The following is a 72089-nucleotide window of genomic DNA, read 5'->3' as shown; positions in this document are numbered from 1 at the left end:
AGCAACTGCAATTTTGCAGTGGAGAAATCAGGCAGCTCCTTTACTGTGGTAGATAGTGAGGTCTCCTTTGAGGGGCAGCAGGACCTCGGGGGTCCCAGAGGGGACGCTCTGAGTTAGGCCAGCACCCTCCACGCAGTGTCCTGACCAAAGAGGCATAACCTCCTTCAACTTGTGGAGAAACATGAGACACACCTCAAATGAGGGACTGTCTATTCTCAAAAGGGAGGGGTGTTTTCTTCAAAAACGTCCTTGCGTAACGGACAAAGAAAGACTGTGGGAATGTTCCAGATTGAAGGAGGCTAAAGAGTCAGATCAACTAAATGCAACAGCTGGCCCTGGGTCGGGCACTGGGCTGGAGGGAAAGGCTATGAAGGACATCGTTGGGACAAATGATAAAACCGGAACACTGACAGAATGGATGAACATAATGTATCCATATCAAAAAGATGGAAGGTGAGAACTGTGTTGTGGCTATATAATAGAATATGCTTATTTTTAGGAAATATACATACTTCAGAATCTAGGGGCAAAAAGCCATGACGCATGCAACTCACTTGGAAATAGTCTAGGGAGAAAAGAATTTATACAGCTATGGGGCAGGGGGTGGGGAGCAAGCAGCAATGAAAAAGAAATTGTTAACAATTGATAAACCTGGATAAAGTGTATATTGGTGTTGTATGAACTATTATTTTAATATTTTTATAGAAATTTGAAAATATTAAAAGGCGTTCATGCACTGAAACCAGAAAATGGAATCCTGACCCCCATGGCTGCCAAAAGAAGTGTTTCCTGCTCTCAGTTTGAAGGCTGTATGAACTGTAACTTGTGTCCTGATTGGCATGTATCTGTACTTCAGCTCTGTATGTAGAATGAAGGTTGGTCACCCATCCAGCCTATTACCCTTTACTTTGTGCATTAAAAGTGCTGCAAAACCTTAAAAAAAAAGAGAAAGAAAATATTTGCAAATTATTTATTTATTTTACTTATTTTATTTTATTTTTTGAGTTGGAGTCTCACTCTGTCGCCCAGACTGGAGTGCAGTGGCCGCTCCCAACCACCGCAGCCTCGACCTGCTGGGCTCCGGCGATCCTTCCACCTCAGCCTTCCAAGTAGCTGGAACTACAGGTGCGCGCTACCACACCCAGCTAATTTTTTGATTTACTGTAGAGATGAGGTCTCGCCAAGTCGCCCAGGCGGATCCAAATATTTTTTAAAGTTAATTATGGAATCTAGATGGTAAGTATGTGGGTGTTAACTGTGCTCCTCTTTAACTTTTATGTAAATTTGAAATGTTTTGTAATAAAGTATTGGGGAAAGATTCTCCAAGGTATTTTGAGGCAGAGTCAGGGTTGAGAACCCCTCGTCTACTTCCACTTTGGACGTGCTGCTGCATCTAGACCATTTTGAGTGAGATAACACTAAAACAATGGAGAACAACTGAGGCCAGGGATACTGCTAAAGAATCAAAGCCACTGTTTGCTTCCTATGTCCCGGACATTGCTTCAAATAGTAACCATTAAGTGTGAACTCATATTCAGTCAGAGAGCAGACAAGCACCATAGTTACCCTTGTTTAATAGGTGCAAAAACAGAGGCACAGAAGGGTGAAGTTACTTGTTAAGGGTCCCAGAGCCACTAAGTGACAGGGCCAGAGTTTGAGCCTGTAGTCCAAGTTCTAAGTCATCTCTTCCTAAGACAGATGATGAGGAAAGAGAAAGCAAGGGCTGGCCACATACGAAAGCAAAGCACAAAACTAATTGATTCATTTCTTTCAGAACCGAGAGGGATCCTCATGCTGTATTCTAGGGACACTGTCAGCATTATAAGCTGTCTCTTCTCCCTCTGTGGTCCTAATGACTCCAGCCAGTGCCATCTATATCACTCAAACATACCTCCCCAGTCCTAGTGTTGACCGAAATTAAAGCTGTTGAGGCAGACATAACTTGATCAAGGTGAAATGGGAGCCAAATGTGAGTGTCGACCAGAAAGACACACCAACAGAGGGGCATGTTCCAGAGTCTGTTCCAAGTTGGAAGGCTTTTATGGGAGAGTTTAGAAGAAGGGAGGGGACTCTTCACACCAGGTGTCCTTTTCATTGGGGCATACAATAGAGGGTACAGTCATTGGCTACAGATGACAACATACAGGCTAAAATGTCTCCATGAAAGATAATCTGCAAAACTTCATGAATCAGAAGTGAATCGGTGTACTTTTCAGTGTCAGTAAGTTATATTAATATGTAATCAGGATGTCAACAGTTTGAGAAACTCACCAGACTCTTTACTCAGAGACAGGATATAAGCCATGAATCACAAGATCCTACCCCATGTGACCTGTAGGTTAGTACTGGCCTTTCTGCAGAGCTCCAGATTTGACTAGCCAGTTCTCCCACATGCTGATCTAATAGGTACCCCTATCCTTGCATGTCCAGAACAGAATCCTGGATTTTTAACCCACCTGCCCCGCTCAGTTCCCCAGTCCCTAGACTGCATGTCACCTTGGGGACAGAATGCTGTGTCCTTACCACGGCCCCGGGCCCCCCTCCATCTGGCTCTTGCCAACTGCTCCACCTTGTCTCCTGCCACCACCTCCAAGCTGTAGCCAGCTCATCCCATCGGTTCCTTGAGGTTCCCTCTAACCCCCCTACACCAGGGACCAACAAGTAGGACCCAGATCCTTGCCTAGCAGCCTCCTCCTCAGCTCAGTGGGGCTTTCCCTCATGGGCCTGTCCACATTAGCCACGCCTGGTTGCTCTTGCCGATACCCATCTATGTTTGCTCCTGTGGTCAGCACTCTCTGGAACTTGATCTCACTCAAGTTTCCTGTCTGTCTCCTCCATCCATACTGTGAACTCCGGACGCAGGCCTTGTCGGTCCCACTCGCCGCTAGCCGCAGATGGCAGCCTTTTTGCTATTTACCATTATTCACTTCTGCTTATGAGTGCCACCCATGTCACTTCAGTCACGTCTGGGGTCATGTGCCCAGCCCAGCGAAGGACCAGAACTGGCCTCGGCTGAGAGACTGGCTGAGAGAGAGAGAGAGACGAGACCCAATTCTGACCTCTGAAACACGACTGCAGAGAAATTAGGGAAAGAAGCTTACTCCTTGATAAGGACGCAAGTGCCGAGAACCCTTTGGCTGTCCCCTTGCTCCTCACCCCTCCCTTTGAGTGCAACTGTGTGAGAATGTGGTGTCTTCCACCTCACAACCATGCAGTGATGTGTCTCAGGTTCAAAGTCAGTGTCCTGGGGCGAGTGGAGCAGGAGCAAAGAGCCCAGGTAGCAAAACAACCCAGAGCACACACCCCTGGACTTCCCATGCCTTTTGCAGGTACTCATGGGCTACATCCCATCAGTGAGTTTTCTGTCATGGGCAGCTGCATGCATACTAACTGACAGCATATACCTCAGGGCCAGGCACACAGAACCTGCATCTCTAGTTAGGAGGGAATAGACAAACCATAGTTCCTGTTCACAACATATCCATGGAGAAAGGCGCATCCTCACGGGCTGTCCCGGAGCTGTGGACTTGTTACTGCAAGAACATGACGGGTGATTCAGCCTGTGGGTAAATCAGGGCAAATCTGGGGTTGGGGGAGGCTTGTGCAAGCAGTAACACCAGCACTGGGCCCTGAAGAATGAGAAGGTTTTGCACAAACACATTAGGAGAGGGAACAACAAAGGGAAGCCCCATGAGCAAAGATATTAAACTGTGTGGCTTGTGGGGCAAGAGCCTGGTGTACAGGGTAAGAAGGGCATGGGTAAGGATGAGGCGGAAAAGAGCCTGACAGAGAAGCCACTGAGTGTTGCAGACTCAGGTTCTCTTCTGACAGCAAGGGGAGAGTTTCTATTTGTTCTGGTGAGTGGAGGAATGACATTAGCCATGGGTCAAAACTCCAGCCGCCATATAAACAGCTGAGTAGAAAATAGCAAAGCTTAGAAGTTGGTATACCAGCAGGAAGGCTACCCCAACACGCCAGGCCTGAGATGTCCACGGCAGGGAGGTGAAAGTCGCTGCGAAGAGCAGCGAGACTCCAGAGGCAAAACAGGCAGGGCTTGGTGACACGCGGCATGGGAAGCGAGGGTGGGACAAATGAGAAATGGCTCCAACTGTTCAGCACAGGTTCTCTGAGGATGGTGGAAAGCGTCACCAGGACAAGGAACATTCTTGCGGCAATCAGCAGTAGACATGCTGAGGTGGGAGGCTTGGTGGTCGCCCAGTAGGTAGGAACAGCTGAAGTCATGGAACTGGTGATGTGTCCAGGAAGAGGCTTAGGAACACTGGACGTAGACTCCCAGGGCATGTCAGCAGCTGGTGGTGGGCAGACAAGAGGCCAGGGAAGAGCCTGGCATAGAGTTGTCAGAGAGGTAGGAGAGTTCACATAGACAGAGCAATCAAAGTGGAGAGCCGAGCAAGGAGGTAGACAGTGAACAGAAATGAGAACATGGATGCAATAAGGACGAACTGCCAAAAAGTGTCTAGCCGTGCACGATCATTCGTAAACGAATGCTCGTAGCAGCCCGACTGACTCAAAATAGACAAAAGGTAGAAACAACCCAAATGCCCACTAATGCATGGATAAAAATGCGGTGGTTCATACAATGGAATAGTATCTGGCAACAAAAGGAATGCCGTTTTGACATGTGCTGCAGCATGCATGAGTCATGAAAACATGATGCTAAGTGAAAGAAGCCAGATAGAATAGGCTACATAGTGTAGGATTCCATTTATATGAAATGTCCAGAATAGGCAAATCCATAGAGAAAGAAAGTAGATTAGAGACTGTCTAGAGCTGGGGGGAGATGGGGAGTGATCGCTGATGGGTACAACAGGGTTTGCTTTAGGGTAATGAATATGTTCAAAAATTGGTTGTACTGATGGTTGGACGACTTTGTGACTATACTAAAACCCAATGAATTGTAAACTTTAATTAGATGACTTATACGAGGTGGGAGCCACAAAATGGAATTTGTTTATTAAAAATTGTAAATTTAAGCCGGGTTCGGTGGCTCAGCCTGTAATCCCGCGCCTTTGGGAGGCTGAGGTGAGTGGATTGCCTGAGCCCACGGGTTCCTGGGCAGTGAGACCTCATCTCTACAATAAATCAAAAAATCAGCTGGGCATGGTAGCGCATGCCTGTAATTCTGGCTACTCGGAAGGCTGAGGCGTAAGGATCGCCGGAGCCCAGCAGGTCGAGGCTGCAGTGGTTGGGAGCGGCCACTGCACTCCAGTCTGGGCGACGGAGTGAGACTCCAACTCAAAAAAAAAAAAAAATGTAAATTTATTCTTACATGTTTGAACTTCAGTCACCTTCAAAGTACTCTCTGTTTGATGCAATACACCTACTGAGATGCTTTTTTCACTACTCAAAACAGTTTTTGAACTGGTCAATTTTGATGACTTTTGAGTGTTTTTGCTGTTTTTTGTTTCATCTTTTCCACATTGGCAAAATATTTCCCTTTGAGGATGTTTTTCATTCAGCGAAACAAACAAAAGAAGTTGCTTGGAGCGAGAATAGGTGAATAGGGAGGGTGGGACATGAAGGTCATGCAGTTTTTGGTCAAAAACTACTGAACACTCAGTGTGGTGTGGGCTGGTGCATTGTCATGGTAGAAGAACCAGTCACCTGTTTGTCACAACTCAGGACATTGCTTCTGCAAATCGTGGCACATCTGTCTCAAATCTTCCAGATAAAACTTTTGGTTGGCCATTTGATCTGGAGGAACAAATTCTAAGTATACTACAAGGGGACTACCCTCCAAAGATAATTCCAGTTTTTTGGAGGGTCCCCCCTCGAATAATATGTCATTAAATCACTATAAAGCCATTATGGGCAGGGCATGGTGGCTCACACCTATAATCCCAGCATTTTGGGAGGCCAAGTTGGGACAATCACTTAAGGTCAAGAGTTTAAGATCAGCCTGGGCAACACAAAATAAAAAATAAAATAATTAGCCAGATGTGGTGGCACACATCTATAATCCCATCTACTCCAGAAGCTAAGGCAGGAACATCACTTGAGCCCAGAAGATCAAGGCTGCAATAAGCTATGAACACCACTGCACTCCAGCCTGGGTGACAGAGTGAGAAAACTGTCTCTAAAGAAAAAAAAAAAGTTGTTATAGAAAAAAAAAGTTTAGCAACAAAGAAAAGGAAACAAGATGGTAGCTTAAGGTGGTGGTTCTCAAACATAAGTGTACCCAGAAGGCTTGTTAAAGTCAGGCTCCAGCACTAGAAATTCTAATTCAGTTGGTGGGATTAGAGACTGATAATGCATTTCTACACATTCCTGGATGCTACTGACAATAAGGCTTATCTGGGAACCACACATTAGAACCAGTGAAACCATGAAAGTGATGGTATTCACCTGCTGCTGTTGTTTGAAATTGAGATATAATTGGCTTACCCTTTTAAAATATATAATTCAGGAGCTTTCAGCACACTCATATGTTGTGAAACCAACACCACTATCTAACTCCAGAATATCTTTATCTCTCCAAAAAAGAAACCCTGTAGCTATTGGCAGTCACTCCCCATTTCATGCCCTCATATCCCCAGCCCCCAACAACCAGAAATTCACTTTTTCTCCATAGATTTGCCTTTTCTAGACATTTCATATAAATAGATCATACACAACGTGGACTTTTGTGTTTGGTTTCTTTCATTTAGCATCATGTTTTCAAGGTTGTCATATCATAGCATGTTTCAGTACTTCATTCCTTTTCATGGCTGAATAACATTCCATTATATGGATCCACATTTTGTTTACTCATCAGTTGATGGACTTGTGGGCTGTTCCCACTTTTGGGCTACTATGAATCATGCTGCTATAAATATTTTTACTTAGACTTTTGTGTGGACATGTTTTCAGCTCCCTTGAATATATCCAGGAATGTACTGCTGGATCATAGGGAAACAGTTTAACTTTCTTATGAACTGCCAAGCTGTTTTCTACAAAACTGCACCATTTTCCTCCAATTTATGAGGGTTCCAATTTTTCCATACCCTCTGTACTAATTGTTATTATCTTTTCAACTATAGCCATCCTTGTGGGAATGAAGTGGTACCTCACTGTGGTTTTGATATGTATTTCCTTAATGACTAATGATTTTTGGAGCATTTTGTATGTGCTGATTGACCATTGGTATATCTTCTCTAAAAATATATATTCAAAATCTTTGCCTAATTTTTAATCAGCTTGCTTGTTATTATTGAAGTCTAAGAGATTTTCATATATTCTAGGTACTAGACCCTGATCAGATATGATTTGCCAATATTGTCTCTTCTGTGGGTTGCCTTTTCACTTTTTTTTGAGATGGAATCTCATTCTGTCACCCAGGCTGGAGTGCAGTGGCATCCTCACAGTCATTGCAGTCTCAACTCACTGGACTCAGGTGATTCTTCCACCTCAGCCTTCCAAGTAGCTGGAACTACAGGTACGTGCCACCACACCCAGCTAATTTTTTTATTTATTGTAGAGATGAGTTCTTGCCATGTTGTGCCGGCTGGTCTTGAACCCCTGAGCTCAGGCAATCCTCTAGCCTCCACCTCCCAAAGTGTTGAGTTTACAGGCACAAGTCACCACACTCGACTCTTTTTACTTTCGTGATAGTCTCCTGTCTTAGTCAGTTTTGTGCTGCTATAACAAAATATCACAAACTGGGAAAATGTATAAAGAACATAAATTGGCCAGGTGGGGTGGCTCAAGCCTGTATTCCCAGCACTTTGGGAGGCTGAGGTGAGGGGACTGCCTGAGCCCATGGGTTCAAGAACAGCCTGGGCACTTGGCAAGACCGCATGTCTAAAATAAATTAAAAAATTAGCTGGGCATGGTAGCACATTCCTTGTAGTTCTGGCTACTTGGAAGGCTGAGGCGGAAAGATCGCCTGAGCCCAGAAGGTCGATGCTGGGGTGGCTGTGAGTGTGCCACTACACTCCAGAGCCTGGGCTAGAGTGAGACTCCAACTCAAACAACAAAAACAAAACAAAACAAAAAAACACCAATTAATTGGCTTAAAGGTCTAGAGTCTGGGAACTCAAATTATCAAGGTGCCAGCATCTGGTGAGGGTTTTCTTGCTGCATCATAACATGGCAGAAGGCATCATATAGTGGAAGTGTGGAGGGGCAAAGAGAGAAGAAAGAGAAAGCAACAAGGGCGAACTCACTACCACAACAAACCCACTCTTGAGATAACAAGCCCACTCCTGCAATAATGGCATTAGTCCATTCATGACCTAAACATCTCTTAAAGGTCCTACCTCTTAAATACTGCTATGATGGCAATTACATTTCAACATAAGTTTTGGAAGGAACAAACATTCGAACCATAGCATTCTGCCTCTGGTTCCCCCAAACTCATGTCCACGACTTTGTTGGGCTCTGCTCATGCAAGCAGCTCTCACAGGTTGGTGTTTCATGCCTACAATTCTCCTAGGCTGGGGCTGTACGTGGGTAGTTCTGCAGTTCTGGTATCTTGAGGGTGGCCCACACCCACAGCTCTGCTACGCATTACCCTAGCAGGGACTGTCTGCAGTGGCTCTGCCCCGTGCCAAGCTTCATCCTGGGCCCTGAGGCTCTCTACAGCATCTTTTGAAATCTAGGTGGAGGCCGCAATGTGCTTGTGCACTCCGCACATCTGCAGAGTTAGCACCACGTGGATGCTGCCAATGTGTATTACTTGCACCCTCTGGAGCATGCCCCAGCCATAAAAGGTGCCCCAGCCCATCCCCTGAAGCCATTCTGCCCCCCAATGGTCACAATGGCTTGTGATAGGAGGGACAGCCTCGAAGACCCCCAAAATGCCATTGGGGTCATTCTCCCATTGTCTTGATGAATAGCATCTGGCTTCCTTCTAGTCCTACTGAGCTCTTTAGCAAAGGGTTGCTTGGCTGCACCCTTGCACACTTTTTCTAAAACTCCTGGCCTCAAGTGATCCTCTCATCTTGACCTCCCAAAGTGCTGAGATTACATACCCAGTTGCTTTTATTCTTTTTTGTTCTTTGCATGACTTTTCCAAATCTTACATTCTACTTGCCTATTTCTTTATTTTTGAGTCAGGGTCTCACTCCATCAACCAAGCTGGAGGGCAGTGGCAATGGTCATAGCTCACCACAATCTCAACCTTCTGGGCTCAGGTGATTCTCCTGCTTCAACTTATCAAGTGTCTGGGGCTACAGGCACATACCACCAAGCCTAGCTAATTTTTTGATTTTTGTAGACAAGGTCTTGCTATGTTGCCAAGTTGGTCTCAAACCCCTGGCTCAAGTCATCCTCTCGCTTCAGCTTCCCAAAGTGCTGGGATTACAGGCATAAAACACTATGTCTGGCCTGCTTCCCTTTTGATTATAAATTCTGTCTTTAAATCATTTCTTTCTTCTATCATTTTACTATATGCAGTTAAAAGAAGCCACACAGCACCCTGAGTGCTTTCCTGCCTAAATATTTCTTCTGCCAGATAACTTGGCTTATTGTTTTTAAGTTCTGCCTTCCATAACATCGTTGGGCATGAACATAATTCTCCCAAGTTCTGTGCCACTTTATAAGGTCAGGGAGGAAATGTAATTTCTCCTCATAAGTTCATAGTTGGGACAGATCCCAATAACAAAACAGATTAACAAGAGAAAGACTAGAAATGTCATTAAAGTATTGCACCACACATCACACATTAAAAAACCTCAGTGAAAGGTAACTCAAAGCTTAGGACTCTGACTTATAAGTTTGTAGATAAATGTCAAGGAAAAGAAAAGCAGCTTTAGAGTTCCAAAGGCAGGAAACTGTAGGAAGAAAATATATGAGAGGAAGCTGATGGAGAAGAGTTTGCAGGTTCCTCTGGTTCTACCTTCACGCTGTAAGAGTCGTATCCAGGAAGCATTCTGGATTTACATTCTGTCTTTAGTCAGAAAAGCAGAGGATAGGAGAGCTTTTCCTTTGGTTTCTGCTTAATTACCTTTAGCTCAAGCGCAATTTTTATGCCAAGGAGAAATATTTTGGGGTGACATATTCTGGTTTACTTCAATAACAAGGATGGTCCTTAGTCCAGTTTCCAATACCATGTCCTTCATTTCTGCTCAAGACTTTATCAAAATGGCCTTTACCATCTATATTTTTTCTAACATTCTGGTCACAACCATTTAAGTAATCTCTAAGAAGTTCTAGACTTTCCTTCCAGTTCTTTTCTTCTTCCGAGCCCTGGCCAGAATTATCCTTAACCTTCCTCAATTCATGGCAATACAAGCTTTTTTAAATCTTGTTCCTCCAAATTATTCCGGGCTGTACCCATAATCCAGCTCCAAATCTACTTCCATATTTTCATTTTTTAAAATTAATTTTTTTAACTTTAAATATGTGGGGTACAATTCAGGGTTAGGTATTCAAATGTTTATTATGCAGGTACCCTTGTTGATGAGGGGTGCCCCCACTTCCCTGGAAGTTTCCCACTACTGCCAATCCCGCCCCGCCCTCCCCTGGCAGTTTTCCACTACTTCCAATCCCTTTCTTATAGAATTACAATAGTTCAAGGTCCGCTTATGAGTGGGAACATGTGATATTTGGTTCTTTGTTTCTGTGATAGATCACTCAGTATTATAGCCTGTAAGTCATCCAAGTTGCTGCACAGTTCATAATTTTGTCCTTCCTTATGGTTGCATAACTACTTCCACATTTTCAGTGTTTCAGCAACAGCCCCACCTCTCAGTATCAATTTTTGTCTTAGTCTGTTTTGTGCTGCTATGACAGAGTATCACAGACTGGTATTCTAGTATTTATAACAAACAAACTTACTGGCTCACAGGTCTGGAGGCTGGGAAGTCCAAAATCAAGGTGCTGCATTTTCACAAGCCTTCTTGTTGCTATAATGTGATGGAAGAAGGCAAAGAAAAGGCAAAAGAGAGTGCCCCTTAATACTGTTACAGTGGCAACTAAATTTCAACATGAATTTTGGAGGGGACAAATATCTAAACCAAAGCAGTATTCTTTTTTTTTTTTTTGAGTTGGAGTCTCATTCTGTTGCCCATGCTGGAGTGCAGTGGCACGCTCAGTCACCACAGCCTCGACCTGCTTTGCTTAGGCAATCCTTCTGCCTCAGCCTTCCAAATAGCTGGAACTGCAAGCGTGCACTATCATTCCCAGCTTATTTTTTTGATTTGTTGTAGAATGAGGTCTCACCAAGTTGCCCAGGCTGGTCTTAAAGCCCCAGGCTCAAGCAATCCCCTCGACTCGGCCTCCCAATGTGCTGGGATTACAGGCTGAGCCACCATGTCCGGCCAACAGTATTCTTTAAAGCACATAAATGTTTCATCTTGATAAAGTCTAATTTATCTTTTTTGAGTTAATTTTTGTTGATGGTGTGAGGTAGGGGGTCCGACTTCATTATTTTGCATGTGAATATTCAGTGTCCCAATACCATTTGTTGAAAAAACAATTCTTTCCCCTGCTGAATTATCTTAGCACCCTTGTCTAAAATCAATTGTCCATAAATATATGAGTTAATTTTTGGACTCTCTCTCTAGTCCATTAATCTATATGTCTATCTTTATACTAGTACCACACAGTCTTGATTACGGTGAGTTTTGAAATTCTTCCAATTCATGCATATAAGATCTTTACATTAGGTCTGCTTTAATTCATCTCAGTGATCTTTTGTCGTTTTCAACATACAAGTCTTGCATTCTCAAAAAATTTATTGCTATTTTTGATGCCATTATAAATGGAATTGTAAGCCAGGCTCGGTGGCTCAGCCTGTAATCCCAGCACTTTGGGAGGCTGAGGTGAGTGGATTGCCTCAGCCCGCGGGTTCGAGACCCATCTGGGCAACTTGGCAAGACCTCATCTCTACAATAAAATCAAAAAATTAGCTGGGTGTGGTAGTGCGCGCCTGTAGTTCCAGCCACTTGGAAGGCTGAGGTGGAAGGATCGCTGGAGCCCAAAAGGTTGAAGCTGCGGTGGCCGGGAGCGTGCCACTGCACTCCAGTCTGGGCGACAGAGTGAGATTCCAACTCAAAATAAATAAATAAATAAATGAAATTATCTTCTTAAATTCTTTCCTGGGTTGTTCATTGTTAGTGTATTGGAAACAATTGATTTTTATACATTGATCTTGTATCTTGCACACTTGCTGAATTCATTTATTAGCTCTATTGGTCTTTTTTTGTAGATTCCTTAGGATTTCTATATGTAAGATCCCATCATCTGCAAATAAATATAATTTTACTTCTTCTTTTCTTATTTGGATGCCTTTTACTTATTTTTCTTGCCTAATTTCCCCGACTAAAACCTCCTGTACGATGTTGAATAGAAGTGGCAAGAGTGAACACCTTTGTTTTGTTCCTGAGCTTAGGGAGTTGTTTTTTAAAATGAGACTTGGGCATTTTTGTGGTTTGAGGGAAATAAATTAGTGGCAAAGGAGATTAAGGATATGCACAAGAAAGGATAATACGGAGAAAGTTCCAGGGGAGGCAAGCAGAAAGGAGGTCACTTATTCCAGAGATGGGCGGAAACAAACAAAAATATAATCCAGGTAAGACTGGCATTAAAAGGGAGGGCAGCTGTCCTTCACCTTTAACAGTTTGTCTCTTCCCAGGAAAGAGGAGCGGTCAACTGGAAAATGATCAAGGTAGGCTGGGGGTTTGAGGCAAGAAGCAAAGATTCAAAGTAACTGCTGTTATTTGGAAAAGATTGCCCAACAGAAGGGGACCCAGACAGGGCTTTTCTGTCTCCCTCTGCTCTGTAATGCTTCACTGACTGTCTTCTCATGCTTTTGAGGTCTATCCTACTACGACTCTTTCCTATCTGTTTCCTGGCATTATGCACTCATAGCTGGAAACTGAAATACTAAAAATATATTAATTTGACTGAAGGTGCATTTCCTTATCTTAATTTACAGTTAGGCGTTTCACATGTTCTTCTTTAAAGAAAAAATAAGAGGCAAAGACTAAGGCAATTGTCTTTTCTTGCTATGTACTCATCAGTAGAAGACAGAACCCTTCTCTCATTTCCACGTTATAGCCCTACAGAACTCAAGATGAGAAATTAAAGTGACATATCTTCCTGCACAAGCATATCTGATAAGCAACCCATCCCTACTTCTAAGGTCTAACCCGTGGTATGATAGATGCCACCGACAACAAAGATGGCTTGGACAGATTTGGAGTTTATTTGCTGCAGTTCCTTGGCGCTAGTTTACAAGGCAAAACAAACAAAAACAATTAGAATAATAATTATAATTTTTTAAAAACCCTGTCAACAACTTTCAATCATTTCTTTATATTTTGTATTTGACAAAACTTTTTTTAAACAAATACAAAATAATCTAAAAGGAGAAAAACTATACATGGATTATTTACATCTCTGATAAATAGACTAATACTGATCCAGGTGCCTCTCTGTCTAGGAAATACTTATGAAAACCAATGCAGAGGCCAGGCCAGCTGGGAAGGTTCCCGCACTGTCCTGACCAACCCGACCTTGGCTGGCACTGCTCTGGTTCTCCCGCCCAAAAGGTTCAGGTTTCCAGCCTGGACCCACTTCTGTCACCTTCACAAGTTCTGGCATAAAAGCGCCTGAAGCCACTTCAGATAGGACTGACATAAAGGGGGGTGCCAGAACGTCCCCCATTTCTCCCACCACTCCTCTTGCAAATGCTATTTCCAGAGATGCTAGCCAACCCTAAAGAGATAAGAGGAGCCGTGGCAACATGGCCCTGTGGAAACACACGGCATCTCTGCCTGCCTCCTCGAGACAGCACCCTGAACCACCCTGTCCAGGGCCACATGGAGGGGCATGCCAAGGCGGCTGGTCAGCCACCTGCTCTGCCCGGACTGGCACGCTAGTCCTAGCTGAGTGGCAGGAGCTGCCCTTGAGAGTCCCTGAGAGAACGGCAGGAGAATGCTGCATTTCATGGCTCCCTTCACACCGTAAATTAGGAGGGGCAGGGCCAACTCACAGACATGCCTTGCGGGGGAAGAGATACAAGAGGCCGACCTGGTCACCCTCTCTCACTCCACTGAACCCCGATAAGCAGATATAAAGGCCCATTTTCCCCTAAAGTGGGCCTACCACAAAGGGCCAGTTAGGGACAGTTTTGAGGCAGAAAAAGCTGAAGCCCTAAGGGGATCAGGTAAGATCTACTCCTTCCTCTAGAACGAGGATTAGAGTTTTGGGGGAAAAGGAAGAAAACCCAAATATGAAACAGTTAGGTCATCCCAGAACCTCTGTCAGGATAACCTTCCTCACAGTTTTGGTTATTAGGTATTTAGCTCAAGGAAAATGCTGACTTTCTACGTTAAAGTCCAACAAGAACTTGGATTCTGAAGGAGGAAAACAATGTAAGTGTCCAGTCAGTTCTCTCCTCTCCTGGGTGCTCCGCAGGCACTTGGGATGGAAAAGCATCTGCTGAAGCTGCTTAACTGTGTGCTGCTGGTGGCTCTGCCCCAGGCCAGGGCAAGCATAGTATGACTGCAATGTCCAAGGCCTTGCCATGCCTGCTGTGCCCTCTGCCTTGCTGTGCCCTGTGTTCTCTTCTTCACCCTTCTCTCTTGCCCAGGCAAGCACCAGGCAGCGAGCTCTCACCAGGTCCCAGAGTATAGAAGAGGCAGGCCTGGCCTTGCCCTGGGCCCAGGTTGACACCTGTAGCAGCAGCCTAGGGAGAAGTTCCCCAAACCAAACAGGGCAGAATGCACCTAAACAGCACTATGGTTCTCTTAAAAAAAAATAGATCTTTATAGTACGTGGCTTCTCTTCCTTTCCACCTTTTTTTGTAACATATAATAATATATCAATACATGTATTTATGGTGCAGGGATTGAAGGCTTCTTCACAGGAAAACAACCAAGAGGTAAAAAGTCGGCTCTGAGCTCTGCCATTAGACCCGCTGAGTGGAAAGACTTGCCAGAAGGCTGCTTTGCTGATAGGAGCTCTGCTCTGCTAAGAGAGAAAGACTCAGGAACCCATGCTGCTCAGGCGGCAGGTCCCCATTTCCCTGGTGATAACTGCCCACTCTTCTCCCACTTAAAAGAAATAGCAAAAGCTGAAGCTGGTCTCTAGGAATTCAGGGCAGGGCCTGGCAGAGAGGACGCTTTGCTGAGCAGCAACCCTGTCTGTGGAGGCACAGGACAAAGAGCCAGAGCTCCACAAGCCTTGCAGACCAATACCCTCAGTTGCACACTCAGTGTCTTTTCGTGGAGGAGACCTTCTTTTTCCGTGCTGCGAGCATCTCGTAGAAAGGGTCCCTGCTGATGGCTGCTCTGGAGCAAAGAAAAGGGAGAAAACAGAGAGATGTGAGGGACAGGATCAGAAGAGAAACAGACCTGGATGGGGTCTCTCAGGGCCCCATAAGCCCCAGAACCCCGGTCCCACCTGATTGTCAACATTAAAGTCAAGTTGGTGTTGTCAACTCTATGCCCACACATGGCTTAAGGTGACATGCTTCAAAAGAGACACAGGAAAAGGTGACAAGAATTTGGGTTTTTTGTTTCTTGCCTATTTCAACCTAATAACCAATTTACATTTAGGAACAGAATCATGATACTTTCTTATAACTGTATTCTAATTCAAAGGAAATAAAAACATAGTGCTTTAGTTTCCATGATGACCTCAAGGTTTTCTGTGTAGCATTTGAGTGCCACATAATCAAGCATGTGACTCGGCAAAAGTCTGGCATGTGGTATGTTTGACAGCCATCATGGCCTGTGCCATGGACTTCTGAAGCACCCCCCACATAAGCACCAATTCAATAACGAAGACTCTGTAACTTAGCAGTCAAGGCTGCCCAGCATGGTGCAGCCGGGGATACTGTAGATAGACAGGCTGGGTGGGTGGATCTCCAGTACAGCAGGAGGGAGCTTAAGCTTACCCCTGTGTTAGGGCAGCAGAGGCAGCAGCACAGAATAGTGCCACAGGCTGGAGGGGTGAAACTGCAATGTCAGGACTTTCTTTATGCCTGTCATTCTCAACTTTCAAGCAAGTTATGATACAAAAGTCTTACAGCTTGATTTACTTTTCCAGAGAAGCAATATTCTAAGTGAGGATGTGTTCTGGAGCTCACTCACAAGCCTCATGACCATAGGCACTATGCTTACACCAACTGAAAGATGGTGGCAGGAGCTGCTATGGCTTTTGTGCACTGACCGGGAACCTACCCACCAGAGATGATATTTCCATGACAAAATGTTTCCAAAGCTCCTCATGCAGTACTAGGAACTCAATAGTACTAGGAATATGTCCTGATGGGACCAAACCATGAAGGGGTCTGTTCACCCAAAGTGGTTTCATAAGGGAATCTGACCAGTCAAAACATCTGCTTTCATTTTTTTTTTTTTTTGAGTTGGAGTCTCACTCCATCACCCAGGCTAGAGTGCAGTGGCACACTCATGGCTACCCCAGCCTTGACCTACTGGGCTCCGGCGATCCTTCTGCCTCAGCCTTCCAAGTAGCCAGAACTACAGGTGTGCGCGCTACCACGCCCAGGTGTTTTTTTTGTTTTTTTTTTAATGTTTTGATTTACTGTAGAGACAAGGTCTCACTAAGTTGCCTGGGCTAGTCTCGAACCCGCAGGCTCAGGCAATCCAGTCGCCTTGACCTCTCAAAGTGCTGGGATTACAAGCTGAGCCACTGAGCCTGGCCTGCTTTCATTTTTAAGGGTGTTGGAGTGAATTCCCCCTTGGCTTTAAGGGTGGGTCAGCCCCCTTCAGGTGAGCTGTATGTTCCTGCATAGAAGTGCTGTTGATGCTTCCAGCATGTTCAGATGGATTGTGTTGGGAGATAGAGAAGATAGCTGGGCTGCAGTCAGACACCCATGCTCCAGTCCCAACTCCGGCACTTGCTGTGTGTTACTCCTCAACAACTCTCATATCCTGGGAACTGGAGACGCCCTTGTCTCACTGAGTTCTTGGGAGTTGAGACGAGATTCTCTTTACAAAGTGCACATCTCAATGCTGGCAGGTATAAGCTTTCAACAGCAGCCACTGTTACTGTTAGCCTTGGGGTTACTCCTCAACTCCTGGTGCGAGCATAACGGAAGTCTTGGCATAGTAGAATAGACTTTGATTCTACTGAACCACATGCTAAGACAACTCATGTGGTAGTGGCACTAGAACTTTGGTTGCTCCTAAGAAGAGCAGCTAATGAGAAAAAAAAATGTGTCCTGCACTTGACCTTCTACAAAACCTTTCTGTCAATATTGGTGAAGAAGCATCCACCAAATAAGAACCTTCCTCCTGCTTCTTATGTCTCCACTGGGAGAGTGTCTAGAAGCAAGGATACCTGTGGCTGAGCACTGCACAGTGGTATGAGTGCAGCTTCTTGAGTCACACTGCCTGGGTTTGAAAATCAGCACCACCACCATACAGTTTTAAACAATTTACTTAACCTTGCTGTGCCTCAGATCCCTCATCTGTGAAATGAGGACAGTCATCCTAACAGTGAGATCATGCCTGCAGGGTATGAGAGTGTAAATCCTGCAGCTGAGGCACAGCCAGCTCTGGGACAGGCCAGAGGAACAGAGGGCTAGACATGCACTTTCAAGGATTGAATGATTCTAAATGTGACTTTAAAGAATGCTTAGTTTTTCTGACCACAGAAGTAAAAACTACATGAAAGAAAAAATGTACAAAATCAGACAAAGCTTTTTTGAAAGAACCCCATGAGGGAAGGGGAGAAAGTTCACAAACCAGCATACCTCAAAGCATGCTGGAAGGCTGTAATGGGTGAGGCAAGGTAGTGGTCATGCTGAGAGACACAATAGATCAACAGGAGTTCATCAGAGCAGACAGTGGAATTTGGTGCAAACTAAAGCATATATCAACCCAGTAAGGAGAAAATGAAGTAATCAGTAAATGGCTTTAAGACAATCAGCTATTTGTTCGTGAGAACAAAATTACAACCCTTAATTCAAATCATATACAAAAAAGAATTTCATAATGACTGAAGAGTTAAATAAATACTTTTGAAAACATACATTAAGCCGGGCTCAGTGGCTCAGCCTGTAATCCCGCACTTCGGGAGGCTGAGGTGAGTGGATTGCCTGAGCCCGTGGGTTCAAGACCTGCCTGGGCAACTTGGCGAGACCTCATCTCTACAATAAATCAAAAAATTAGCTGGGTGTAGTAGCGTGTGCCTGTAGTTCCAGCTACTTGGAAGGCTGAGGCGGAAAGATCGCCGGAACCCAGTAGGTCGAGGCTGCGGTGGCTAGGAGCGTACCACTGCACTCCAGTCAGGGCGATAGAGTAAGACTCCAACTCAAAAAAAAAAAAAAAAGAAAACATACATTTAAAAAAAGGATACAGGATACACAGATGACATCTACTGCCTGGCCACAGGTCCCCCACAGCATGCTGTCTTCTTCCCCAGGCAACAGGGCAGACGTCATTACTGGTAAGAAACTCTGACAATACTGCAGTGGAGAGTTGGACTGGTCCCTGCCCAGGGCGACATTTCCTATAATAGCTGCCACTCTGGGGAAAGTGCTGAATTCCAAGTAGTGTGCTGGTATGCCTGCTGCACAATCTCATTTAATCCTCAAAACAGCTCTGCAAGTTAGAAATTACCTCCACTATATACAGAATGAGTAGGTCACCTGCCCTACCAGGCAATGTGCCCAGAAACACAGAGTGAGGACACAGCACAGGGTAACCTGGCGCCAAATTCACACTCTCCCCAAACGTTTCTTGTCTACTTCCATTGCACAAATTTTCAAAGATTACTTTTGTGAGAATAAATCCTCTGCTCCTTCCTCCATCATTTCCATTTTCAGTCATTTATTTAGTATTTAACCTTAGCCAAAAGGCTATATTCATTTGAATGGGAATACTAAAACAATAACAACAACAAAAGACTAGAGAATATGCAACTCCCTTAGGAGGGAGGTTGTAGCTGGAGTGAAAGAAAGCCCATGATGCAGGACACCAAGAGGACTGACAGGGCCTCAGATCATCTGTGGGCACAGACACCATATTTTCCAGGTAAAGTCACCAGGAAGCTAGGGAAAACAGCTGGGTAAATTCTGATAGAAGTACCCAGGAGGGAGATCAAGGATATGCTCTCAAGAGAAAGGATCACTGAAACAATGCAAAATCAGGGCTCAGTGGCTCAGCCTGTAATCCCACGTCTTTGGGAGGCTGAGGTGAGTGGATTGCCTGAGCCCGCCAGTTCGAGACCCGCCTGGACAACTTGGCAAGACCTCATCTCTACAATAAATCAAAAATTAGCTGGGCATAGTAGTGCGCGCCTGTAGTTCCAGCTACTTGGAAGGCTGAGGCGGAAGGATCACTGGAGCCCAGCAGGTCGAGGCTGCGGTGGCCAGGAGTGGCCACCGTACTCCAGTCTGGGTGACAGAGAGAGACTCCAACTCAAAAAAAACAACAAAAAAAACCAAAGTCAGAATGCTTAACACCAATCCACGTGGGGAGTGAATGGAAGATCAGGCTTCATACAAGTCCCAGGGAAGAATGTTAAGGAAGAGAAGCCAATTAGCTTCAGAAAACTGTTTCTTCAGATACTTGCCACATCAGGACAGCCCTATTCCTATAATAAACCTTACACTGTGTAACTTGATAAAGCAGACAGAGCTGAGAACTAGGAGTCACAGGTCTGGATTTATAGCTCCATTTTTCAGTTTCTCACTGCACAGCAGTGCGTGGTGAGGGCTGTTTTGTGACTTTGGATCACTGCCATGTGACTTCCAGCAAATCTCTTAACTTCTATAGGCCTCAGCATTCTCATCTATAAATGGGAAAATGGTGTCTCATAGGATTAACAAATTATAAAGCACGATTACTATCTCTACTGAGCTGTCACCATGAAAATGAGATCTGCTTCCTAAAACACGAAAAGATCAGTTCAGCAGATGGCATCTGTGCCTCTAAGCTTGCTCACCTGTTATCACCTTGGGTCTATAGGGGCACTTGGGGAGCCGAGATGGGAAGTGCTCTCTTAAAAGTGTGCTAATGGCTTATGATTCAAACGCCACCTGAAAAATAATATGTGAACCACAACCAAACTATTTCCTAAGGGTTTAATGCTTGGAGCACAGAAGAGGCATGGACAGCATATTTAGCAGCTGTGACCATAAATATCTGTGTAGTGAGGGTCATCGTTAGGTGCATCAGCTCTCCTGTTTTTCAGATGCCACTTACTTAATGCACTTAATCCAGTCCTCCTTCTCCTCGGGTGTTGGAGCTGAAATCCGGTATACAGTGTGGTTCCCCTCCACCACACGCCCGTCAGCCTCAGTTTTGCAGGCCTTGATTACTTGGTCTTTATTGTCAGGAATATAAAGCTCAAAGCAGTTCTGAGAATCAAAATAGAGAGGGAGTTAGTAGCACAAAGGTCTTAGGAAGCTGCTGACCAAGAAAAATGTTCATTTATTTCCCAAAAGACTATATTCTGACCATCATAAAATAAAAGCAATATATATTTTCCTGTGGAAAAGAGGAGCCTAGAAGTGGAATTCTGGAGAATGTAAACTGCATATAATAGGACTTACTAGCAAAGATATTAACCAGATATATGTTAGCTCTACTCCTATATATGTAAAATATGGAGGAAACTGCATGTTATTTAATGCTTTTTAAAGCCAAGCCAGTAATAACATGATAGTCCAAAACAAAGGAAAAATATTTATAAGGTGTCCCAAGGTTAGAAAATCCTGAGTACTTGCTGCTGCCATTTAAGGCGATTCCTATACCTCATGAGATATTTAGTAAGTGATACTAAAGAAAATGAAAAGAACAAAAAAGAGGTTATTTAGTCTCATCTTTGGCTTGAACACTAAAGATTTTTAAAATTAGGTTAAATTAAAGATATGACAGCATTTTAAAATGTTTTGTGTGTTTTAAAAAAAACTTTAAAATTCATTCTCTTCCAAAGAACTTGACCTATACTCTTGTTCCCCTCAAAATATCTTAGCAAAAATACTCACTGGTTTTTTGGAGTCTTCCACTTCCCGGATACTCAGATTCTCCAAAGGGATAATTCCACGAGGCTCCTTATCCTACGGAACAGTTGAAGAGAGGAAGACTTCACCACCCAGTTTTGGACACATACATTGTTAATTCCTCCCCAGCAACTCATTCTAACTCTTCTGCCTTCTCCCAGGACATGGTCTTCATATATCATCTCGAGGGACCACCCTTTATGTTCTAAAACAAAAATAAGACCAAGAAGTATCTGGGCAATGTCAATATAATACATATGAATCCCTACAGCCAAAAGTCCTTTGCAAGTAGAGAGCCCAGGAGATTCAACAGACACCTTGAAAGGATATCTGACAATGACCCGTGGCCCTCAAGTAGGGAATGCATAAGCTCCTTTCCCCTAGAAAGGACCTTTTCCTTTCCCTTGCTTCTTTGCCTGGCTCTTCTACTCATCTTCTAAGCCTCAGTTCTGGGGTCAGCAAGTCCATGAAGCCTTTCCTAGGTGCCCTAGTGGCCCTGCTCCGCACCCCCAACTCCTGGGCCTGTAGCTGTGGTGTAGACCATTAGTACTTGTTGTCTGTGCCCATCACCCCCACCATCAGACTGTACGATCATCAGAGATACTGCCTTCCTGACAACTCCACCTGGGTCTACAAAGGCACCTAAACTCATGTCCACAACATAACTAAGCACCCTGGTCTGCTCACTTCCTAGCTGGTCCTCTTGGGTGCATCCCATCTCACCAGCGAAGGCCGCTGCACTTGCATACACTTTCACCGCAAGTCTGACGGCAGCTTCATAGCCTCCTCCCTAATACTCTGACAATGAATGGCCAAGTCCTTTTAAGTCTTTATATTTGATCAGAGTTCCACATGTACATGTTAAAAAATCAGCCAGTAGGGCAACCCGCTTGGGTCCCCTCCCACTGAGCTTTTCTATCCTCTTAATAAATCCTGCTTTTAAAAAAATCAGCCAGTTCAACAACTTTTGTAAAAGCAAAAGGTAGCCATTTCCCTATCCTCAGTGGCAATTATTTTCAACTTCTTTAAGTCACTGTGTTTGGTATTTATCTCTGCACCTCACATACTCCTAAGACACCTTTTGAGTGTTCAATTTTAAATGTTATCTATAGAAGAATAGCTCCTTCTGTTACCCCAGCGTATCCACACTCCCCATCCTCCCAAAATAATTATCTAATAATTGGGTTAGATATTTTCACAGTGTTTTTATTAACACCACATCTCGGTCAGGCTCGGTGGCTCAGCCTGTAATCCCAGCACTTTGGGAGGCCAAGGTGAGTGAACTGCCTGAGTCTGCGGGTTCGAGACCAGCCCGGACAAACTGGCAAAACCTCATCTCTACAATAAAATTAAAAAATAGCCAGGCATGGTAGCATGTGTCTGTAGTTCCAGCTACTTGGAAGGCTGAGGCGGAAAGATCGCTGGAGCCCAGAAAGTCGACGCTGGGGTGGCCGTGAGTGTACGTGCCACCGCATTCCAGCCTGGGCAAAGGAGTGAGACTCCAACTCAAAAACAAAAACAAAAACAAAATACCACATCTCTTCAGATCTGTACTACATAGTAACTTTTACTTTTCTTTCCTGAAAAGTTTATTCCACTCCCCCCAACCAAAAATTACCTTTTATTGGGATGAGGGGAAGGAGGGAGCTGTTTCTTTTATTTCTTTTTCTATGACTTCACCACCAAAATCAATTTCAAATGGTTTACCAATTTTGCCAAAATCTCCCTGCTAATGCTAATTCATATCAGGCATTAGCATTAGCTATTAATTTTAATTTCTTGAAGAAATTCCTCCCGGAGTCTCTGAAACCTGTTCCATTCTGGACTAGTTGACTCAGTATCTGGTAAACTGCTTCATCTTTAAGTTCACCATTCTCCATTCTGGGGAGCTCTTCTTTCCTCGCTGCTACACAAGGTCTCCTATTTCCTACAGCCAAGGCACTTCCCATTTTTTCTTAACGTCCTCACTTTGGCAGGGTATACCCTCTCCATGAGCACCTTGAGAGAGGGTGTATGGGCGGTAACATTTTTGAGATCTTGCTTGGTTAAGAATGTTTCTACTCGACCCTCATGCTTCTGTCAGGCGGAGTGGTTATAACAGTCTAGGCTAGACAGGGTCCTCCTCCAGGATTGGGAAGCATGGCATTCCTGTCATCCTGTCCAAAGTTATTCTGATTGCTGATGCTTTGCATATGACTGCTGTTCTCTTTGTCATTCTTTTTTTTTTTAAATGTACGTCAATTTTTTAACAGTATTTCTTGACTCTCTTTGTTTTGAAATTATTCTTATAATTTTCACATCTTTACTCCTCCTATCTCCTGATTTTTTATTATTTCACTTTACATTGCCCAGGTTTATAACACCCACTCATGGTCTGTCCTGTAAGCCCAATTTCCAGTTATTTAGTATTAGTTCTATATTTAAGTACATTAAGGTAGTCATTCTATATTTAAGTACATTTTGGTATTGGTTCTATATTAACACATTAGCGGCTGGCAAACTTTTCATTTTCCTACTACTGAGAGCAGGCAGAAATTAAAAAAATCTGAAGTTGGTTGCCACAAACTCCTGTCATTAAGCATAAGTGAAATGGTCTTTTCTAAATTGTTACCCTTTTCACAATACAGTTGAAAGTTGCAGACACATCCAGCACTTGCCTCACACACTACTCTGACTAGATTTCTGTACTCTGAATTTTTAATCACATTATAAACCCGAAAAGACAGTCTGCCACGATGAGGTAAGTTCACATTGGCAACAAGGAACAGAATTTGGAATGATGTAAATTCATGTCAGCGGTTGTGAATGAGTTAAGTATATTTAAGTACGGGTTTCTATTTAAGTATATTTTAGTATTTGTTCTAAATTTAAGTATTAGTATTAGTTCTACATTTAAGTACCTTTTAGTATTAGTTCTATATTTAAGTGAGTGGCTCAATACTCTTATAATTCCTGGGGCTTTTCTTCTGATTCATTCTCCTTCTGGCTGGATTTACTGTCGAGCAGTTTTTGAAAGAAGGATATCAGGGTGCTACACTTCACATGTTTTCTTCTATGATAATGCTACTAGTTGTGCTTTACTTAAATGATAACAGCTGGATAAAGGATCTTGGGTTATTCTTATCATCAAAACTGTAAAGATCTTAATCCATTAATTTTTGGCACTAAAAGCTGCTGGAGATGATGTTCTTTTTCCAGCTGAATGAACAGAGACTTTGCTCCAAGTTCAATAGTATCAAGCAGCTAGGGCTAGCTCATGGGGCCAAACTTTCTATAAAAAAGTTTCCTGAAACACAGTGTGCTCTTCTAATTTGTAGACTCAAAGTTTTTTCTCCTTTGTCAGGAAAATAATTTAATAACACATCATATCTTTGATTGTGTATGAACCAATTATTCTGATATTGGGATCATCTTCTGTCTTTCACGTCTGTTAGTTTTTCTCTAGTAGTTTTAATACTTGTGTTTTCAAATACAATCTCTGTGATCAATTCAAGGCTTTCCTCTAAGACAATGATTACATTTTTAGCTAATATGTTCCATCCCTTAAAGTTTTAACTTATCTGTTAATAAACAAGTTATCGCTCTATAATTATATAGTTATAAATATATTTTTCTTCTCACTTGTTTTAAGACTACAACTTCTCTTTTCTGGCCTAGTTTGTTCTAGTAACTCTGTGAGTGACTCCCAGTTCTCCTCTCACTGAATCTCTGACCAGTTTGCATCCCTCTAACCACTCACCCTGACCTATGGTGGAGGACAGGATGCTTTGTATTCTAGCACTTTCAATAGTCTTATAGGAGAACAGTGAGAGGAAGGAGAGCTCATCTAAGGTACTCTCTGAGCTTAAATTTCTCTTTTAGATTGTGAATGTCCTAAATCAGGGTTTGCTCTTTTAGGGAATGGATATCATGCTCACAGAAGATCTTTCACAGACAGCTTTTCCAGTTGAATATACAGTTCTGGGCCTTTACCTACATCACACTAAGTGAACCCTGTTTTTTCACTTTTCCCATTTTACCAATTTCTACCTAGCAGCAGATTTTACTACTACTTGATCATAGAGGAGGGGAAAACATAACAATTCTCATTTATTTTGTTTCCTCCCAGAACTGAGGGCACCAGGGAGAAGTCTGGGTCTCATCAAATCCCAGGCTGCAGGCTAGCATCACTCTACTCTGCTCCCTGGACTGCTGCTTCTTCTCTTGCTGCCAATTGCTGAAGTTTATTGAATTAGTTTTGCCCCTTTCCTTGTCTGGCTGCTATTTTTCTCCACTTATTTGTACTAGCTTTTTGCTCTCTTTCTTAGGTAATTCTGTATGGAAGTTTCGATCTACCATCTTAAACCCTAACAACTCCCTCTCTGCATCTTAAGAAATGTATTCATTCCTATATTTCTACTGTCTGATAAAATGCTAGCACTTTGCCGAATTGAATCAAGGTGACACCACCATGGGCAGCATCATGAAGAACCACAAGACTCTAGAGTCTCATAGCATCACTACAGAACTCTCCAGTACTTAAGAGAATATCATTACATGCTGCATTTTAACCCAGAGAACAATGAAAAAATCCAGACAAGATGTTAAAAGACGTCATTAGTGTAGATATCATCAATAAAAAAGGGCAAAAGATGGGAAGAAGGATTGACAAAACAGAAAGAAATGTACTAAGTTATTCATAGTGGTACTTTGAGGGTGGGAATAGGAAGAATTCTTCTTTTTATTGTTTTGTATATTTGAAGTATTTTACTCTCATATGTACAAAGATTTTAATAACAGAAAAGCAAAGCCAGTGGCAGAATTTGTGTGGCATAGGTTTGCCCCATAACACACAGAATCCTGGCCAGAATTCCCTAAAAAATTACTTAATATCTCATAAACAGTACACCATCAGAATGAGTGACTCTAACTTACAGCCTTATGAAGCTCATTCCCTATGTGAGAAGTTACATTTGTATGATACCCACAATGATGGAGAACAACACAAAGTTAAACACGATGGTAAACCCACTTCATACCTAAGCACAGAAAAATGTTAAGGTACGTATGTACCTGTATCCTTGTTCCTAATAAGTGATATGCAAATGTGGCCAGAATTTTAATATTTTACTTAAGTACCATTTTGCTCTACATCTATTAGAAAAGATACTTCTAGGTCTTAATTTTCTCAGTGGGATCAATGGTTTTTACTCAATGAAGATAAGACTGAAGAACAAAAGCAAAGCATTCCCAACTCCATTGCCTTGATTTATTTCAAGACACATGTCTAATATTGTCGCAGTATAACTATTTTGCTCTTCAGAGGACCAAGGGGGTGAAAGAAATGAAAGAGCACCAGGTTACCAGCATGCTGAAATCAGTCTGAGCACCCACCATCAACCTGCCAGGCTTTCTGGGTACTCTGCTTAGAGGGAGCTCTGAAAATAATTATATTTATATATATAGACAAATTGTATTTATAATTTTTATTTTTCTTGGCTATATTACAAAAGGGATACACATACTACACAGATTTACACTTGTAAGTCTTTTCTGCTGAATAAAAAATCAATAAAACTCCTGTGGTTTAAGAAAACTTCTACTTCTTAAAACTCCAGATAATCTCAAATTAACTTCTCCCATTTCACTTCACTTCCTTTTCCCCCATTATACATTTTACCCCTTGAGCTATTTGTTCTGAATCAGATTCTTCAGCATTTTGGCTACCCTAGAAAAAATGAATTTCCCAAATCACAAATATTTTCTTTTTCTTTTCATCTCCCTTTCAATAGGGCCACAAACTCTTTCTTGGCAACTGATGCAAGTTCATTCTTTCTAACCCAGCTCCAAAACCCACTACTAATGCTTGTTTTCTTTTTTCCTTCCTCCTGGTCAAGCATCTTCTGTTCCACCCAGAACTAGATGCTTGCTCTGAGCCACAGTTCCTTTCAAGGCACTCTATATCCTCTTTAGGGTTCCCCATTGTAAGATTTCCCTCAGTTCTTCCACTTTACTTAATCCCCCAGATATAGGACAAATCTGACTGTCTCCTCCAACCACGTTTGATTAGCGACATTTAAAACAGAAGCCTGGCCCATCCCTAGTCCCAAGGCCAATTAGTCAGTGCTCACCGTGGTATATTCAAAGTAGTAAAGGCAGTTGTCAGTCAGAATGAACCAGCGTCTTTTCCAAGTCTTTACCCTGCCACCTGCAGAGCAAAAAGAGATGCACATTCGACAAGAGACAACCAGGCAAGCACAGGCTCCAGAACATACAAAGCTCTCTTCTCAGAGAGAGGGGAGGGAGGAAGGGGTGAGGTATCAGGAGAACATTCAGACCACAAAATTTACATCAGTAACGAGACACAGAGCCAAACAGAAGCATCTTTCACGAAGTGAAAGTCTGTGGGTACAAGCAGAGCAAGCGTCTAGGTGACACCCTGGAGATGAAATCAGGACAGCATGATGAGAACATGGGTTTGGGGAGGAAAATCCCAGGAGCAATAATGACACGCAATGCAAATTTGCCTTGGGCCAGAGAACCGTCAGCAAAAAGCTTGTGTGGTAGAAATCAGCAAAGAAAAGAGAAAGAAGGAAAGGGTCAGCATCCTGGTGCAGGCTATGCAGCTACTGACAATCAGCCCTGGCAGGTAAGGAAGTGTTTCATCAGAAGTGAAGGAAGAATCAGGAAGTCAGACACTGTAAGCCCTTCATCATCAAATCTGCCCTTTCCCTGGAACATAAAATCAAATTCCTGTGGTTTTACTCTTTACCTCACCTTCCTGATTATAGTGAGTTTCTATACTGGCTTTTAACCTTCTGGACTAGTGTCCTGAAAATAAAATCTACCAGAGTCCTGGGTGAGAATCAAAGCAGAATTCCTTTATCAAGAAAGAATCAACTAGTGAGGGGAGGTCGACTCGGGCGCCCTTCCAGTTCTGAACTTCTCACCAAAAGTAAGTAATAAAAACAGCTGGCAGAGACAGTTACAGCCAAAAAAGCACTGGCGGTGGCGACTGGGAGCTGGTGAGGTCCTCCCTCAGTCTTTTAAAAGTATTTCTCAGTAAAAAAATGTTGGGGTCATGAAGTTATGCTGAGACAGATACTCAGGAAGGAAAGACTTCACCACGGCCTATCTGAATGAAGCCACATTCTGCACTCAAATCAGAACTATGAGCCTTTTTTCCTGTACTTTCCTTCAATCAAGGGAAAATTTTCTGAACGTGAACCATGCAAAAATTACCCCTAAGGCCTTTATGCATGAATCTATACATGGCATTCTAGAAACACTTTTTATGCTCTGCTCTTCTGAGCATATGCTCTTTTGCTAAGACTTAAGCTACAGACATCACTGGAGAAGCATCACTTCTCCAATCTTCATAAAAAGCAAGGACCATGGAGCACAAATCTCTTACAACCTAGTCATGATTTCTATCCTGCCCTCATCACAAATAGCTGAGCAAGGAGGAGGGTGGTTTTACAGGTACTATTTCCAAATGCCAGGACCTGCCCGCAAGCTCACACCGGAGAAACCCAAGGGGAGTATGCCAGTAATGTCATGGAAAAAATGTCCAGCATAGGTCCTAGCAGACAAGTATGAGGACTGTTGAACTTTCAGACCTGTTTAACAGCTCTGCTAGGTGCCTGAACTCTAGGAGGGCTTAAGTGAGTGATCTTTATTGCCATGGTTCTAAATGACAGAGACCTAGGTTATGGGAGGGAGTTTGCCATAAGCCAACATGTGCCACCCACCCACCTATCCTGTGCTGGCATCAAGCAAACAGATTCTCTCTCTCCAGTGATTTCTAAGTTTTAAGTGAGCACTTGCCTCTGGTCCCCAAAGGTTATGTGGCATGAATTAAGAAAAAAACCATAAATGGATAATATGACATGCATGTGGAAAACAGGAAAGGCTAGGCAGAATTAAAATAAATAAAAAGGAGAAAGGAGACAAGAAATATATTCAGAATTACAGTCAACTTGTTATTAAAAAGAAACCCCTCCCCCATTTCAGAGTCCGAGAACTTTGGTCTTCCAGTCTGGCAGGCCACTGGTTGCCCACACAGGGCTTGGCACACAAGGAACATCGACCCATGCTGACCTCCCATGCATTCTGTCACAGGACACTACCCCAGGTGACACTCGGGACTTAGGAGATCATGGAAAAAGTGGGTCAGATGCTGAAAGGAACAAGATGGAAGGAAATCAAAGAGAAAAAGCAAAGCCGGAAGAAATTATCTGCCTGATTACAAAAGCTTGGTTATTTCTACCCTGGACAATGTGTTGCACTAGAGACCTCTACCATAAAGCATCACTGCGGGCCCACGGGGAACATTTCCACGTGGAAAGAAAAACAGACATGAAAACAAGCAGACAGATCAATGCGCGTCTAGGACAGTCCCTGTGGAACTCACAGACCACCTCTCCCTGGGCTCCTCACATCCTCCCTGTAACCCCCTCAGGTATCAAGGCCAGATGCTATCTTTCCCTATAGTTGAGAACAATCTAACAAGTCCCTAAAACATTTGAATAAATGTCAGTGCTTGAGGTTGTTCTTTTTTAAGTGCAGCTCTGTTCAAGGAATGCTTAGGCACAAACTTGAGGAGCTCTTGGGCTAGGAAAAACGTTTCCCCTCATATCAGCAAATGGAGAGTAGAGACACCAAAAACCTAAGTAAGAGGCCAATTGGGGGTTTTAATGATGACTCACTGAAAAAGAGGAGAGAGCAAAATAAAACATAAAAACAGAGCCGAGGCAATAATGCCCTTCCCAGATTCCCAGGAAATTAAATACAAGGACTTCAGGGAAGGATTTTTTGGTTTTGCTTTTTAAAAACTTGACTTGGCATCATTTGAGTTTAGGAAACATCATTTCCTTTGTTCACGCAAAGGCAAATGTACTAAATGTCACATAATTAAATTATTTTTCCTAATTTGCTTTTTGTTCATGATATGTCAGAAACACATAGCTTTGGTAGGTCAAGACTTTATTCTCTTCTTCCTCCTCTTCCCTACTTCAGAGATTACTTTCAACCAGGTTGATGTCAATTTGAATTCAACAAACATAGCACGTATCTGGCTAATAATTGCAAGTGAAAGGAAGTGAATACTTTCTCTGCTTTTACATACCCACTCTTAGAATGTTTTCTTGCATTACTGCATTCAGTAGTGAAATTATTCTACATCTTGGTACCATATTGTTGGATGCACTCTTTTCTCTTCCACAAAGAAAAAACATGAAACTTGCTCCAAACCCCTGATCCTGACCAGTTCCCTAGGGACTGTATGATAAGTTAGAAGCAGCATTAACACTACCACCGGCAATTAAAAAACAAAATAACCAAAAATAACAAAATAAGAAAACGCTGCAGCAATGACAGTGGCCTGGGCAGAGCGAGCGAGCAGGTTGAGGGGTTACATACCTCCTGGAGTTTGGGGCAAGGAAAAGGAGAGCCAAAATCATGGAAACATACAAATGAGGGAGAAAAGAAAATTAAAACAAAGAAATTAAACCTGATTCCTTAATCTTAAAGTGCAATGTATCAGTCACATTCATGTCTGCCTGGGGGAAGCTGAACTAAAACACTGATGGGGCAAATGGTCACCCACTGCCATCTGGTATATGAATGAGGGGCTCGTCTTATATGCCACAGACCACCTGGTCAAGGCAAGATTTGGGGCACTAACTACTGAAAACCTGGCCCCAAAGAGGCCACAAATCAGTTTTTACAAAGTCAACGTTTATTAGTGTATTCAGAATCCCGAGCAAAGAAAGCAAATTACTTCAGAGAAAATTAAATGTCTTTCTTTAGATAGCTGTCACTTTTTAAAGTGTCACTTTTAAAGTGTGTGTAAGAATGCACACGCATGTCTTCATGAATACACATGTATTTATGTGTATATACAAGAATACACATTCTTATGATTATATGCATACAAAGACATATACATACAACTACAGATGGCTGGAAGCCCAGCCTTCTGCAGCACATAAACACAAAGGAGTGATTCTAAGTGTGCTACAATGAAAACACAATATTAAGAGTTTAGAAGGGTTTGGAGAAGGTTTAGAAAAAGTAATTCATTGAGTTAAAATTGAGTCCCAAATTTAGTTAATTTTTTTCTTTTTAACAATATAGAATGCCTCATAAATTTGCAGATCATCGTGGTACAAGAACTAAGATAATCTTTGTACTCTTCTAATTTTAGTATCTGGGCTGTCAAAGCTAATACTTAGCATTAGCATTTAAACAAATTTTGCTGGAGGGGAAGTAAATCCAAACCTGGACACACAAAAAAATTTCCAGTAGGTTTCCTTTTAACTATCTGCTTGGCAATAAGAATGTGGAGCAGACGGTTGCCTGTGGGGTTAGTAATTTTAGAGCCTTAACTAAAGATTCTATTGGCTTAAAGATACATAAAATGGTGGCCAATTCAAAAGATATTTAAAGTTCTGATCAGTTAAAGTGGTGCTTTAAGGGGAATTTATGAATTAAGTCATTATAAGCACAAGGACTTGGAATATGCTTTTAAAAGGAAATATAAATCCTATTGCTATCTGAATTAGTCAGAAATAGAAGATTCCATTTTAGCCTTCCCAGATGTGTCAGCAATGGCCAAGAGAGTAGTAACTTCTAATCACTGGGGCAAGTAACTGAGCTAGTAGAAGAGGGAACACCCCCTGTTAATGTAGGAACCCAACTCAACAAAGGCCAAGGCAGAAGAAAACAGACAATACTCTTTTAGTGCCTCCCCCCACAATGGACATTATTATGTCCAGAGAGTCTAGCGCTCCCTCTATGTTCTGAAACAATTAATAAAATGATCACATAGACAAAAATGTGCATGAAAATTCTACCAATTGTTTTCCTTTTGGTTACCCTGTCGCCTTCATGGCAAGGCATGACCACTAACTTTAGCAATACAAGCTCACTTTTGGCAGAGGGACGAGGAATGTATTTTCAGCTTTTCTGAATGAAAAAAATCATTAATGTGGCTGATTCGGATTGAAAAGGAGGGGGAGAAGAAAAAAAAAACCACTGCCCAAGAATGAGTAAAAGTGCTGTGGATTGAGCTGCAGCCAAGGGCTCTAGGTTTGCCATGCACACTGCCTGTGGGGAGCCAGATGCAGAAGGAAGTGACAATGCACTGGGGGGGCGGGTGGGTGGAGGGCAGCAGTGCCAGATACAAATCTGTGTGATGGGAAGTAGAAAGATGGACAAGGCAGGCCACCTTCCCAGGGGCCAAGGGGACAGGGAAGGGAAACGAACCAGGTCTTCAGGGAACTGCCTTGAAACAAAACATGGCCAATCAATTCAAGAGGGGAAATATGGAGCACAAACACACATGGGCAATATTTATGGTGGAGTCAAGTCTGTCCCCAGCAGTCTCTGTGTTCCGTAGGGACACTGACTGTGCAAGTCACTTCCTTCCTGGAGGTGAACCTCTGTTAGAACATGACTCATACCAATGTCTCTCCAGAGTACCCCAAAGGCACCCCATCCCCTTTATCACATGGTACTGTCACAAGTGCACACACAATCTCTACTCTTAATTCTCAGCTGTTGGAGACCCAAGCAGAGATTTACTTACCGAGTTTCAATAGCCACCCTTCTCGGTCTGGATTGAAGAAAGTGTGAGTGAGGTCATTCCCGTCATCTTCTGGGATCTTAAAGGGTTCATTTTTTATGCTCTCGTATAGATTCTGGGATAAAAGATAACACTGCATGTCTCTGATTCTAGAAATATTTTTTATTCCTCCCCTTTCTCTTCATTCATTCCACAAGCATTCATTACATGCCTGCAGTAAGCCAAGCCTGCTAGGCTCTGAGACTAGAAGAACCTGACCATTTCTGCTTTCAGCCAGCTCACAGTGACAAAACAAATAAGAGTCCCAATGGATAGGTAAAAATGAAAGAAAGCAGCTTGACTTTTATTCAAGTCTTTAGTTTCAGATTTACAAACTACTGTCCCCTTCCTGATTCCATAGCTGGGCTTCACTACCAATTTCTTAATGAAATTCATATAATTAAATGAGTTTAAAGAGATACTTGATAAATCGTATGTCTTTCACCTACAAAAAAAAAGATCATGTTCCCAGTGAACTCTTGACTTAAATGAAGGCTATTCTTGTCACGCTCACCCGGAGCAGTTCCTCGGGTAGGTCTCCCCCATCATTGATGCCTCGATTCATGGCAATGAACCTCTCCACGGTGGTCTTATCTTTGACATTGGGGTTGTGCAGGCTGGTGTTCAACATGATGATGGCAAAGGAGAGGACGTAACAAGTGTCTACAGACAAGAGAAAAGCAACAAGGAGCCATTGTACACTCAGTTGATCAGAAATATCCCACCCAGAAGAACAAGAATAGATGAAATCAGGAATACAAAGCCATGTTCTCAAAATGGGATGAACCCACATGTGTGGGTACTGCTCTCAGAAAGGAGGAAGGCACGGAAAAGTACATAAAATATTTAAGACTTAAAGAGGTTTTTTTTTTCAGACTGAAAAAGCAGAACATGTATACTACAGAAAATCTGGAAAATGACACAATGTATACAAATTACCTATAATCTCACAATCTAGTATTAACTTATTTTGCTTTATTTCCTCTACATAAATGTGTCTATATGTAATATATCATAAATGTATCTCACAGGCACATATTATAACAAAATTGAATAAAACATATATATTATACATACATATGTATATACATTTTTGCTGAACTTATCATTTTCTCATAATTATTTTTATTGAAAAATCCTTCATAAAAACATAGTTTTTGCTGGTCGTAGTGGCTCAAGTCTATAATCCTAGCACGTTGGGAGGCCAAGGCGAAAGGACTACCTAAACTCAGGGGTTCAAGACCAGCCTGGGCAACTTGGTGAGACCCCATCTCTACAATAAATCAAAAAATAAGCCGGGCATGGTAGCGCACACCTGTAGTTCCAGATACTTGGAAGGCAGAGGCGGAAGGATTGCCTGAGCCCAGCAGGTCAAGGTTGCAGTGGCCGTGGGCGTGCCACTGCCGTCCAGCCTGGGCGACAGAGTGAGACTCCAACTCAAAAAAAAAAATAGTTCTTAATAGTTGTGTATTTCATAGTTCAGAGGTACCACAATTTATATTCCCAGTGCCTTACTGTCGAACTTCTGGATTATTTCCAACTTTTTACTATTATAAATACCATTAAATAAATGTGCCTGGACACAAATCTCAGCCTTTTTGTTTTAAAAATTATGTACTATCAAGAAAAAAATTGAATGTAAAACGCCCATCATAAACTACAATGGTCTTATTTACCAGTGGATTGGAACACTCCATTGTTGCACCGACAGTATCGCTGGGCAAACGCCTCCATCATCCGGTCGATCTTCTGGGCCTCTCCTGGTAGGCGGAAGCTCCACAGGAACTGTCTAAGTGGCAAAGACATGGTGGATTCCAGAACTTGGGGAGATCATTTATCTATGAATTGTTAAACCACCAACTATTTTCAATATCAAAGAGCAAAGGAAGACCTGCTGGGTTTCAACCTTCTGTTACCATAACTGAACAGACACAAACTTCCCATTCTACATAATTGTTATCTTAATCAAAACTATAGTACTTAGAAAAATTAAAAAGTAAAAATTTTCCTATTCAAAAGAATGGTTCTCCTCCTCAGAATAATACACAAAGACTGAAATATAGATAATGCTCATTTTAAACAAAACTTCATTTCCAGAAAACAAGACGGGATAGCAGGAAAAATGAAGACTGCCTTATCAAAGCATTCACAGTTGATCCATTTAAGTCAAAGACAGACTCATAGCTGGTGGGTTTAATTCTAGATTATTTTCATCCCCCTAAATGATAGCACAAAAGATGATGTTATTATTTACACCTACAGCAGTAGAAATAGAGAATGGCAGTTTCTTAAAAAGCACAAGATGACAGATTTAGTAAAACACTAAAGTTTACTTTTTTCTTTCAAAAATGAGATGTACAACTACTTATTGTAGGGCAGAAAATTAAAAATTGTTCCAAACTAAAGACTGGAAATATTCCAAGATTTAAGTATTCATCAATTTCCAAACTTCAAATGTAAGATCTGAGGAAGAATTTTACAGAATCTGCTTTCAGGATATAACATAATGTAATTCTCCTTGACAATCTAATCATTTTCAGTCATAGGCAAATACATTGCTTTCTTCAAAGTACTTCAAGATATTCAAAATAGTCCCCCAAAATATAATTTTATTAAAATGCCATCCAGGATAGATGACACATGATCAAGGGCCTGTCTCCCACTCCTTCCAAGGTGCTCACCTCGAGAATACTCACCGTAGTGCCTGGACAAGGTTGAGATCAGTGAACTCATGCAGCTCCACAAATGCATGAAGAACCTGAACATTAAACTCATCTCTATTGAAAAAGACAAAAGATGGGGGAGAAAGCAGGAGTCAAACACCGACACAGACTCTTCAGTCAGGCAGTGTCTCCCACACTGTGTCCCAGGGTCACTTGACCATCTAGACAGCCACCTAAGCACAGTCAGCTTATTTAACTTGGTTAGCTCTGTTTACTGCCTAAACAAGCAAGGTGTCCCCTTATAGACCAACCACTGTTCTCCAGAATAGTTTCCTCTCAATGCCAGTATAGTTATGGCTGCCTTATGACAAAAATTTCTCCAGAACTTGGAGCCTTTGGAAGTTTGTTTCTTTATGTAATTCCTGACCAGCCTTCTTTAGTGTATGCATATTTTGGAGGCCTCACCTCTCCCCCAGGTAGTCACCGATGGCTGTCTTGTTGAGCCCTTCACCTTTATACAAGAACTGGGCAATGTCTTCACAAGTGTTCTTAAGCAGATCATTCTCTATTAAGAACTGGATCCCCTAGAAAAAGACAACAAAAATGTCAATGCTGCTTAGTCTGGAAATAGAAAGAAAGGGAAGATAGAGGAAGAAATGATCGTGGGTGCATTTGTCACAGAGTTTCTAATAAATACTTGTCAAGGGACATAAAGGGTCAGGGAAGTCAGGGCTTACCATGTAACATTTGCTCTACAAAATGGCAACACGACTTGAAAAAAGCATCACTAGGTTCTACCTGAGCACTGTAGAAAACTCCCATTTTAAAGACAACAGGGCCCAGGCATGGTGGCTCATGTACCAGCACTTTGGGAAGCCAAGGCAGGAGGATTGTTTGAGCCCAAGAGTCCAAGACCAACCTAAGCAACATAGTGAGACCTTGTCTCTACAAAAAAATCAGAAAAATAAGCAGGGCGTGCATGGTGGCAGGTGCCTGTAGTCTCAGTTACTCAGGAGGCGGAGGTAGAAGGATTACCTGAGCCCAGGAGGTCAAGGCTGTGGTGAGCCATTATTATGCCACTGTACTCTAGCCTGGGTGACAGTGAGACCCAACTCAAACAACAACAACAACAAACTATGAGCTACTTCCACTTCCTTCTCACTTACCTTTTTAGGGTCCATATTAAATTTTTTCCTGCCCATGGCTACCTGTTTGTTCCTCTGCATGTTTTTCCTGCAAAACAACCACCATGACCATATTAGTACTTTAGGCATTTGGGAAGTTTTGAAGGACTAATATAATTCCTACATGCATCCATTAACTCACAGGGACTTTTGAAAGATTTATCCAGGAAAGCAACAGGCATAATTTGATCTAACTAAGCAAGGTCAATTGAAACCCTGACCCTGGCTCCATGTTTATTTGTGCTCTCTACCCCAGATCAATGGTTTCCTTTTCTAACAATATTTTTTAAAAACTTTATCATGGTGTAACTTACTTATTATATAATATTCCTGTTTTAATGTTTATCTGTATAATGTTTAAGCTTACTGAGTTGTGTAACCATCACCACAATCCAGTTTTAGAGCATTTTCACTACCCCAACAAAATTCCTCAACCTATTTTCATACAGTTAATCCCTACACCACTCTCAGGCAATTATTAATCAATTTTCTGTACCCATAGATTTGCCTATTCTGGACATCCTATATAAACAGAAGCATAAAATATTAGAACTTTTGCATCTGGTGCCTTTCACTTAGCATAACGTCAAGTTTCATCCATGATGTGGTGTGTGCCAGTACTACATTCCTTTTCATGGCTGGATAATTGTCCGCTGTATGGATACGCCACATCTGTTTATCCATTCACCAGATAATAGGCATTTAGGCTGTTTGCAGTTTGGGACTATTATGTATACAGCTGCTATTAGATTTGTGCACACATCTTTGTGTGGACATATGTTGTTTTTGCTTGTTTGTTTGTTTTCTCTTGGGTAGATACTCAGGGGTGAACACTTGAGTGCATTGAGAGCATATGGTGCATTTATAATTAATTTTTTAAGAAGCTGCCAAATGATCAGCAGTTTTCTTGATTGTGTATCTGATTGTGTATCTGAATGAAAAATGCAGATTCACAAACCATGCTTCTCACTGTGGTACATGAACCAGCAGCCCTGGGAGCATGTCAGATATAAAGAATCTCATTTCTTGTATGTACATACAAATCACCCGGGGCCTCGTCAGAGCAGATTCTGACTTGGTGTGTCTGAGAAGGGCCCTGTGTTTCTGCACATTTAACCTGATGCCATGTGTGGACTCTAGGTAGCAAGGTCCTGGACCAGGTGAGTCATTCAGAAGTTTGAGAGGAAGAGCTTAGAAGTCAGAAATTTTAAAACCTACCACAGTAATTCTGGTGTGCACCCATATTTGAGAACCACTGTCGTCAATGACAATAGTAATTTTATAATTCAGAGAGCAAAAAGTTGCTCAGAAATAAAATTATAAAATGGTATTGCATTGAGAAACATGTCTTCTCTGGCTAAATCCACAGAGGGGAGAAAATGTTCCTGAGTGCTTTGAGGTTTTGAAGGGAACATCAGAAAACCTTGAATAGTTATCAGAACTTTAGGACATAAGATGATCAGGGATCCCCCTGTGAACAGGTGCCTCAAGAAACAAAGCCACAGAGGGAAAAGCCAGTATAATTTTAGCTAGAATGAAGGGTTATGACCAAATATCTAGAAATTCCTATTTAATCTAAATGGTTATCTAATCATTTTTTTCTAAATCCAAGATTACTTTGATCAGTATTTCCAAACACCTCAAGGAAAAGCCTGTTTCACGAATTCCAGTGAGACTGGTATGGCAACTTCAGAGAAGGCTACAGAAGCGAGGTATGAATCCTCACTAAGAATTCTCAGCTTCAAGCCGGGCTTGGTGGTTCAGCCTGTAATCCTGCGCCTTTGGGAGGCTGAGGTGAGTGGATTGCCTAAGCCCGCGGGTTTGAGACCTGCCTGGGCAGCGAGACCTCATCTCTACAATAAATCAAAAAATCAGCTGGGCGTGGTAGCGCATGCCTGTAATTCCGGCTACTCAGAAGGCTGAGGCGGAAGGATCGCCAGAGCCCAGCAGGTCGAGGCTGTGGTGGCCAGGAGCGGCCACTGCACTCCAGTCTGGGCGACAGAGTGAGACTCCAACTCAAAAAAAAAAAAAGAATTCTCAGCTTCCTAAACCTCGGTTTGGTCTCTAACAAAAGGCTTTCCTGTTACCACCAGAAAGTACAATCCCAGACCTCTGCCAAACAACTGCCAGGGACATTCACCAGAGTTGACTCTCTAGTTTCAATAGCTGGTCTGCTCACTTCTCCATCTGGCCCTCATGGAAATCATGTAGCCTTAGGCCCTAGGTAGCCACTTCGCTAAGGGGCTACCATCCTGGTACAGTCCAGAACAAAACAGCTGTGTTACTGCTGTTGTATCACCTTGGTTAACTGATGCATATAAACTTTAGAAAGTTAACCCTTGCAGTATGTGAGTACATTATTTCTATTTGATTAAACAGTATTTAGGGTCATGTCTACAAACAAGTGGCATCAGGTCTTTGATCTAAAACAAGAACTCATTCCTGTGGGAAAATCAGAACAAATATAACACGTTTGAGAAACAAATCCATGGTAAGTCTAACAACTCTGCATATGGATTCTCAGGGATCTGTAAAATAACTCCCTGTTGGGGGCTTTTGATAATGGAAAACCATTTTAAGTTCCAGACTTTTAAAAAATAATAACAACTAATCACTATTCCGATTCATTACTTCAGCTGCAGTTCTAATAAGAGTTGCAAGTCTTCACAAATTGCTGAGTTCTCCAGGATGCCTAACCCCTCATATTCCTGGTGTCTTCTTTTCCTTGGTGTTCTATAATAACCTACAGAGACTTCATCAAGCAAAAAATAAACAGCACATTGAATTCTAAATATGTGTGTGCAGACACACAAATATACAGAAAGGAAATACAACAAAATATTAATCATGGTTATCTTTTGGATTAGATATTATGGGAAATTTGTTTTTCTTCATACTTTCCTGCATTTTACCAATTTTCTGCAATAAATGTGTATTGCCTTTATAGTCAGAAAAAAGCAAATTTTTTAACATTTTAAAAATTGAGGTAAAATATACATTTAAAATGCACACATCATAAGTGTACAGTTCAGTGTGTTTTGAAAAGTATATATACCCTTGTAACCACCACTCCAATTAATATAGAATTCTCCCATCATCCCTGTAAATTCCCTTATGTCCCCTTCAAGTCAACCCTCAGCCTATCCCCGCCACAACCACCTCAGAAGCAGCCACTGCCATAATTTCTACCATCACAGCTTAGTTTTATCTGTTACAGAACCTCATGAAAGGAAGCATATGATACATATGGCTTCATCGTGAAGACTCATCCATGCAAGTTAGTAGTTTACTGCTTAATATCGCTGAGTAATAGTCTATTTTCTTGACCCATTTAGTCATTCACCTGTTGGTAGGCATTTAGGCTATTTCCAGTTTGGGGCTATTTTAAATAAGCATGCTATCAATATTTTTGTACAAGTCTTTATATGGACATGTTTTCATTTCTCTTGGGTAAATAAATGGGAGTTGAATTGCTAGGTCACAGTATAGGTATACATTTAACGTTATAAGAAACTGCCAAACGATTTTCCCAAAAGGTATTATCATCTCATTCTCATCAGCACGAAATACCAACAGTCTATTTCATTTTAATTGCCTAGAGGTGTGAATCGGCATTCCATGGTAGTTTTAAGTTCCATTCCCTTACAACTAATGATGTTTTTCATGTATCTATTATCCATACAGCTTCTATAAATGTCTGTTCAAGTTATTTTACCCATTTTTTTAGCTGGGCTGCCTTTATATATATATATATATATATATATATATATTTTTTTTTTCCCCTGGATACAAATCCTTTTGCAGATATACATATTGGAAATATTTTCTCCTAATCAGTGCCTGCCTATTCATTTCCTTAAACAGTTACCTTTTATAAGAGAAGTGTTAAATTCTGATGAAATCCAATTTATCCATTTCGTTTAAGTTATGATTCTTTCAATGGGAAAGTAAGGAAGCTGTAATTCAAAACACCAAATGGACACCACAGAGACTGGCAATGATGAGCTGACTGCCTTCTGTGGAACACCCAGCCTCATTAAACTCTAATGGTACCGCCCATAGGAGTCTAAGATAACAAATCAAATAGTCTTATGAAGCCAGACAGGGAGAATTAGGCTTAGAAAAATACAGACATGAAGTGAGTTGGAAACAGCCCATTTATTGCATTAAGCAGTTAGAAAACGGTCTGAGAACCTCATTCAAAACTAAACTTTAAAAGTCACTAACATTCATGCAATTAAAAGTAAAAAATGCAAACAGGCCTTGTCATTTCCCACAACTTCATTTCTACATTCTTTTCCCTTAAGCGTTAGGGAGGCACAAATAAGCTTGCAATTATACCCAGACATAACTGGGTATGGTAGTCTTTTGAAATTGTATTATAGCATTCATTAAGCTTTTCCTTTACACAAAGGCAAAACAAAAACTTTAAAATACAAACACAGTGGACAACAGAGGAAACACATAAAATGTAAGAGCAGTTTAAGGCTTTCTGGGACTTCTGAAGTTCTCTAATTCAATATTTCAAACTATGTAAAAAAAACAAAAACAAACCCTATATTCAAGAATCCTTGCAGTGAAGGCTGAAAGAAAGTATGGGTATATATGTGCTTGTTAGGAACAGAAAGATAAGAAATTTACTTTTTCCTTAAGTGTGCCAGGTAAGCACAATTAAGGCCCGGGTGCTTTGAGAAGCTACACAAAAGCTACCCAGCCGTAGAGCAGACTCACCTTTCTTCTGTGGACCCCAGGTTTTCAATTTCATTAGCTACTTCTGCTATCTCATCCTTCAGCCTCTACAAAAAGAGTCCAGAGTTACCAGGAGAGGGAGATACAGATCAAATTAAAGCCTCTGAAACCTCACAAAAATCCCTCCAACCAAAAATAAAATAAAAATAAGCAAAATGAAATAAGACAAACAAAAAAAATCTTTAAAAGTATATTAGGAAAATTCATCTCTTTAACAAATATTTATTGAGCTTTTACCAGGTTGCAAACATTCCAGAAAATATAGAGGTAGAAAAAGATACAGCACCTGACTTCAAAGACTTCATAATCTAGTAAACTTTATACACATATACACCACGTAAAAATATATATAGTTAACTGAAAAATAGCTGCCTCGTTCCAGTCTTCCAGATAGAATCTGCCGCTTACTACATACAAGTGAGCTGGGAGACTCACAGGACAAACTCTTCTACTCAAAGCCCAAGCTGTAGAGCCAGCAGCAGTTGTGCAAGGCAAACAATGCCACCAAGTGGCCAGCAAAGGAATGTCTGATCACACCCTCCCCAGTTCCAACACCCCCTTAGTCAGAAAATTTGGACTCTCCCAGTGAAGGGCGGCTTTCCTAGCATCTACCAGTGAAGTAGGAATCAAAGAATCAGAAAAAACTATCAAAATTGACCCAACACCAGTGCAAGAAGTCTTTCTTCCCCACAGTTTGCCACTTTGGAGTAGCAGGATCCTCTCCTTAACTTTCTTAATTCCATCTTTGATGTTTCACAAGTAATTCTAGAAGAATGACATTTGCTGCCTCAGAACTAAAATAATCCAACTAGTTATTGGCTTCTATGACTTATTTCCCACAAAGCTTGACAGTTATGAAAAGGAACTTGGAAAAACCACAGAGTTGCTATCACTAAGTATATCTAGGGACCAGAAATTATGCTAAGTCTTTTGTAAATTTTTAACTCATTTAATCCTTACAACAACCCATGAAGCAGTGTTTTCATTCCTATCTTACAGAAGAAACTAAAGTTCAAGGAACCAAAACTCTTTTATCTCAAATCATTCAACTAGTACGTGGCAGCTAGTAAGGACCTGATGTGGGTCTAGCTTCACCTGAAGCCGGTGTTCTCATCACCTCTCCTCACCCTCTCTGCTCATCACTGTCAAATACAAAATTATACACAGGGGAACAGGAGACTACGTGAATCTTTACCAACCACTCAACCTCTTTGAGATCCATTTTCTCATCTGGAGAGCAAAGCTGATTATCTCTTGAGGAGACACTCTATAGAGGACATACTTTTACATAAATGTAACTGTCGTTACAGTTTTTACATTGATGAAATCACCACGCTGCTTGCTCTCCTACCTGAATGTCGGCCAGCAGTTCCTGCTTTCTTCGTCGAATGTTCTCCAGTTCTTGACGCTCTTCTGCAGTCAGGTCACTGGGAACTACAAAAATGGGGGAAGTGCTACTAAGGAAGTTGTTATCTCAACCAAAATAAAGTGAAATCAAGAGACCACAAAAGGAGAAAGATACTGAGATAGAGGCTAGAAGCCAGTTTCAGAAATGACTAACCACTAGAACAGCTCTGGCTCCAAGTCTTATCAGGTTTCTAAAGAAAGGAAGAACCTCAAATCACACAGAAAAGGAATACTTGCAAGGAAAACCAAGACAGAAAAGATTGCTGAAGGTTAAATTAGGTTGGCTATGAATGAAAGAAGATGAATATTAGCTGACTGCCCTGTCATTTTCATCCCTTCCAGCTGGATGACTTCAGGCTGCTGTTAAATCAATCTCTCTAGGTCTCAACTCTCTCATGCTCAAAAACCAACAGTACTGCCTCATTACGCTGAACTCCAACATAACATGACACCTTGAAGTGAGGAAGAAGAGGCAAGTGGCAAAGCACATTTTGTGCTAGTTCTGGAAGAGGTTGAAGGGAAGAAACTATGTATTTGCAGAGGAAAAAATCTAGAAGACTACACCAAACACATCAGAGCTTAATTCTGGGCACTTGGATTACCAGACTTTCTTTTTTTGCTTTATACTCTTCTTTGTTGTTTGAATGTTTTAAAATGCGCTCTTATCATGAACACCAAGTTACTTAACTCCCGGATCACAGCTTTCACCATGAAATACTTCTGCAATCCTCCAGTGATGCAATCTTCCTTGTCTGCACAGGAGCTTGGGACAGATGCCCTCTAAGAAGACCCTTCTAAGTGTGCTGTGGGAAACCATGAGGGCAAATGAAAAGAACAGCACTGGAATCAGACAAAAAGGATTCAAATACCAGCTCCAATCTACTTCATGCTAAATTAGACAATTTCAAGCAAATTTTAGGCTATTTGGGCTGTAGTTTGTCATCAATAAAGTGGCAATACCATTACCCATTTCTTAAGGCTGCTGTGAGGACAAAGTAAAACAGAGAAACTAAAGTGCCTGTTGGTTCCTGTTCCCTCTATGGCAAAGCAAAGGAAACCCATATCCCCGGCTGGGAGGGTACTACATGGATCCCTCTATCCCTTTAGTAGGTGTCTGAGTTAGAGCTGCATTGTATGGCATGGTGGCCATGAGTCCCATGTAACACTGAGCACTTCAAATGTGACTACCAGTTTTTAGGATGTGCTATATGTAGAAAATACACAGCAGACTGTCTATAAAAAGTAAAATATCTCTTTACTTTTCCCAAATATGTCATAAAAATCACTTACAACAATAAAAGAAGGCAGAAACAGTAGACTACAGTGAAGCCTACAGAAGAGGTTTAATTAGCTACATTAGAAAAGTCAATTTTCCCTTTTTTACCAAGCTCTCCCCCAACCTTCTCTAGAAAAGTGCCTTTTAAATTTCTCCAAGACCCAAAATAAGAAATGCTATTTTATATCACAACCCAATTCCCCTCATACACAAAAGCATCAAAAACAACACCTCATCCTGCGAAATGCATTGATATTTCCTGTTCTTTCACTGTGGATTTTCTTAACAGTGGCTATGGTACACTAAATTGATTTCATAAGCTACCTGTAGTTTGGAAAACACTCCTCTACTCTACAGACTGGAAGAGACTGTGCTACTCTAAAGATTCCAACAGACCACCTAAATCTAACTAAGGATGTCTTCAGAAGAACAGGTCTTAAACTGCATCCCTGAGAACTCAGTAGAGTGTGTGTTTGGGGTGAAGCTTAAATAAGATTACCTCATTACTGTGAAGAGACCCAAGTTTCCAGCTCAGCATCCATCATTATCCAATCCCTAGTTTCTCCCCCAGTTACACAGTTTCACACCACCCCATACCCTTGAAAAAAAACTTTTTTTAAACGGCTGCTTCAGTAGAAAGTTAGACAACATGTCAACTTTAGTTAGTGCAAAAACCACTCTAAAAAACATGAACTCTACTGTTACATACCGCCTTCTAGAGAAAAGCATGCTTAAAGAATTTATTCCAATTTTTCTGGACAGTCTAGAAAAGTTCCTACTCCATAAAGACTAAAAGATCCCTTTCAGAACTAAATTCTTGAGGTTCTAGAAGATAAATATTTATTATAATATAGCATGGTTTTGAAACTGAGGCAACCATTCATTTTTACAACCAACTTCTCCACAAGGGGCTCAATAATTAGGATTTGGTTTTGAAGCTATGGAGCTGGCTTTTAATCAGATCATCAGTAAGTCTCTACCTAAACAAAGGCAAGACTAAATCCAGGATCCTTGTAATAAGGTTGATGAAAAACAGAGCCATCATGTATTTAAAAACCCTATCTCAAGACTGCTATAATAACCCTCAGAAACCAACTTTTTGTCATCGTAAACTGGAAACTCACGATGGTTGCTTTCTTTTCAGAATCTAAGCATCCAACCATTCTGGGTTAGTATTCACATATGACAATTTTTCTAGAAGGGCACAATCTATTTTCTGTATTATAAATTCAAATGCACTTCCACCCTCCAACTTTCACGATAGTATTTTTAAAATAGTAAAGCAATTAAAAAATCCATAAACGTATAATATCGAAGAGTATGTGGGAAAGGGCTATCAGAAGAGATTTCTAAACAATTTTCAGAACAGAGAAAGCAAAGGAAGAACGCCAAGTGCTAAGACTGTTTCTAGAATGTAGACTCCATGAGGGCAGTGAGCTTGTGCCTCGTACACTGTTGTTTGAGCACAGGGCCTAGCACACTAAAGATATTGAAAATATATATATACCCAAGCAAAAACAAAAGAACTGAACTGATTTTCTGGTGAGTGGGCAGCAAGCATGGGAGCTGGTATCCGGGGTGAAGCCTCCATATTCTAACAGTGAGACCTGTGAGTACCCTAGTGCAAAGCAGGTTCTTGTCCACTGGCCCTAAAGCCAAGCCTCCCTGTCCACAAGACCCAGCCCATATACAGAACTTCCACTTAACACATATACTGCTTCACTCTTACAGAGATAACCACACCTACAGCATGAGTGAGAAAGAATAAGCCATGGAATAGAAAACCCACCCTGAAGCAGAGATAATTAGGGAGCAAAAGAAAACTGTAAAAGAACAGGAAACTTTAGAAAAGAGACAATTACAGGAAAAAAACCACACTCTTGCAAATTAAACATATTTTTATCCCTTAAGCCTCCCCTCAAATGAAGCCAAAAAGGATTAAAAGATAAAATTGAGGCATTTCTATAGTGCAAAGAGGAAAAAAAAAGACTTGAAAATATAAGCAAAACTAAACTCATTCAGACTAATAAAAACATTTTAAGATCCCAGAGAAATATTCGTAGGAAAAATTCAGAAGTTCAGGAAGTAAAGAAGATACTAAAACCTCTGTGGGGGAAAGGAGAGTGATTAATCAGACCACCCATAAAGGAAGAATCTGACTGGTGCCAGAATAAGAACATTGCACATTAAAGATAGTGGAGCGGAGCTTTCAAAATTCTAAATGAAAATTATGTGAACCTGAATTCTCAATCAAGTAAGAGGAAAAAATAGGCTTATTTCAGACACATAAGTATTAGAAAGTTTGTCTCCTGTGCACCCCTTCTGAAGAAGTACTTCAGGAGGAAGAAGTGTAGGTAGAAGGAATGAGACTGACTCAAGAGTCTGAGAGTAACAAACACACCCACCTGGGATGGACACAGAGAAATCAGACCAGGTCAGAACAAGAAGCCAAAGGGCTGCAAGAAGAATGTCACCTCAAAGAATAAGATGTATAAGAAACCAATAAACTAAGGAGAAAGCAGCTGAGAAATACTTGTGATATGAACAGGCATCATCCGGTCTCCTCTCAAGAGAATAAAAAAGTACTGGGAGACAGGAAAAAAACTAAACTAAAGAAATCCTGGAAGGAATGAAATAAGTCACAAGTGGCGTCATCTGAGCGGGTGGGAGGACCAGCTCCCTTTGAATGGGTACCCGGCTCCAGTGTGAGCTGGTTACTAGTGGTTAACTTTCAGAGTCAACCTGTGGACAAAGCATGAAAGACTAGACTAGGGTAAAGAAAAGCAGTCTGTTATCAACGGTGAAGGAAGAGCTAACAGAAGTTTGAGGATTCGGGGAGCAAAGTTGGAGAGATTAGCAGGGTATCAACAGCTTCCTCCTGTGACACTGGGAACAAGAAGTCTGAGCAAGGATCATGGAACAAGAAATCCAAGCTGGGAATTATAATTATAATTCAAGCTTAGGGAAGTTTTAGAGGTAAAAATAAAAGAACTGAGAATTGTGATAAACTATCAAAAATGGACAGGAAAAAAGAAAAGGAAGTGAATAATTTGAGTAGTATCCTCAATTCCTCACAGGAGGAAGGCAAGAGATAATCTTGGACTTTGACAAAATAATCAGCAATATAAGAACTTGGCAGTACCTACCAGAAGACCTAAAGTCAGAAAAAAGTTAGTGGCTGCTTTTGGGAGTGGGTCTTGATGGGACACATGAGTCCCTGAATACTTGCTTTAAGATAAATATACATATGTACTATGACAATTTAAAGAACAAAAGATTAAAATGTTAATCTATGGCTATGGCTACTAGAAAAGATAGGCCTCTTGTGTCCCTGTAGTCAGACAGAAAAAGCTTCTAGCCAATTTGCAACTAGAAAAACAAGACATTTATCTACATTTATTTTGATCCAGTCTCCTGACATTACACACGATTCCTAAATTACTTCTTCATTCCATACTCAGTAACCTTAAATCACAATGCTGCTTCCCTTCTGGTTCAACAAATCATTTAAAAACTTGAAAAAAAAAAAGCCCACCACTCTAGATCTCATTTTTCTAGTGAAATTTTGCTGAGATGAGTTAAAATTTAACAAAAGCATTTTCCTCTGCATAAACTTCTCAAGGCAACACCAAATCTTTAATTTAAGCCTTCCTTCTCACGCTACCCCAGAGGGGAAAAAAAATTCCAAAGACAAAATGCTTAATTTTATTTAACAGCATAAGCAATCAACAATATTGCTGGAGAGCTGGAGGTGTGACTGATTCCCACAACCTTGGCTAGTGTCTTATGGAAGGCTGAAGCGGAAGGATTGCCGGAGCCCAGCAGGTCGAGGCTGCGGTGGCCACTGCACTCCAGTCTGGGCGACAGAGTGAGACTTCAACTCAAAAAAAAAAAGAATGCTGTCAAGGCCATAGTTAGGACAGGAAAGGAAAAGCTGGTACTCAAAAATAACCGAGTCTACTTTACACCCCAGGAATTTCTGGAAAAGCAGCATCCGCTCCCTAGGAAGGCTATCTATTCATGTCGCTTCTCTCCTGCGCAGACATTAGGGTTAAACTGTGTAAGAACGGCTCGATGGGCCAGATGGCAGAGCAACAAACAACTCTTCCCTCCCCCAACTGCCACGTGCTGCAGCCATGCTTATGTGCTAGGGAAGCAGCTAAACCCTTTTCTCTTTGAAAGAATGGCCACTGGGAAGGGCAGTAGGTTGTCCCCACCACTAGTCTGAGCGCAATGGGGATGAGTCCAAGGGGGGGCTGCCTCAACACATCACTCACCTGCACCCTCGCCCACTGCCAGAGGGGCCCCCAGAATCCATGCCTACAGAGGTTAATCTGCAAGGTGTTCAGCTAGCAGTTAGGGGTATGGTCCAGCACCAGCCCCCTCACCATTTCTTTCCAGGGCTTCAATTTAATGAAGGGGATTAAAGTGATGAAAACAACAAGGGGCCATTGTGCTTGGCTGTGAATAGAAAAGCCACACAAGGAAAGCTTTTATTTATTTATTTATTTATTTATTTATTTATTTGCAGATTTTAACACTGGGCAGAAACCCAGAACTGAAATGGGTTCCAGCCAGCGCATACAAAGGAGGACTGTCTTAAAGGGACAGTGCCTTCTTTCCAAGCCAGGGGACGATAAATGAGCACATGGCAGGCTCTGGTCTAAAACCCTGCAATCCCTGCTGGCCACAGGCAGATGTCTAGTGATACACCATCAGGTTTTGTTGAAAATACAGCTCTTTTTGACAGCAGGTTATGCTCAGTAGACACACATTTGCTGTCAGTCCAAATGGATCATGCTGTCCTAAATCCCCGTGGGTGCTGTAAAATCAGTGTACGAGGCATGCTTTAGGACCTAGATGTCACTCTCTGAGGTCATCCTACAACCACCAGATCCCTCTGTCTAGCTTTTAAATACCTCTTGCCTTATTTTTTCCACCATAATTATTAACTGGGATCATTCTTATAGCTCTTGCCTTTCAATGGATGAAAAAGTTCATATTTAAACCAGTATTGCAGGGAAACGTTTAAAAAAGTAATTGCAAAGTGAGCCCAAGAGTCCTGAAAGGTCTACCCTTCTGTCACTTAGAGTTCCTCCCAGGTCAAGGAGGTCATTGCTATTTCCCTTTCAGTCCTACAGGTGGCCTGCTGCAGGGGGGTGCCCTCTTGCTAATCAAGGCCGCACCCCTTTACAGACCGGAAAATTCAGTTCCTGAACAATGGAAACACACATACACACACACAAGCGTGCACATGCACACACATATACACATACATTTAACCTTAAGCCCTGCCTAAAACAGCAGCAGTAGTGGTGAAATAGAGCACCAAGCTTTTTTTACATCGGCTACAGAAACTACCACCCATTAGCAGGGGAACAATTGGCTATTTACAAACCAGGCTTTTGGGTTCAAGAGCACAAATCGGGAAACTGCCTTGTTCTCTAACCTCCAAAGACAGCCATCACAGGGCCGGAGTAAAGAATTCCCAATGTCCTGAGCACTGGTTTCAGTATTCATCACTTACTGACCACACACCACTTGTGTCGATCCTACTAGTTAAATCCTGAGCAAAACAGCCTGTTTACCTTCCTCTATAACACCCTACAGGTGTAAGTTACTTTGTCTCACAGGAAATCTCAGTGACTTATAATTTGAAAACCTTCAAAATACTGGAAAGGACTTATACTTTGGAGACATACCAATGTTTAGCAAACTCTTAACCTCTCTAGGCCTTAGTTTTGTATATCTGTAAAATGGCACTACTGCTCTCTGGTGTAAGCCCTGTTGTGAGGATTAAGTAAAGGAAAAGAAGATAAAACAGCTGGCACAAGTAGGTGCCCAACAAATGCCAAATTTCTTTCCATTATCTGTATAGCTAAATAACCTTCCTCTTTTGTTTCCTTCCAACTATGTCATCATCGAGTCACTGAACATATATTTACTACTAATCTAATAGAAGGGAATGGGGATACAACATTGAAGAGCAATCTGATTTCTTCCTATAGAAGCCACAGTCCCTGGAAACATCAACAGATATACTGACAATTTCAGGAGCATGTGTTAACGAGGGATCATGTAGGATGCTGCCTGAGTCCACAGCAAAGGGCACCTCACCTAACTTCTGGGACTAAAGTGGAAAATGCCACTCTATGTGTAGTGGTCTTGGGTCCTAACCACAGTTTGGATCCACATTCATCAGCTGTGTGACCTTGGACAAATCACATCACCTACTTGTGCCTCAAAGCAAACAGTAAGATAAGAGGTTGCTTCCTGCAGGACACTCTTCATAATGACTATAGCTTTTATATGGTAGGTAGAAAATAAAAATAACCCTCGTAATACAAAACCTGGTCAGTTAAAAACTGTATGATAAGAAGCCAGTGCTGTGAGGCATGGCTCAGAACGCAGGTAAGGCAGCAAACAAGAAAAAGTCAGGATTTAAAGATAAAGTTCTTTTAGACTGTTACTACAATTAAAGAATGGGCTGATTTAGGGATTTTTTTCCCCCTCACTAAGAAAAGTAATTTTCAACTTTCACAAAATCCTCAATTCTATGCTAACATTATAAACACATGGGGCCAGATTTTAAGACAGAAATAAGAACGCAGCCAAAATTCAGAGTACCTTTCAGGCAAAAAAACCCAAAAGAAGACAGATGTAAAGCAAAACGATGTAATGATTCCAGGATTTCACTGGAAGACTTAAATTTAGAGACGATTCTTAGGATAGCTGTCAGGATCTTAAAAATGGATTCAGAAAAGGGATGTGACCACAGCTCCAAGATCCAGGTAACACACCTTCTGCCAATAATGCACTGATGAGTTTGCTTCAACACTTTTATAGAAAGTCTGTCAACTTTGGGAAACCAACTACATTTCCTTCCCATAGAATCAGAAACATAGCAATACTTTTTCTTTTTTTCTTTTATTTTATTTTAAAGATGTGGGGTACAATTCAGAATTAGGTAGATAAGTGGTCGTTGTACAGGTAAATTTAATTCTATGTCATTCAGACTTAAAAAAGAAGGAAATTCTAATAGATGCTATAATATGGATGAACCTTGAAGACACTGTGCTAAGTGAAATAGGTCAGTCATAAAAGGACAAATACCCTACAATTCCACTGATATGAAGTACTAGAATAATCAAACTCACAGAGACAGACAGTAGAATGGAGGCTGCCAGGGAGTTGGGAGGGGAAAATGGAAAGTTAGTGTTTAATGGAGACAATTTCAGTTTTCAAAGATGAAAAGTTCTAGAGGTTGGTTTGCACAATGTGAACATATTTAATACTACCAAATTGTACACCTAAATTGGTTAGGACAATAAAATTTTTTGCTATATGTATTTTACCACAATTAAAAATAAACAGGCCAGGTGCAGTGGCTGGCACCTATAATCCCAGCACTTTGGGAAGCCAAGGCAGGAGGATCACTTGAGCCCAGGAATTCAAGACCAACCTGGATAACACAGTGAGACTTCTTCTCCACAAAAAATACAAAAATTAGCTGGGCATGGTGGTGCATGCTTGTAGTTCCAGCTACTCAGGAGGCTAAGGAAGAAGGATCACTTGAGCCCAGGAGGTCAAGGCTGCAGTGAGCTGTGATCATGCCATTAAACTCCAACTTGGGCAACAGAGTGAGACCCTATCTCAAAAATAAAATAAAATAAAATAAATTAAGCAAAAATTTAATAGCAATATTTCAACTTTCTGATGTCTGCTTACCTTAGTCCCTTTCCCAAGAAACTATAATTTGATTTAAAGTAAGTGTCTCACAACCAACTTGTAGCCTAACAGATTTTTTAAAGAATTTACACATGCTACCAAGGACAAAAAAGAGTTAATTTAGCATGCAGTTGGCATAAATGATATTCAACACAGAGAGGCAGGGGTGCCTTCCAGTAACTGCCAATATGAATATTTAGACTACTCTAGTTTAAATTTTTTTCAGGCAAAACCCACCCAAATCTCTCCACTAGAAGTAAGTCTATTAAAGATTGTATTACTACATTCTGCATTTTTAAGGAAGACTTAGTTTCTATTCTCAGTCTTAGAGACATCTCATCTGACAACTACCCTAACAATTCGGGCCTGATGAATTCAGAAAAGAAGCTGCCAGAGGTTAATGGGGAGGAAGGCAGGAGACACCTGCTCAGGTTTTCACAGACTATTTTACGACCTTGGGCATGACCTATGCTCACCCCAGTTTACTCATATGTAATGGGGATGTCACCTAGCCCTTCTCAACTGCCTTATAAAAGGAAGGTATTTTACTATTTTATCTCACATAGAGAAGGGAATCAATATATTTTATCTAATACATCCCAGAACTCAAAGAGTTAGTTTGCTTGTTATGGTTTATCCAGTTAACCAAAGGGAAATGAGGTCACATTTCAAGATAGTAACAGAAACTAAGTCATAAAATTTTATCCCAAGAATTTGGCTTATAAAAGCAAAGTTAACAGCTGCTTTCAGTAAAAGCTAAAAACTAGAAAACCATCATTTTAAGAACCTCAACCTTTTCTAAAACCTCTCAGTGACAACATGATACAGCTGGGGTTTCTCAACAGCTTCTTTCTGGCACACACACTTCAAACCTCTGTCTCCACTGCTGTTTCTGAAAGGATCACAGGAACTGAATGCAGAGCTCAACAAGGAAGAACCATTTTCTACCACTAGCCTCCTTGAGACAAGTGGCACAGTCCTTAACTCCCAGGGAAAGCCTGGGAGTTCCCTCTTCCTCCAAAGAGCCAAATCATTTGTGCTTGCTCCTCCTCCCAAGAGTGCAGACTCCCTGTCCCCTGGGTGAAGCACTGCCACTCCCCATGCCTGCCAGCTGCAACCACTGTCAGCCTACACAGCTGGGCCACCACACCCCTCTGTGTCCAAAATAGAGGCTTGGTGAGGTTTTTAAGAAGCCAATTCTCTTTCACTTTACCCTTAGTTGCAAAAATCTACTTGCATACTGTGCTGGCCCTTTGTAAAGCCCTGAATTTTTCTGTATACTTATACAGTCTTCCTTAGTCTAAAAGCTGGAAAGGACCCCTAGGGTCAAATGCGATATACAATTCCAGCTCCTTTTTTAACCTGCACTGCTGGAAAGAGGGCTACCTAAGGTTCCAAAGCCCTCAATGAGTAAAACAGAAACTCCGTGGGTGGCAAGCCCAGAATAGAGGGGAGAAAAATCACCCAGAATTTGTCCCTCTGCTTTCCACCACCCTATTCCTAACCTTGCTGAAGTCAGACCAAGGAAATTGGTTATTGGTATGTTCTTAAAGTCTCAGGCCTAGAAGAAACTACACCAAATGCTTGGATACCTATCCAAAGGTGCTAGTGGAAAACCCTCAGAGGAGAACATAGAATGCAGAACCAAAGGACAGACACACAGAGAAATGGCCACACACACATCAGCTTCTGCTGCTGGCTGCTGGGTGGGAGAGGCAGGCAGGCAGCAATGCATAATGGGGGGATCCGCAGCTGTGGCTCCACACGCCATCCACCCGGCCTCTTACCCACAGTGAATCCCTTCTCCTGAGGCCCCAGTGTCCTGGCAAGCCCTGCGCAGCAACATCAAAGCCTTGGCAGGTTGCAGCTCTCCGCGTCAGAGGCCATGGTGGCTCTGTGCAGCGATCCCACAGTCCCAGGCTGCTGGGAGCTCCCACAGCTCTAGGTGCAGGGAGAGCCGGAACAAGGGCAGCATGTGTGTGCCAGCACAGCAGGGGTAGAGAAGCAGGCGTCCAGAGGAAACAAAAGCCGAGTGCACCGACCCCACGGGTGGAAAAGCGCTGAACCCGGTGAGGAAGGCTGGCACAGGGTGCGGAGATGGACGCGCGGAGCTGCAGCCCTAGCTGACACTCAGAATGTGTGCTGCTCCACTCCTCCAGGCTCATTTCCATGAATGCAGTCACAGTCAGCCCCTCCTACTATCCCCCATTCCTGGCCTCCTGGGGGGGGGAGGGGAGGCACCAGCATTTGCTCACAGGCTGCATGCACTTGCTTTCTTCTCCCCCCTTAGAAGCAAAAACCTGACGGCTGCTTTCACTAGCAGGATGTTTCCCTTACTAAAGATGCCTTCTCCTTATTGCATGGATAAACAAGAGGCTAGATCTAGAGAGTAGATGTTCTGTCACCCCGAAAGCACAAGCCCAGTCCTTCCCACTTCTCTGTACCAGGTCAGCAGGCAAGGTGGCACTGACCAGACTGCTCCAACACCATCCTGGAGGGGGTTTGGAAGGAGTGTCCTCTGTTCTCCTCCTCCAGGGGTATCATGCCCTCTGTCTCGATGCTGTAGCCTTTTTACCAAGGACTCGCCTCCTACTCAGTGCACATGCTGGCTGGCCACTGTATCCACATGCTGGGGACGGTTCTTTCTTCACCAGAGCCTGCTGCATAGCCTTCAAAGACACACTCCGGTTAGAATGACTTGGGCAAGTAGATCTTGGGGACGATACAATATAAGACAGCTGGTGACAAGAACATAGCTACTGCCTGAGAAGTTCGAGCAGTTCTCAAACTTCAGAGGGTGCAAAAATCACCAAAGACACTTGTTAAATGAGCAGATCTGAAACTCCAGTCCCTAAAACTCCATAGGTTCAGGCCCCCATGTTAAACAGAATACAAGGTGACTGCAGACCACACTGGGAAACACAGACTGTGACTAATAAGAGACATAGGTAGCCAGGCTCGGTGGCTCAGCCTGTAATCCCGCGCTTTGGGAGGCTCAAGTGAGTGGATTGCCTGAGCCCGCGGGTTCGAGACCTGCTTGGGCAACTTGGCGAGACCTCATTTCTACAATAAATCAAAAAAATTAGCCGGGCATGGTAACGCGCGCCTGAAGTTCCAGCTACTTGGAAGGCTGAGGCGGAAGGATCGCCAGAGCCCAGCAGGTTGAGGCTGCGGTGGCCGGGAGCAGCCACTGCACTCCAGTCTGGGCGACAGAGTGAGACTCCAACTCAAAAAAAAAAAAAAAAAAAAGAGAGAGACATAGGTTATTAAAACAAGAACAAAATAACCAAGGAGAGAAAGTAAAAAAATAATCATTGTGCTAGACCAGGGCTCTTCAGTTTGAGCACTACTGACATTAAGGACAGATTACTCTTTGTTTTGGAGGCTGCTCTGAGCATTGTAGGGTGTTTAGCTGTATCCCTGGCCTCCACCTACTAGATGCCAGCAGCACCCCCACCACCATCCTCCCTTCCCCTAACCAGGTATGACAACCAAAAATGTCTTCAGACATTGCTGAATGTCCCTGAGGGGCAAAACTAACCTGGTTAAGAACCACTGTTCTAGATAAACAATAACGGGGGGAACCCTAAAATCCTTCCTCATGCTCTCTCCTCCTCTCCAGCCTCCTATTAGGAAATCACCAGTAGAAGGTACCTATCCCTCCATAAGCCCTACCCCCACTACCACACCATGGGTGTTGGGCCTGGCTGGGGAATGCAGACAGACTTTCTCACCACCAGGCAGTGCCACCAGGCCTGACCCAAATACCCTGGCTCTGCATTCCAATCTGTGCCTCTTTAGGAACAGCCATAGTATGAACAATTTTACTTTAGTGTCTAGATGGCAATACTCATTTAAAAGAATCATACCACATCTATGAAAATCAAATCCTAAAATTATGACAAAAATGTGGATTGAGAATCCCAATGCAATGTGTCCCCCAGCATCCTGTCTTCTTTCTTTCCTCTCACTGTCTAGTGAGCCATTCCACCTCTCCTCCCAATCCAGGGAAGATTCCATCCGCCCCGGCTCCACCAGAGTGCTCAATTCAAATCTCTCTTGGCTTCTTTCTTCCCATTTAGAGGTTCGCCCTTGCCATCGCTGAGTCCCAACTCTTAAAGGGAAAAGGCCCTGATTACTCCAGCCATGCTCCTTGCTCAGTTTATGTATTAACCATAACCTGACAACCTTCTAAGTCCATGCTGTCTTCTCAGAATGGTTGTACCATGCCATTTACCATCTGGTTATACACCACTCTGTTCCCTAGGGATTTCATGTATACATGAAATAAAGCTCTTGCTTTTCAATAATAATATACTGTAAATATGTTCATAGTACTTTTCACAGTCCTAAGCACTATATTCCTTATTTTGAAGTAACATCACTGGTTTTTACACAATCTCTTTCTCTCCAGAAATTGAAAAACCTCAGCAGGTGAATCCTGACCTATCACTTCCTATACAAGACTCAGTCATCATGTGCAAGGTTACTATGGTTCTTCCTTCAACACAACCAGCTTCCAATAAGCAGACAGAGTGAACCAACAACTGGAGTTTATTGCAGCAGGTGAACCTGGGCAAAGGCTTCAGCTTGATCCAGGCCAGAGGCAGCAGGTGGCAAAAGTCTGCACATTCAGTCAATTCTAGGCACAAACAACATGATACGAGGACAAAAACAGACAACAAGTTACAAGAAAAAGCTGCAAACAAAATGTCTGCAGTGTGGCCCTTCTCATATCTAAAGAAGACAAATGCCTGGCTGGGCACGGTGGCCTCACGCCTATAATCCCAGCACTTTGAGAGGCTGAGGTGAGAGAACTGCCTGAGCCCACAGGTCAAAGACCAGCCTGGGCAACTTGGCGAGACCTCATATCTACAATAAATTAAAAAAACTAGCCAGGCATAGTGGCGCAATGCCTATAGTTTCAGCTATCTGGAAGGCTGAGGGGGAAGGATTGCCTGAGCCCAGGAAGTTGAGGCTGTGATGGCCATGAGCACGCCACTGCACTCTAGCCAGGGTGACAAAGTGAGACTCCATCTCAAAAAAAAAAAAGGAAGACAAATGCCAAAATAAATTACTGTACAATCAAGTTTATGAAATCTCAGCAATCAGAGAAAACTGTTCACAGAATAGAAATCTCAAGAATCTCAACTGGGAAAATGTAAGTTTTTAAAAATAATTTTCTCAGACACATAATTCAACAATTTTTAAAAAGCAACACGTTGCATGTAGACAAAGCACTCTGTAAGTTACCGTGGAAGACACAAAGCTGATAAGACATGGTTTTAGCCTTCTAAGAGCTTGTGTGTTACTATTCCTTTTAAAGAGAGAAGAATCAGAAAGCCCATAAGTGCCAAATAAACGCTGCCCACAAGGTGCTATACAGGTAGGGGGACAGAGAAGAGTGTGGCCTAGGTTAATCCAGGATGGCTCTGGTACAAGCCCAGAAGGAGAAGTCATTCCAGGCAGAGGTGGAAAAGGCAGCACAAAAGGGCAAAGTCTGGAAGAGCAAGCAGTCAGATTGCAGTGCCTTTGAATTTGACACAGAGACAGTTGGATTCTATTCTGTTGTTGAGTCAGGGATGAGGTAAAGAAAGCAGCACTTCCAAAAGAGAAAGAAGTGGCAGTGAGGTGCCACAAGGAAGAAAAGGGACTGGAAGGTTTTCAGCGGTTGTGAAGGAAAAGTAACAGGACACAGGGCATTTGTTCAATGCAGTAAAAACTTCAGTTCGGAAGTGGTACCAAAGAAGTAATTTGCTTCCCCTATTCCAGCTCACAGCTTCAATTACCATCCTTATCCAATACTAATTCCCCAAACCGCTGCTGCTTTTGCATCCTCTCTCCAGTTCTCTGTCTCAGACACAGGGACAGTTGGAACCAGAGTGATCCTCTGACAAGCATGCAAGGGAAATATGCATCAATCACTTTATTTGTTCAACAACTTCTGAAGTGGAAAACAAGATGCAAGGAATACATTAGTATTCTGCAATTCATCAACAACTCAAACCCACTAATCCACAATGCTGCTCAAAGACCCTCCCTGAGCATGAGGCATACCCAACCCCCAAATTACCTGGGCCACAGGCTCCAAGTATCAAGGGACATAATAAGAGTAAAGTCTCTAGGCCAGCCTTAGGATTCTCAATCTTGATACTCAAACTCCCTAAATTTTTTAATACAAATGAAAACATGAATAACATACCATTTTCTATGAGTCTGGCACAAATCAAAATACTGATACAAACTACTGCCAAGAGTACATAGGTAGTCTTGCATGCTGCTGGCAGAGTGTAAATTGGTACAACCTCTATCACTACCAAAACTTAAAATGCACACACATTTTAATTTGATTTGACTCAAACTTAAGAACCTACTCCTTAAATTCCATTTAAGAGTTTACCCAATGGATACACTTTGAAAATTACAAAATGTAAAAACGACTTAAACACTATTTGGTGATGTAAAAGAATGAGATAGTTTGCAAATGCTAATATAAAAAGATCTCTAGGACACAATGCAAAAGGATGATAAAAAAATTCCTTCTCAAACACAGCACCTATGCTTGGTAAATGCACAGGGAGCTCAAGAAGGATGCACTTGAAACACGTTGGCAGAAATCACCTTTAAAGACAAGTACTGTGGAAAGAGTGAGGGGAGGCTTGGACTCTTCCTTTTCTGACTATCTGAATATCTGGATCCACAACTAACACAAAATTTAATAGTGAAGTTTCTATTCAAAGAAAATATGAAAATGCCACCAGCCACTGACATTTGCTCAGACTGATGCCTAAGTATTTCTTTTGTGGAAGAAACCTCCTTGAGACCTGTTCTAACATCCTAGAAATACCTGTTGTAACTACACCCAATCTGCTGTGATTTCATATGTGATCTTTCATCTGAATTCTCTGACTCAGAATTCTGACTCTTCAAAGAAAATACAAAGAAAAGACTTTAGATATCAGGAGGGAAGGAGATTCAGAAACAGCCACTGACTCAGAAAAGAAATTCACTGGATGTTTTTTAGGTCAGAAGTTGAATTTCTATGATTCCTGTGTAGAGGAAGGGAGAACAAGAAAATATTTTCTTAAGGAAGAAAGGAACATGCTTGGGCAAGTCCTCACACATACAAGCTGATCTGTAGGGGCAGCAGGACTCGACTTTTTTCCCCTAGTGTATTACCAGGGTCTACAGAATCAAACACATCATGCAGTCAAAAAAAAAAAAAAAAAAAAGATAAATAGAAACACATGAAGACATGAGATCATCATATCTCAAAAGTGGCTGTTTAAACTTAAATTCCTGGTTGATTTGGGCTCAGTCACTCCAGGAAGCCACAGTAACAAACAACTTTTATTTGCAGAACTGAACAGGGCTGGAATAGATAACTTCTAAAACACTTCATGGTTTAAAAGTTTGTGACTACACTGCTTTCAGTGACTCTGTCATCGTTAATTGTTTCATGGCTCCAGCTGCAAGATGAACCCAGATGAATCCCCAAGTTGAAGTTCTTCAGAAGGTAAACAGAAGAGGGCAGCAGTTACAACAGTCACTTTCTAAAAAGCAAGTCGCAGGTGGGTTGAAAACAGAAGAGCATAGACAAGAAACTGTACATTCAATAAAGTTGTCTTTGGAGGGTTGTCAAAATCCAAGGGAAAAATAAGAGATGAGTACTATAAAAAAAAGTTCCAGAAGGTCTAGCACTCAATCACTAATTTAATCAGCAGTAAATTGTATGTAGGTTCTGTCAGTCCCCAGTCACAACAAACACATTCCACCAAACTTTTCTGAACCACAAGGCTCTTAAGGCCCAGATGTGTGCCTGCCAAGATGTACATTACTGCCTCTTCTCTCCACAAATACTACTGGCTTAGAAAATTCCACCTGATGCCTTCCACATCCCTAGTATCTAACTGGACTTTAGGTCCTGACCATGCCCTCAGCAAGTCCTGTGCTTTTATATTCCGTAACTAAGAAAACTTGGGAGGCTACAGAAAGCCTCAGACAATGGATAAAGGTCAATTTTTTTTTTCCAGAGGAGTAGAATCCAAGTCCTTGTTTCTGTTCACCTCATTAAGAAGAAAGGGCAGTTCTAATCCTCTACAACACCATGAGGATTTATCTCTGGTGTACTCAACGGGGAAGCCTATAAAATTCAAACCAGAGCAAGTCCCCTTCAGAACTTGTCACAGCAGATGGCGATACAGGTTTCTTGCTATGATGTGTGCTTTGTACAATGCCAAACATGCTCTTGCTTAAAAATAAAGATGTAACCATTTTTGATTCTGTGAAATATGAACTCAATCTGTAAGAAGAGAATGAGAAATGTCTAGAGGGATATTAATTTATAGGAATCACACCTTAGGTCTTCCTGCCAATACCTCAACCTAAGCAACGTATCAAACCAGAGGAGAGCACAATTACATGAAATGCATTAAAAGAATGGAATAAGTAGAAAGTTCACATCAAGGAGAGCGTTTCAGATGCAATCTGAAAATCCAATGTCCCACTGGAAGGGCACTATACTTAATTCTATTGGCATACTTTCCTATAAATAATACTTTATACCTACATGGTATCTTACAGCTTAAAACATTTTCCCATTTCCATTTTTTTCGGGAGGTGGGATCAACAAAGCCCAATTATAAACTCTGTGTATTTCCTCACAGATAATGCAAAAGACTCAATGAGTTCAAATAATCTACCCAAGGTAAGCTACTAAAAGACAGAGCCCAATTCACACTCAGGGTCACTGGCTGCATCCTTGGCTCTTTCTTTTCTCTTACGGAAATACACAGATTCACTTCACCTCAGCATTTACTGAGCATCTGCCATAGGCGCAGTCTGTGCTTGGAGCTGGGATTTAAATAGCTCCAGTTCCCTGCCCTGTGTGGAAAGTGAAGGCCAGTGGAGAGAGGCAAATAAGCATGGCAGCAGGATACCCGGCCACTGTGGTTGAGCACATCACGTACTCACAGAACGTCAGAGGACACCAAGAGGCTTCAGAGGGACCAGCCTTTGAGCTAGGACTTGAAGGATCAACAGAATCCCCAAATGGAGAGGCAGACAGAATGGCGCATACTAAACAAAGTGCCAGGTAGTGACTGGGTGCTGGAGTCAGTGGACACACTGCAGGTCAGGGCCCAGGGCACAGCAGTCCTGGACTGACACCAGGAAGAGGACTTAGTGCTTGTAAAGACCCTCAGGGCCCACACAAGGAGTTTAGATTGCATCCCAAAGAAGGGGTTCAAAAACAAATCAAGGGGAGCTAACCATTACAAAGAAAGATTAAATAGTTAAAAAACCAATTTATGGCAGTTAAGAAAACAGTGCCAAATTAATTACATTGGTTAATTCTCAGTTACGCACACACACACACACACATACATACATACATACATACATAAATACTGGAAGGAAAATTAATGAACATATGTGCCAGGTAAGGATGGAGGTAGAAAGCAACATCTGTAACTTATAAATCGGGGGTTTGAGATTAGTGCAGCAGGAAGGGGTCTGACTTCTCTAAATAATATTTTCAAAACCCCCTAGCTACCCTTTCTTAGGTGAGCTCTTCAGGGCAGTTAAGTCTAGTAAAAGTAGCTCTCTGAAAAGTGTAACAGACACTTAACTTCTGCCCTCCCCTGGGATCTTGGGGACCTGCCAAAGGAAACTTCATTTGTTCCCTTCACTTCCGTAACTGTCTAAATGCCATTCTGTCTCTCATAGCAGTATCTCAGAGCATCTATCTTAGCAGTGGTTAGAAGGGCAACACTGCCCTCCCTACTGTGCCAAATAGACAACATGAGGAAACACCCCCAGGAGGGGGTGAGGGAAATGGAGAAGCACCAGTCCTTTAAGGTTATTTGTTCAAAGCAAAGTTGCTAAGTAATTCAATCTCTAAAATCCCTGTACTTAAAATTAAGCCCAACCCTTATCACTCCATTGTTGAATTAAAGCACACACATACAGGAAGCTTATGTTGAATTTTAAAGCCTCTTGGATGGCCAGAGGCCAAGTACATATGACCCCTCTAACTATTAAACAGCACCTCCCAGGTGGGTCTGAAGATAGGGTCACCTGGAAGGACCAACAGCAAAAACCACAGCCAGACCTGGCTCACACCTACTGTCCCAGCATAATCGCGTGTGTCCTTTTCCACTATCAAAAGTGTTCCCTTTGGAACTAGAGACCTTGGCTAGTGTGGACTCATCTTCCAAACACAAAAACACCCACCCAAGTATGCAGTTCAGTCCTGGTCTGGAACAGACCTTCATTACGGTCCACCTCCTCAAATGCAAAAGTGTCATCATAAACACCTATATGTCCTTCTCTCTCAAAGTCTTTCACACATGGTATAGCTTTCCAGATCACCCCACAGACACTGTCCAGGATCATCTGCACCTGGAAGCAAGACTTTAAAATATGTGTTTTATAGTGAACCAGAAAGGGAAAAGCATAAAAAGGACTCTCAAAACTTATCGTAACTTTCACAAAACTCACTTTGAAACATAGCCTCAGCCAGGCTCGGTGGCTCAGTCTGTAATCCTAGCACTTTGGGAGGCCAAGGTGAGTGAATTGCCTGAACCCGTGGGTTCGAGACCAGCCCGGGCAATTTGATGAGACCATGTCTCTACAATAAATCAAAAAATTAGCTGGGTGTGGTAGTCCACTGAGGCAGAAGGATCGCCGGAGCCCAGCAGGTCGATGCTGCGGTGGCTGTGAGTGTGCCATGGCACTCCAGCCTGGGTGACAGAGCGAGACTCCAACTCAAAAAAAAAAAAAATGGCCTAATATCTATTTCAAACTTATTCATATCACTCATTACTAGCTAGAAACCAGTATACATTTTACACTGCCATCTGATGAAGGCACCACAATAAAACACACACACACACACATCCACACACAAAACTCCTTTACTGACCTAGGGTGCTTTAAGACACAGTTCTTCAGCAGAATCTTTTGAGATTTAGAAGCCACAAAGTTTGTCATCTCATTAGTCATACAAGCTTCACTGTTTACAGTATGGGTGTGGAGCAGATGAGGGAAATTCTATAGATTTATAAGACTTCAAACAGTCTTCACCTAATACCAAAGAGGAAGACGAAATTAATTGTGTCTTTTCCCTTGGTTATATTTTACTTAATAAACAACAAGTATTCTCTATCCCCAATCTTACTAGTGCTTTCAATCTGGCCTCTTTACCTTTTAATATCAGATTTTTTTCTGAGTATTCATGCAATTCCCAGAAGTACTAACCAACTGTTATTCAGATATAGGAAGTAAAGACATAATCACCAAGCATGAAGCAGTAATCCACCAAGAAACACTCACTATAATAAAAGCAAAGATTGGAGGGATCTCTTTAGTTTAAAAAACACAGAGTTCCCTCCCTCATTCCCTCCCTCTCTCTTTCTCTCTCTCTCTCTCCATATTTTCTAGAACATGTAAGACACTTCTGACAAATCTATCACATATTTCACAATAATCCCTCTTGCCCTTTGGAGATGGTGGAGGTGACCCACTGCCCCGTCTACATTGTTCCTTAACTCCTCCACCAAAGGACTCAGTAACACTGTCCTCACAGGATTTCACATAATAATCAAAAGAGACACCTACAACGCTATTCCATATGCCACAAGTCACCTCTGTCTCGACCTGGGTTTGTGGCTGTAACTCACCATCTTCCTCTTTGGTTCTAAGGACCATCTTCTTCCCGTACAGGTCCGTCTGATCTTCAAAGAGAGCTATAACTAACTCCGAGTCAAGTTCTCCTGTGAGGTATGACTGGATGGGGTCAGGGATACCTGCAGGGTTGTCCAACCACTAGGACAGCTCATAGCTGCTTCCTGAACAAACAGGCAATGGCTGGCCGCAAGCCTGGGCCAATCAGCCTCCAGCCTCCAAAGAAGGGGCACTCCCAGGAACAGCCACCACCCAGTTCCTGAAGTCAAGCTCAAACACCTTCCAAATGCATTAACCAACTGCATCCCTGAAAGCAGTCTTACTCAGTATTCAAACTAGTCTTTTCTCAGACATAGCCAAAGTCACAGATAGAGCCTGCTGCTGTTTTTCTCTTCGCTTTCCAGTAACCTCAGGGGATTGCTGCTAGGACCCCTCCTACCAACACCAAAATCCACAAATGCTAAAATCCCTAATGTAAAATGGTGTAGCATTTGCATATAACCTACACACATCTACCTATATACTTTAAATTGTCTCTAAATTACTTATAATATCTAATACAATGTGCATGCTATGTAGGCAGCTGTTATGATATATTATTTAGAGAATGATGACAAGAAAACAAAGTCTGGGCCATGGTGGATCATGCTTGTAATCCCAGCACTTTGAGAGGCAGAGGTGGGAGGACAGCTCGAGCCCAGGAATTTGAGACTAGCCTAGGTAACATAGTGAGACCTCATCTCCACAAAAAAAAAATTTAAAAATTAGCTGGGTGTGGTGGTACGTACCTGTAGTCCCAGCTATTCAGGAGGTTGAGGTGGGAGGATCACCTGAGCCCAGGGGGTGAAGGCGATGGTAAGCAGTGATTATGCCACTGCATTCCAGCCTGGTCCGAGTGAGACCCAACTCAAAAAAAAAAAAAAGAAAAAGAAAAAGAAAAAAGAAAGGGGGGGGGTTGTACATATTCAAGCATAGACACAACCTTCCTCCCCCCACTCTGATATTTTCAATCCTCAGTTGGTTCAATCGTGGGATATGGAATCCACAGAGAGAGAAGGCCGTCTATACTTTCTTAGAATGGAATCATTTAAAACCCTGGTCCTCTTACAGTGAGATAATAGCACATTTTCCAAGAGAATAACTAAGAGATCGTAATCTCTATGGCATGTTATGAGGTCACAGGCTAAAAGCAGAGGGCAAATTTAGAAGCCAAAAAAAAAAAAAAAAAACATATCCAAGGGCCAAATTCTCATATAAGTTCAATTTTATACCTATAATAATTTCTGTGTTGCACCAAAATGTTCTTTTTTTGTAGTCTTACTATGTTTATAATACATGTTCATTATCGAAAATCAGTAAACAGTAATAAGGAAAAAAGAAAACACCTTAATCCTATTACCAGTGATAACCACTGATGACATTTTGCTGTATATTTTCCATATTTTTGTCATACATATTATATATATTCTCTTTACACATACAGAGAGAGACACACACACACACACACACACACACACACGAAATTGGATATTTTACATGCTATTTTATAACCACCTGTTTTTTACTTATAACAAACATTTTCCCAATGACTGTAAATGGATATCTATCACACTTTTTACTATTCACAGTCTGGACATAATTTTTAACCAGTTCCTCCACTGTAAAATGTTTTAGTGGGTTCTATTCTTCCTGCCAATCTCAATACCCATATACACTTGTTTGGCACCTATCTCCAGTCAAAAATTTCTTAGTAGTAGAATTGCTGGATTCAGATATAGCTTCCCATTTATACATGGGAAGGACTTACAAGTGACAAGTAAAAGGAGAACATCTTGTTCCTAAGGCATCATCATTGTAGGTGACGTTTATTGAGTGCTTACTTTGTGCCCAGTTTGATATAACTTAACTTATCCAAATCCTGAAAGCATCCCTATGGGGAGAATGTCCTCTCCATTCCCAGTTCATAGATGAGGATACATCCAGAGGGGTTACACAACTTGCCCAAAGTCCAAGACCAAGCTACAGAGCCCACCCTCTACTACATCTTGCTCCCTGCTAGACTCTCAATCTCCTCTCTTGGTTGTAAACACAAACTCCTGTAGCAGCTCTGTAGGAAGCCTGTAGCTGCTAGACTTTGGCCAGGTCTCACCAGGGAGTTAGAAACATGAACATCTACAGCAAGACAAGTCACACCCTGACAGTGACCACAGGCGCTGACATGCATCAAGGGCAGTAACTTCATCCCACCCTCTTCTTTCTTGCCTAACAATAGTTGAATAAATATATATGCATTTTTAACCACTTTGTTTTGTAGAGGCAACTAATATCAATCCAATTTGTTACCTTTTAAGTTGAATATGTCAAAACTATAGCTGCGCTCTGTCCTTTCCAATCTCCATCCATATTAAATTCCAGTGTTAAGCCCCAACCTGTGCGATTTCAAAATCCATGTTTAATGATTCCCAAACCAGCAGTTATATCTCCTGGTGTCAGGTCTGATTCGTAGATGGTGATCCTAACTTAGTAAGAAGACAGGTCGCTTCTATTTTACACCTACTATCAAATGGTACAGCATTTCTCTGGAATAGACTCCCAAAAGCAAGAGTGGCCATGAGATCTAAGAACTTCCAGCTTTCACAGATGCTGCCAAAGTGTCTGCCACTTCCCTAATGGGATCAAACTTAACTTCTGCCAGTCTGATAGGGGAAAATGGTTTCTCACTGTTGATGGTTTACGTTGATCTGCTACTGATGTTTTTTCATAAGTTTGAAGCATTTCCTCTTTTGTGAATTGTTTGTTCAAATCCTTTGTCCACTTTTCCATTGGTTATTTTTCTTAATGACTTGTACACTGCTACTGTTTTATATTAATGTTGCAAAAATTTTATCACAATCTGTCACTTGTTTTTAACTTTAGTTGTATCTTTTGTCTTATAGATGTTTTTATTCTGTTGCAAACAAATCTATAATCTTACCATTTGTTTCACTCAAGATTCACTGGGCACATGGAGTGCCAGGAACTAGCGAGACATGAGAAGATCAAACAGACAAAAATGCCTGCCCTCATGGCATTTCCACTCTACTGAGATGGGAAAGACAGGGAAACAAATAAGTAAAATATACAGTATGTCAGAGGGCAAGTATCATGTAGAGTGGGAGAGGATGAGAGGGAGGTAATCAGGGAAAGCCTCTCCTGAGAATGGTCAAGAGACAGACCAGTGTGGCTGGAGCAGAAAGAACAGTATGAGAAGTGGAAGATACAGTCAGACGGGTGAGGAAGGTGGTGGGAGAACTGCATGGGGTCTCACAGGCTATTTTAAGGACTCTGGTTTCTATCCCGGGTGAGATGGGTAGTTGCTGCCAGGGTTCTGAGCAACGCAGAGAGATGTGACTTCCTTTGTAACAAGACCACTCTGGTTGTGGGTAAGAATAGACTGGAAACAGCAAGAACAGGTGTTCCGAGACAAGCTAGGAGGCTGCTAGAGTCATCCAGGTGAGAGGTGATAGCAGCTTTAACAGTAAAAGTGGCCAAACTCTTGCTATATTTACTTTTAAGGTAGAACCAAGGACCTGCAAATGGATTCCATGAGAGGTGTAGAAAAGAGAAGGAAGGTAACTCCAAGCCTTCTGGACTGGCAAGTAGAGGAATAGAGCTGTCATCTTCTGATAGGCTTCCACGTGGATTTCCCATGGTCTACCCTACACAGCCTCTGCCCTGCAGGCCCCATCACTCTACCCACACACAGCTCCATCTCTCCATCCACCCATGGCTCCTCATGTCCCTTGCTTCTCTGAACCTTGTGACTTTCATCTTCTTCTCCCACTATTCAAAGCATCACTCTTGTTATACCCAGTTCACATTCTCAAAAGAAGGAATCTAACTGACTCACATAATAGCCACCATTTCTACTGGGCACAGCAGGCCACCTCTTATGTTTCTGGCTAGCCTATAATGTTGACTGCTTTCAGGATAGGTTTGTGTCCCAGCTCCCATATGCCCCTGGCAAAAGAGCTACCCCTTAAGCTGTTATGAGTCAGGTAACATCCCCTAAAGCTGGGAGCATCACAGGGCATACATGGCCCAACACCACATCATCATCTGTTCAATTTTTGTTGTTCCAAGCAAGTACAACAAATAAGACTTTGCTAAAAAAGGAAGTAATGAAGAGCCACGTCTTAAAATTCCTTAAAATAGACATTTAACTACTGAATCACCAAATTATATGTCTGAGTCACTTATAAGGAAAGTGACTACACAATTTATCATCCATACTGAGAGATTTTTTAGATTGAAAGTAGATGCTATAAATAATTATATCAGCTAATTGGCATAAACTGGGACTGTTTTTGGCAAACAAAGGTAAATCTATAGTATCAATCCCAGAGCATTATAGAAAAATTATGTATTCAAGGAGGAACTTTTTAGAAGTTTCAAAGTACATTCTGAAATAACTAGAAAAAGAATGGCATATTTTAAAATCAGATCAATTATCTAGGCCTCAGAGCAGTATCTGAGCAAATGATATTGGAAACATGCAAGAGCTGGCACAGGCCATATAACAAGCATTAAACCAACAAAGTGGAAGAAAACATTTGACAGTTGTTCATATTAAAATCATACATTAGGGCGTTTTGACTGAAGATACTGCATATTTTCAATTAATACATCTTTTTTTCTTTTGAGTTGAAGTCTCTGTTGCCCAGGCTGGAGTGCAATGGAATGCTCACGGCCACCGCAGCCTTGACTTGCTGGGCTCAGGCAATCCTTCTGCCTCAGTCTTCCAAGTAGCCAGAACCACAGATGTGTGGCTAATTTTTTGATTTGTAGAGATGAGGTCTCGCCAAGTTGCCCAAGCTGTTCTTGAACCCATGGGCTCAAGCAATCCCCTCACCTCAGCCTCCCAAAGTGCTGCGATTACAGGCTTGAGCCACCACACTTAGCCTCAATTAATATGTCTTAAATAGAATTAATCCTTTACTTCAGCCTCACCCCCTCCAGCAATAGATGAGATGAGAATATGCAAACATGTAATGGTTTAAAATGACACTGGAATTTTTTTTTTTTTTTTTTAAGTAAGAGTCTCACTCTGTTGTCAGGTTGGAGTGCAGTGGCATGCTCACAGCGACTGCAGCCTGGACCTGCTGGGCTCAGGTGATACTTCCACTTCGGCCTTCCAAGTAGCTGGAACTACAGGTGTGTGCCACCATGCCCCATTGATTTTTCTTGATTTATTGTAGAGACATGGCTTACCGTAGCCTTGACCTCCTGGACTCAAGTGACCCTCCTGCCTCAGCTCCCAAGTACCTAGGACTACAAGCATGTGCCATCATGTCTGGCTAATTTTTTTGGTAAAGACAAGATCTCACTATGTTGCCCAGGCTGGTCTCCAACTCATGGGTTCGAACAATCCTCTGCCTTGACCTCCCAAAGTGCTAGGATTACAGGCATGAGCCACTGCATTCAATCTACTTATGTAATAGTCTTAGGCAAAATTTGTTTTTAAAAGCATAATACCCATATCGGTCATAATCCCAAAGAAGCAGAAACATACTCCAAGTGAGAGTCTGGAAAGAAAGGCATTATCTATAATAGTGATAACAGATTTAGGGAGAACTCCAAGCAGTGATGAAGCACCCCAGGGCTAGCAACAGGGGGTGGCCCGCATCAATACTAAGTCAGAAGGAGCAGGGAGCACTGTGCTGCTGCTGAAGTGGTGCATGGGGGGTCATCTGGCAAGAGTGTTGGTAGAGGATTCCACTAGCCTCAGCTACCTGCAGGGAAGAATCACCTTTACCACACTCCCCTCCCATACACCAATCTCTTGGCCAAACCAGGAACCAGAGGGGATGGAAGCCTCAAGACGCACTCCATCCAGGATAGCCTTCTGCAGAGAGCAGGACAGTGCCAGGCAGGAAGTGGAGCTGAGGGGTTGAGGGGAAGGAAGGCATCTGGCATAGGCCCTAAGCCAGGAGATCATGGGGGCCAGGTTTCCCACTGTTGAAAAAGGGATCTGGAAGCACAGAAAGATGGGAAGGCTAAAAAGAACCGTAAGACTGAAATGCAATTGGAAGAGCTAGTATTTTTAATGGTTGTATTATATACACACTGTAGTTTACTTAACCAGTTCTACTTCTGGACATCCATTCCTTTATATCCTATATAATGCTACCACATCTTTGTACCTTTGCTTCTGCTGACTAGTTCTAAGTTTAGTCTAACTTCCTAAGTTCCTCTTAAGGGTCTATCAAAAGATACAAACTATTTTAAGGCTCTCTATACATGCTATGAAATTGGTTTCCAAAATAATTGTTTCTATTTACCAGTCATCTTCTAAAGTGTTAGTCTAGTCACACCTAAATGTCCAGTGAGGATTATCATTTAAAACACTGCCAACCAGATAGACAAAAAGTAAGAAGACCTCATGTCTGCAAATTTTTTTTTAAAAATTTAAAAATTAGTCAGGGGTGGTGGCGCATACCTGTAGTCCTAGCTACTTGGGAGACTGAGGCCGATCTCTTGAGCACAGGAGTTTGAGGCTGCAGTGAGCTATGACTGTGCTGCTGTGCTCCAGCGCAGACAATAGAGTGAGACTTTGTCTCTAAAAATAAATAGGCTGGGCACGGTGGCTTATGCCTGTAATCCTAGCACTTTGGGAGGCCGAGCGAGAGGACTGCCTGAGACTATGGTTTGAGACTAGCCTGGGCAACATGGTGAGACCTCATCTCTACAATAAATCAAAAAATTAGCCAGGTGTGGTGGTGCACATGTAGTCCCAGCTACTTGGAAGGCTGAGGCAAAAGATCTCCTGAACCCAGCAGGTAGAGGCTGTGGTAGCCATGAGCGTGCCATTGTACTCCAGATTGGGCAACAGCGTGAGACTTCGTCTCAAAAAAATAAAATAAGACAGAACAAATAAATAAATAAAATGAAAACAGAACTAAGCCAGGGAGTATATATACTAAATACTTTTAGCAATTATCATCTCTGGGCGGTGGGATTATAGAGAGTTTTCCCATCATCTCCATTCATTCACCAATCCTTCCCTCTATGTCCATGCAGACACTGCATTGGACTCCTACCTGGTCTCCTGCCACCAATCTTCCTTCTCAATTCTACTCCCTAGTGATGATCTCTGTATTGATCCACTCAGAAATACCTGAGACTGGGTAAGTTATAAAAAAAATAAGTTTATTTCAGCTCACAGTTCTGTATGATGCCAGCATCTGCTGGGATTCTGGTGAGGCCTAAGAAAGCTTACAATCATGATGGAAAACAGAGAGGGAACAGGTGTGTCACATGGCAAGAGAAGATGCAAGAGAGAGAGGAGCTGGAGCCAGGATTTTTTATTTATTTGTTTTTTAAAATTTACTGTAGAGACAAGGTCTTGCCAAATTTCCCAGGCTGGTCCCGAAACCTTGGGCTCAGGCAATTCTCTCACCTCTGTCTCGCAAAGTGCTGGGTTTATAGTCATGAGCCACCACACTCAGCCTGGGCTCTTTTAAATGATCAATTCTCGCATGAACTAACTGAGTGAGAACTCACTCATTACCACAAGAATGGCACTAAGTTATTAAAGAGAGATCTACCCCCATGACCCAATCACCTCTCACTAGGCCCCACCTCCAACACTAGTGATCACATTTCATCATGCGATTTAGAGGGGACAACCACCCAAACTATATCAATTTCTGAAGCTGTCTACCTGACACAACCCTAAAATCCTAAATCCAACCAGGTGTGGAAGTTTATGCTCGTAATATCAGCACTTTGGGAGGCTGAGGCAGGACGATCGTTTGAGGCCAAGAGTTCAAGACCAGTCTGGGAAACATAGTGAGACCCACATCTCTACAGTAAATAAATAATTAGCTGAGTGTGGTGACACATGCCTATAGTCCCAGCTACTCAGGAGGCTGAGATGAGAGGATTGCTTGAGCCTAAGAATATGAAGCCACAGCAAGCCATGATCACACCACTGCACGCCAGCCTAGGCAACAGAGCCAGACTCAATCTCTAAAAAACAAAATGAAATAAACAAAAAATAAAATCCAAATCTAAAATGATTTAAAATATGAAACTTTTTGAAAATCAACATGACACGCAAAGGAAATGCTCACTGGAGCATTTTGGATTTCAAATTTTCTGATTAGGGATGCTCAACCAGTGAGTATAATACATTCTAAAATCTGAAAAAAATCCAAAATATTCCTGGTCCCAAACATTTCAGATAAGAATTCTTCAACCTGTACTCCTTTTTAATAACATCCTAATCTTTTTTCAGTAACTTGATATATGAGACTCTTACATTTATATTTTTTATTTTATTTTATTTTTTCTGAGTTGGAGTCTCATTCTGTCACCCAGGTTAGAGTGCAGTAGCACACTCATGGCCACCCCAGCGTCAACCTGATAGCCTCAAGCAATCCTTCCGCCTCAGCCTTCCAAGTAGCCGGAACTACGGGCATGCTACCACACCCGGCTAATTTTTTGATTTCTTGTAGAGATGAGGTCTTACCAAGTTGCCCGGGCTGGTCTCAAACCCCTGGGCTCAGGCAATCCTCTCGCCTCGACCTCCCAAAGTGCTGGATTACAGGTTTGAGCCATAACACCCAGCCAAGATTATATTTTTTAAAGCTATCTTCTATATCTTCCATGATCTGTTCCTTAAACTGCCTCTTTTTGCTTTTTTTTTTCTTGTTAATGTTGAGGATTTTCCTTAAATGTCTAATAAACATAGACAGTTACTTCACATTTAAGAGTGAGGCACTCAGAACCTGATTAGAAGCTCTGTGTGGTAGGCATGACCTACAGATTGGTGAGTGGCACTGTGTTATAACAAAGCAGTAATGTACACAGATCTCCCATGTAG

At 42.0% G+C, this 72089-nt stretch overlaps 1 protein-coding gene across 1 annotated transcript; it reads right to left on the bottom strand.

Annotated features, from left to right (window-relative positions):
* Positions 1–13127: 13127 nt before the first annotated feature.
* CYTH1 (cytohesin 1) lies at positions 13128–63447 on the bottom strand. The gene is made up of 13 exons (XM_021718746.1): positions 63220–63447; positions 42479–42561; positions 41110–41174; positions 36361–36427; positions 35660–35778; positions 35228–35308; positions 34208–34320; positions 33046–33194; positions 32496–32607; positions 27037–27113; positions 20912–20983; positions 20127–20281; positions 13128–15239 (listed from the first exon to the last, which is right to left on the bottom strand). Exons 1-13 carry the CDS (start codon positions 63245–63247, stop codon positions 15161–15163), a joined length of 1200 nt encoding a protein of 399 aa, XP_021574421.1. The 5' UTR covers positions 63248–63447; the 3' UTR covers positions 13128–15160.
* Positions 63448–72089: the final 8642 nt, after the last annotated feature.

Source organism: Carlito syrichta, unplaced genomic scaffold, assembly GCF_000164805.1.
Source record: "Carlito syrichta isolate Samal-C Ts95f unplaced genomic scaffold, Tarsius_syrichta-2.0.1 Scaffold313381, whole genome shotgun sequence".
Taxonomy (NCBI): domain Eukaryota; kingdom Metazoa; phylum Chordata; class Mammalia; order Primates; family Tarsiidae; genus Carlito; species Carlito syrichta.
The sequence above is the reverse complement of the archived record's forward strand: the minus strand, read 5'-3'. Positions and strand labels throughout refer to the sequence as shown.

Excerpts from the sequence above, each read along its gene's own strand:
- CYTH1 (XM_021718746.1), bottom strand. The coding sequence starts at position 63,247 with ATGGTCCTTAGAACCAAAGAGGAAGATG. Across the intron at positions 42,562-63,219 it reads TAGAACCAAAGAGGAAGATG|TTCCCAGTGACCTGACTGCA; the intron begins GTGAGTTACAGC and ends CCATTTTTGTAG. Across the intron at positions 41,175-42,478 it reads AACTGCTGGCCGACATTCAG|AGGCTGAAGGATGAGATAGC; the intron begins GTAGGAGAGCAA and ends CTCTTTTTGTAG.